Source organism: Amphiura filiformis, chromosome 15 (genome assembly GCF_039555335.1).
Source record: "Amphiura filiformis chromosome 15, Afil_fr2py, whole genome shotgun sequence".
Lineage (NCBI taxonomy): Eukaryota > Metazoa > Echinodermata > Ophiuroidea > Amphilepidida > Amphiuridae > Amphiura > Amphiura filiformis.
In genome coordinates, this window is record NC_092642.1 from 11,633,810 (window position 1) to 11,694,757 (window position 60,948).

Below are 60,948 nucleotides of genomic sequence, written 5' to 3' on the forward strand. Positions count from 1 at the left end.
TAAAATAGCCCCGCAGGGCATGCATTACAACAGGTTGCTATACACCTAGTGACAACCTTTAATGAGCTATGACATCACCCAAGTTACATCTCGCCGTGATTTAATAGTGTATTTACTATGCAAATAACCACTTTCCTTGCTCAACAGTGTATCGGGAAATAACCCTTTGTTATGTAAAATAGCTTTCCCAATTTTACGCGCTGAAGTTAGCTGAAGGCCACACTCGTCATACCTCAGTGAACATCCAAAGAGGAACGAGCGGGTTTCCGTGTGTGTGAATTTCTAGCGTATATATTTCTGTGTATAATATTTGTGTATATTGCCAAATAGGGGCATTATGACCAATATTTATGAATATTGCATGGTACATATATAATAGGGAAAATAGCCGGATGGTGTCCAAATTTAGTTAGAATATACTTTATGGTCGATACTATCGAGTGAGTTTGATATTTTGATGAATGAACTGTATTATGAATGGCAGCACGCCGTCATCCACATCCATATTCACTACGCAAGAGTGAAATGCTTGGTTGAAATTACATCAGTTACATGTGTCGGTTTTTTCAATTATTTTTGCATGTAACATAATTATTAACATACAATACAATACAATACAATACAACTGAAATTTATATAGCGCCTAAAACCAAACAATTGTACTAAGGCGCTGATAAACACTTAAACCAAATAAAATTACAGTCCATAGGCAACATTAAACAAATGGCATTTCAAGAGTCTTTTGAAAATGAGAAGAGAGTTTGCATTTCTGATATGTTTCGGTAGCCGGTTCCATTGACGAGGTGCGTAGCATGTAAAAGCACGGTCTGCAAATGTTCGGTGGTAAGTTCTGGGTTCGAATAATAGTGGTGCAGAGGAGGAACGTAACGGCCTGCGGTCAGTCTGTATCTGGAGCATGCTTGAAAGATATTCAGGAGCCTGTTGGTGGAGAGATTTGTATGTTAGAACCATGATCTTAAAGTCAATTCTTTGCTTAACAGGCAACCAATGCAAGTTGATGAGATCGTCAGAGATGGGGTCGTATTTTCGCTTTCTAATGATCAACCTAGCTGCAGTGCGTTGAATGTTCTGGAGTCTTTTAAGGAGATTGTTGTTGATACCTGCTAACAAACTGTTGCAGTAATCGAGTCTAGATGTGACTAAGGTGTGAACAGCTAATTTGGCGGAGTCCGTGGTTAACATTTTCCTCGCCCTACCAATATTGACAAGTTGGAAATTGGCGGACTTAGTAATACTTGCAACTTGAGCAGCCATTGTCAAACCCGGGTCAAACATAACTCCAAGGTTCTTCACTGGGTCAGATTTGACAGCTATATCAACACCTGCGATGTTAACATTCGGAAGATGGATCTTGGCCAGTTGGGATCTGTAACCAAGCACCTCGGTTTTATCAGCGTTCAACTTGAGATAATTCTCAGACATTCATATATTTATGTCATTCACACACTGCTCAAGTTTGGACACAGCAAGATTCACACCACTTGAAGATGTGGGGCAAACAGACACATAAACTTGGGTGTCATCAGCGTAGATGTGAAGTTTCATCCCGTGTCTACGAATAATGTCACCAAGAGGAAGGATGTAAATCGAAAACAACAAGGGCCCAAGCCCCTGTGGCACTCCGTACTGCAGGTGTTGTGGAGCAGAGTACTTCCCGTTTATATGCACACATTGATTCCGATCCGAAAGATATGATGAAAACCAGTCCAAGATGGTAGCCTTTATTCCAAGATGATGTTGTAATCTGGCAAGTAACATAGCGTGATCGATAGTGTCAAATGCACTGCTGAGGTCCAACAAAACAAGCAAGATAACACCTTGGTTTTCCATTGCACATAAAATATCATTGTGCACTGAAAACAAAGCAGACTCTGTGCTGTGGTATTGCTTATATGCTGATTGGAAAGGTTCGTTGAGATTGTGATCAGACATATGTTTGAGCTGCTTAGCGACAATACGTTCAAGGACTTTTGACAGGAAGGAAAGGTTGCTGACAGGGCGATAGTTTTTTAAGTTGTTAGCATCCAAGTTCTGTTTCTTGAGCAAAGGCTTAATCACAGCAGATTTCATTGAAGATGTAACATCTCCTTCTTTAAGGGACATATTCACGACGGATGTGATAATACGCAGCAGCGAATCAAGTAATTTCTTGATTAACCAGGGGATCAAGAAGCCCAGAGGCACTAGAAGACTCCATAATAATGTCCTTAACATCTGTTTCAGAAACCGTGCTAAACTCCGTCCAAGACAACTCCGAAGTTGTTTGATTTTCGGAAGGCAAAGGATCACTTGACGCGAGACTCAACCTGATTGTCTGTATCTTAGGCGAAAAATAAGATGCAAAGCGATTTGCCAACTCATACGAACAGTTGTGATCTGGCAGTTTAGAAGATTTCTTATTCTGAAAGATGTCGCCAATGACAGCAAACATCGACTTAAAGTCATTACCACAATCAAGGATCTTCTGATTGAAGAATTCACATTTTGCATTGTACAGAGAAGTATTATATTTGTTTTTAAGTTCTTTGAAATGCTCAAAATCAACTGTCAGTCCACTCGAGATCCATTTTCGCTCTACCTTACGACGATCACATTTGTAAGAGCCCAGTACGTAACAAAATCCCAGTACGTATCAATTTGATACGTATTGGGCTCAACCACTTCTACCTAGAACAAAAAGTGGTAAAAAATAATTCATCCCGCCCAATACGTAACAAAACTAAAATTTGATTAAAATTACTTTATTCATACTCCCTCCCTCTGTAGTGGTTTTTGTTACGTATTGGGCTCTATACATTTTTTGTTACGTATTGGGCTCCGGTTGTTTTTCAAGCAAATTACGGATATTATGTGCATGTGTTTTTATAGAAGTACTTTATATTGACCCAGTAACTCATTTTGAGTCTTTCTAGAACAAAATATTTGACAGTGTTTTATCTCTAGACTTGGAATTTATTTGTTACGTATTGGCCTCTGGTTATTTTAAAAGGACATTATCATGATTAAATGCATGTTTTTGTTATAGAATTACTTTATATTGACTCAGTAAATCCTTTTGAGACATTTTGAGTCTTTCTAGAAAAAAAAAATTGACAGTGTTTTTTCTCTAGACTTAGAATTTTTTTGTTACGTATTGGGCTCTGGTTATTTTTAAAGCAAATTATGGGTTTTAGGTGCATGTTTTTGTTATAGAATTCCTTTAAATTGACTCAGTAAATCCTTTTGAGTCATTTTGAGTCTTTCTAGAAAAAAAATTTTGACAGTGTTTTTTCTCTAGACTTAGAATTTTTTTTGTTACGTTTTGGGCTCTGGTTATTTTTAAAGCAAATTATGGGTTTTAGGTGCATGTTTTTGTTATAGAATTACTTTATATTGACTCAGTAAATCCTTTTGAGTCATTTTGAGTCGTTCTAGAAAATTATTTTGTACAGTGTTTTTCTCTAGACTTAGAATTTTTTGTTATGTATTGGTCTCTGGTTATTGTGGTGATTAGTTGCATTTTTTGTTTGCTATAAACTTACTTTATATTGACCCGGTAACTCATTTTGAGTCATTTTGAATAATTCTAGAACAAAGCTGATTATGGTTATTAGGTGCATGTTTTTGTTATAGAATTACTTTATATTGACTCAGTAACTCATTTTGAGTCATTTTAGAAAAAAATTTCTTCTAGAAAAAAAATTGACAGTGTTTTTTCTTTAGACATAGAATTTTTCTTGTTACGTATTGGGCTCTGGTTATTTTTAAAGCAAATTATGGTTATTAGTGCGTGTTTTTGTTATAGAATTACTTTATATTGACCCAGTAACTAATTTTGAGTCATTTGTGACTCTTTCTAGAGTCATTTTGAGTATTTTTAGAACAAAAAATTTGTCAGTGTTTTTCGGCTGGATTTTTTTTGTTACGTATTGGGCTCTATACATTTTTTATGTGTTTTGGAGGTTACACTGTCGGTAAAGCTCTTTTATCCGGAGTTTTTCGCATATATGGACATGAGCTGACCTCCAGTTAATATTTATCGAAAAAAGAAAAAAAATTCGAGTGGGTCTAATTTTTTTGTTACGTATTGGGCTCTTTACATTTTTTATGCGTTATGGAGGCTACACTGTCGGAAAAGCTCTTTAATCCGGATTTTTACGCCTATATGGACATGACTTGACCTCCGGTTAATATTTATCGAAGAAAGAAAACAATTCGAGTGGGTCTAATTTTTTGTTACGTATTGGGCTCTATACATTTTTTATGTGTTTTGGAGGTTACACTGTCGGTAAAGCTCTTTTATCCGGATTTTTTCGCATACATGGACATGAGCTGACCTCCAGTTAATATTTATCGAAGAAAGAAAAAATTCGAGTGGGTCTAATTTTTTGTTACGTATTGGGCTCATTACATTTTTTATGCGTTTTGGAGGTTACACTGTCGGAAAAGCTCTTTTATCCGGATTTTTTTGCATATATGGACATGACCTGACCTCCATTTAATATTTATCGAAGAAAGAAAAAAAATCGAGTGGGTCTAATTTTTTGTTACGTATTGGGCTCTGTACATTCTTTATGCGTAACACGGTCGGTAAAGCTCTTTTATCCGGATTTTTCGCATATATGGACATGACCTGACCTCCAGTTAATATTTATCGAACAAAGAAAACAATTCGAGTGGGTCTAATTTTTTGTTACGTATTGGGCTCTATACATTCTTTATGCGTTACACGGTCGGTAAAGCTCTTTTATCCGGATTTTTTCGCATATATGGACATGACCTGACCTCCCGGTAATATTTATCGAACAAAGAAAACAATTCGAGTGGGTCTAATTTGTTGTTACGTATTGGGCTCTATACATTTTTTATGTGTTTTGGAGGTTACACTGTCGGTAAAGCTCTTTTATCCGGATTTTTTCGCATACATGGACATGAGCTCACCTCCAGTTAATATTTATCGAAGAAAGAAAAAAATTCGAGTGGGTCTAACTTTTTGTTACGTATTGGACTCTTTACATTTTTTATGCGTTTTGGAGGTTACACTGTCGGAAAAGCTCTTTTATCCGGATTTTTTTGCATATATGGACATGACCTGACCTCCATTTAATATTTATCGAAGAAAGAAAAAAAATCGAGTGGGTCTAATTTTTTGTTACGTATTGGGCTCTATACATTCTTTATGCGTTACACGGTCGGTAAAGCTCTTTTATCCGGATTTTTTCGCATATATGGACATGACCTGACCTCCAGTTAATATTTATCGAACAAAGAAAACAATTCGAGTGGGTCTAATTTTTTGTTACGTATTGGGCTCTATACATTCTTTATACGTTACACTGTCGGTAAAGCTCCTTTATCCGGATCTTTTCGCATATATGGACATGACATGACCTCCAGTTAATATTTATCGAAGAAAGAAAAAAAATTCGAGTGGGTCTAATTTTTTGTTACGTATTGGGCTCTTTACATTTTTTATGCGTTTTGGAGGTTACACTGTCGGAAAAGCTCTTTTATCCGGATTTTTTCGCATATATGGACATGACCTGACCTCCAGTTAATATTTATCGAACAAAGAAAAAAAATTCGAGTGGGTCTAATTTTTTGTTACGTATTGAGCTCTTTACATTTTTTATGTGTTTTGGAGGTTACACTGTCGGAAAAGCTCTTTTATCCGGATTTTTTCTCATATATGGACATGACTTGACCTCCGGTTAATATTTATCGAAGAAAGAAAACAATTCGAGTGGGTCTAATTTTTTGTTACGTATTGGGCTCTATACATTTTTATGTGTTTTGGAGGTTACACTGTCGGTAAAGCTCTTTTATCCGGATTTTTTCGCATACATGGACATGAGCTGACCTCCAGTTAATATTTATCGAAGAAAGAAAAAAATTCGAGTGGGTCTAACTTTTTGTTACGTATTGGGCTCTTTACATTTTTTATGCGTTTTGGAGGTTACACTGTCGGAAAAGCTCTTTTATCCCGATTTTTTTGCATATATGGACATGACCTAACCTTCGGTTAATATTTATCGAAAAAAAAAAAAAAAAATCGAGTGGGTCTAATTTTTTGTTACGTATTGGGCTCTATACATTCTTTATGCGTTACACGGTCGGTAAAGCTCTTTTATCCGGATTTTTTCGCATATATGGACATGACCTGACCTCCAGTTAATATTTATCGAACAAAGAAAACAATTCGAGTGGGTCTAATTTTTTGTTACGTATTGGGCTCTATACATTCTTTATGCGTTACACTGTCGGTAAAGCTCCTTTGTCCGGATTTTTTCGCATATATGGACATGACATGACCTCCAGTTAATATTTATCGAAGAAAGAAAAAAAAATTCGAGTGGGTCTAATTTTTTGTTACGTATTGGGCTCTTTACATTTTTTATGCGTTTTGGAGGTTACACTGTCGGAAAAGCTCTTTTATCCGGATTTTTTTCGCATATATGGACATGACCTGACCTCCAGTTAATATTTATCGAACAAAGAAAACAATTCGAGTGGGTCTAATTTTTTTTGTTACGTATTGGGCTCTATACATTCTTTATGCGTTACACTGTCGGTAAAGCTCCTTTATCCGGATTTTTTCGCATATATGGACATGACCTGACCTCCAGTTAATATTTATCGAAGAAAGAAAAAAATTCGAGTGTGTCTAATTTTTTGTTACGTATTGGGTTCTTTACATTTTTTATGTGTTTTGGAGGTTACACTGTCGGAAAAGCTCTTTTATCCGGATTTTTTCGCATATATGGACATGACCTGACCTCCATTTAATATTTATCGAAGAAAGAAAAAATTTCGAGTGGGTCTAATTTTTTTTGTTACGTATTGGGCTCTATACATTCTTTATGCGTTACACGGTCGGTAAAGCTCTTTTATCCGGATTTTTCGCATATATGGACATGACCTGACCTCCAGTTAATATTTATCGAACAAAGAAAACAATTCGAGTGGGTCTAATTTTTTTTTACGTATTGGGCTCTTTACATTTTTTATGTGTTTTGGAGGTTACACTGTCGGAAAAGCTCTTTTATCCGGATTTTTTCGCATATATGGAAATGACTTGACCTCCGGTTAATATTTATCGAAGAAAGAAAACAATTCGAGTGGGTCTAATTTTTTGTTACGTATTGGGCTCTATACATTTTTGTATGCGTTTTGGAGGTTACACTGTCGGAAAAGCTCTTTTATCCGGATTTTTTCTCATATATGGACATGACTTGACCTCCAGTTAATATTTATCGAAGAAAGAAAAAAAATTCGAGTGGGTCTAATTTTTTGTTACGTATTGGGCTCTATACATTTTTTATGCGTTTTGGAGGTTACACTGTCGGAAAAGCTCTTTTATCCGGATTTTTTCGCATATATGGAAATGACTTGACCTCCGGTTAATATTTATCGAAGAAAGAAAACAATTCGAGTGGGTCTAATTTTTGTTACGTATTGGGCTCTTTTACATTTTTATGCGTTTTGAAGGTTACACCGTCGGAAAAGCTCTTTTATCCGCATTTTTTCGCATTTATGGACATGACATGACCTCCAGTTAATATTTATCGAAGAAAGAAAAAAAATCGAGTGGGTCTAAATTTTTGCTACGTTATGCGTTTTGGAGGTTACACTGTCGGAAAAGCTTCCTTTATCCGGATTTATTCGTATAATTTATATGGACATGACTTAACCTCCGGTTAATATTTATCGAAGAAAGAAAAAATTCGTGTGGGTCTAATTTTTTGTTACGTATTGGGCTCTTTTACATTTTTATGCGTTTTGAAGGTTACACCGTCGGAAAAGCTCTTTTATCCGCATTTTTTTCGCATTTAGGGACATGACATGACCTCCACAACCACACTACAGCAATTCTTGTCACCTATACCACCATATTAGGTAGTTTTTCGTAAGCTTCACTTTTGTGATTTTGGTAACTATTTTATATTTATGTGTCCAATCCATCTCAACTAGGCAATCTAAATTGTACTCACCATTTACATCCCAAGGTATTTTAGTATATCCACCTCACACCTTTTCAATATTATATCCAGTAAAAAACAAAATATTAAAATTGATGCCTCATTATAATATCACAGACTATCACAAAATTTTCAAAATAGATGCCTAAATTTGACCTGAACCAAGTGACCTATAACCTGACCTATATGATGACATAATATAGCCTTTTTTCGCTCAGGTACACCTGGGTGAATATATACATCCAGTTTAGACCTTGGAATTAAAGTCGACCTTTGAACCTAAGTAGCTCCAAGTCAGGCTTCTTCTGCAAATGCTTTTGCTTTGTCTTCACTAAAAATATTTTATAGGATAATATTTGATAGGATAATGCCTGGTAATGGAAATGCAGACTATAAATGCTAGCTACTAAATTAACCTCACTCCCTATGACATAGTTCATAATATATATGCAGCAGTGAGATATCTAACTTGAGGTAGGCATAGAATATTAGCCTCATTTCCCATGAAATTACTTATAAAACTGTTCTGTAGCCCATAGTGGAGGGTTTTTTTTACCTGGGGATGATATTAGTTTCAATAGTTATAGGTGTTGACAGATTGATAGTGGTCTGGAAGTTCAAGTTAGTAAATTACATACTGCTCAGGAACTTCTTTAGATCAGATTTTGTTTGCCAGCCAACTAGATCAACTGTGCATGGCCAAATATACAATACCAAATGCCCATGAACTTCTTAAATTTGCATTGAGAGGTACTTGTTCTGACTGATATGGATTTGATATAATCAGCCCAGCATAACAACATTATTTACAACATTGAATTTTAAGGCCAAATGTTTATATCTTCTCCATTATTGCACACAGTATTTTGATGCATTATCTGAATAGGTATAGTTTCATACACGTAGCCCTTAAGGTTTCAACTTCCTCTCTAGTTGAAAGTAAGTGGCCACTAATGTAATGAAGTTCTTAGCATTAACCAAAACAGGTCCAGTTTTAAACCTTTAACTTGTTGTTTTCATACAATTTTAATAATTGATTTAACTATAGGAAGGAAGGAATATATGCTAGGCCTAGTATGGTGCCCAGTCATTCCTTTTTGATTGCGGTAACGTAACTTTGCGGGCTGCCGCTAGAAGGGGGTGGGGTGGTATGGGTTGAGACACCCCTCCTCCAATTCTTAATGTTGTCGGCAAAAGTGACGGTTGTCGGCAAAACATATAGGATTGTCGGCAGATTACAAAAGCCAATGTGCGGAAGTTGTTGTTATACAATATTGTTATTGTAAAAGTAGTTAATAATGAAAAAAAAAATATTGAGGAAAAATTTTGATAATTACCCCCCCCCACACACACCCCCACACACACACACACACTTTTTAGATTCTTAAGCGCCCTGGCGAAAAAATAAAATTGGGATCTACAATTCACAATTGTATTAGACAGACCAAGATATTTCCGTCGGCAAAATTATGCCGTATACCCCCACCACCCCCAATCCGATTGGTCTAACGACGCCTCTGCTTACTTTGGGTCAGGGTGCCTGGGGCCGAAAGTAGATCGGGTGCACTGACAAAGGGTGTACAATGTTACTAAAGGTTCGCTATTCCGAAAAACGGTTCTCTATTTCGAATGTTATCTATTCCGAAAATTGTCAAAACACAAACAGGCTCTCTATTCCGAAAACAAAAAGGTTCTATATTCCGAATATGAAAAAAGTTCGTTATTCCGAATATGAAAAATGGGTTCTCTATTCCGAAATCGAATAAAGGTTCTTTATTCCGAAACAAGTCACCGTGTTCTCTACTCCGAATATGAAAAAAATTGCTCTCTATTCGGAATATGAAAAAAACATTCTTCATTCCGAAATCTAAATAGGGTTCTTTATTCCGAAATGAGTCACCGTGATCTCTATTCCGAATTATAAAAAGGGTGCATTTTTCCGAATATGTCGTTGTTGAATCATGTTTGCGCCCTCTAGAAAGGTCCTTTGAAGTTGACCAAAGCACCACTAAACTAATGTGTCATGTGTGGAAAAACCGTAATAAATGTCTGTTTAAAAAAAAAATAATTCGATAGAGGTATCTGGAGTTCCTCTGATTTCTTGTGAAGGTAGAGAATAGTTTGAAGTTTGTAACTGTGGAGTCTGCAATGTTTTGCACGTGAAGAACAATTATAGAAAATTAGCTAATTTGCATACAATTTGCATGGTCACCTCACCGTCATCATGCACGGTCATCAAGTATAATGCTAATCAGACAATCTGAAAATTCAACAAACTTTAACCATTATGTAGGCCTAATAATCACATATAATCACATAATCACTTACTTGGAATGAAGCAAATTTTAAACATTGCTGTTCCTTACCTACATAAATTTGCATACTACCTTTTAACAATTTGGGCAATTTTACAATCTTGTAAATTTGCGTTGTTAGGTAAAATATGATTCATATTTCTTTTATTGAGTATAGCTATAATCAAGGAAAAACATTTCTTCAGAAGAAGGTTGGGGTCCGGGTGTGAGCGTATTCGTGGGGAATCTACTGAAGATAGCTGATGGCGATGTCATTGCTATCTACTAAAGATAGCTGATGACTATGTGAAGTCATTTCTATCTACTGAAGATGGCTGATGGCTATATGTGATGTCAGTGCTACCTACTGATATTAGCGGAAGGCTATGTGAAGTCTTTGTTATCTGCTGAAGATAGCTGAAGTTATTCTCACCTACTAAAGGGAAACAGGACATTTCGCATCCCTACCATTTCACCCCCTACGTGCTGAACTGCTGGATATAGTGCCCACACACCACGTATCCACTAAAGGGAAACAGGACACTTCGCCTACCTGACATTTCGCCCCCTATATGCTGAACTGCTAAATACAGTGCCAACCCACCGAATTAGTTATGGTTAGGGTTTAGGGTTTGGACTTAGGGTAATGGTTTAGGGTTTAGGATATTCGGGTTAAGGTTTTCAGAGCGTAAGGGTAAGGGCGCTGCTTGTGGTTAGGGTTTTGGTTTGGGACTTGGGTTAAGATTTATAGTTATAGGGCTTAGGGTTAGGGTTAAAGGTTAGGGTTAGGGTATTGTCAACTTGATACAGTATTTGCCAATTTAGAAATGGTCATATAAAGTCATTGTTATCTATTGATATTAGCTGATGGCTATGTAAAGTCATATATATTTACTGAGGTTGCTGATGTGAAGTAATTGCTATCTACTGAAGATAGCTGATGGTTATGTAAAGACAGTGCTATCAAATGATAGCAGGTTGTTCTGTGAAGTCATTGCTATCTACTGAAGATTATATTTCATATTGTATTTCATTGTGGCATTTTTCCGAGGGGGCGTTGAACCTCCTTGATATACGAGCGTCATTCAAAAAGTTCTACCTCCACTCTTATAACTTCTGTCCTGTATAAAATGATAGCTTCTTCAAGTTTAGCATAATTGTACATTTAAATGTTACCTACACTGTATTTTGATACATTTTCCATATTTTTGTAGGTGAACTCATAACCAGAGTAAGATTTTATATTCCGGAAACGATAAAAAGTCGTAAACATGTAAATGAAAATATGTGTGTATACCTCTTAGGAGATTAGATCGATATACAAGTGTTATGATTAGGTAAAAAAAAAGTTGTTGCATTGCCCTCCGCGGCCGGGTCAAAATCGCGAAAATAATTATTTGCCTCTCTTCACTCATGTTACTGTAAAATAGTAGGTATCAAATGGTTGAGTTGGTACAAAAAAATCCGGCAGGCTGTACCAAGATTTTAGGCTTGGGAGGGCAAGACAACAATTTAGTTTTTTGGCCTAATATGCTAGCATATTATAACTGAAACAACATCAAATGTGTAACCAAACATCAATAATACCAGTTATAACAATGTATTTTAGGTTTAAAAACATATCCCAGCATCCAATTATTTTCGGTAAATCCCATAAGCCTTTGCGAGTACACCTGAGATGTCGTTACTTGACGTCACGTCGACATATATAATGCGCAGTAACGATGTTTGCTAAACGATGTTCGCATCGGCCTGACGCGTACTGAAGTCAAATGACGACATATCAGGTGTAATCGCGAAAGCTTATGGGTTCACCGAAAAGATCAATTACACGAAATAGATACTGAAGTAATAATTTAGCAAGATTGAAAAAATATGTGCGTGTCCGATTACCGCTCCGCACCACACCCTAAATCAGCACCAATGGAGTATGGAGTAGGCCTATTTTAGAACCGGAAACTGGGGCGGGTTAATGGGGTTACAGAACTTTTGTTCATAGGTCGTACGTAATTATGTATCATTCCATTATCCAAAGACGGAACCGAACCAAGATTGTGGGACAGTCCAGGACAGTCTGTGCACACATCTCACACAACACGCATCTGAAAGTTTGTTCGGTGCATCATGCAGTTATTGTTGCCTACATGTATGCACACAACACAGGGGCACTCACAATAGGCAATTGACCCCTACTGGTAGCGCTGTGTTGTAGATATAGGAGATGAATTAGTTAGCGTCATATATCAAAAAGTATAAAAGCTATGATTTTAGTACTTGCTCTATGTTTCAATTACTTATTCTTTTCAAAATTTCTGAATTTTCAACCCGGTACATGCTTCAATAACGAGGGACCATACATTTGTATGAGAAAGAAATCCTACCATCTATATCCAAACTCCCGTGTTATTCTAATGCACATTTTGCTTTACCGGACCGCCCTGGCTTGGGCGCATTTGGAAGAGGGGTGTCACGAAACCGTAATAGGTACAAACTTAGTACTTTCTGTCAATCAAGTATGGTTTATTCTCTACATGTCAATCTTTAAATCAAAAGCATAGTCCTTAAAATAACGGGGGACCACCTTGATGAGTAAATGACAGCAAACCATTGCAAAATACCCCAAAACTCGGTCAGTGGAGCTCTGCCCGTACATGTCAATAACGTCATTATCCATTGGATTAGTCGACCGTAGCGGACAATTCGATCGCTCATTGGATTTATATTATCACGTGGTAATAAATTGCATTGGACAATCGATTACTATTATAATGGTTTAGTACTGCATATCTCGGTTTAATCTTCACTAAGCGGGTTTATGGTTGGAAATGTCACGGTGAATTTGTCGTGGACATAACTGCACTATGGTTTTAACAAGCGATTTGTTACACGGGTATTGCTTCAGTTGGCTTCACCGCTAAAAATATCAGAATAAAACCATTTTTTTTACATTAACACCTACACATGGAATAACCTATCAAAAATAACACTTTTTTGTCTATAACTAATATTAATGGGATATCAAATGAAGTCGAACCATGAAACCAAAAAATCCTATAAACCCCATTTTTTGACACGCAAACCTCCAATCGCATACCATAACAAAATCTGTGAACTTTTAGTCCTAATGTATATGGCATATTGGATGGCCTAGGGGAAAGTTAGCCCATATTTGCAAGACTATCCTTGCCTTCAAGGTAAAACAAACATACTCATACTACCCTCGGGCCATGGGCTGGCCTGGTGTCAGATCTTACCCAGGGAAAGATGACATTCCAATACGGTATGCGCCTATAAAAGAAATAGTCGGTACATCATGTTTCTTCAATAAATAAATATTAATTGGAGATCAAATCAAGTAAATCCTTGCGAAAAAATCCGGATAAAAGAACTTTTCCGACAGTGTAACCTCCAAAACGCATAACGTAACAAAAAATTAGACCCCACCCGATTTTTTTTTTTTTTTTCGATAAATATTAACTGGAGGTCAAGTCATGTCCATATATGCGAAAAAATCCGGATAAAAGAGCTTTTCCGACAGTGTAACCACCAAAACGCATAAAAATGTAAAGAGCCCAATACGTAACAAAAAATTAGACCCACTCGATTTTTTTTTCTTTCTTCGATAAATATTATCCGGAGGTCAGATCATGTCCATATATGCGAAAAAATCCGGATAAAAGAGCTTTTCCGACAGTAAAACTCCAAAACGCATAAAAAATGTATACAGCCCAATACGTAACAAAATATTAGAACCACTTGAATTTTTTTCTTTCTTCGATAAATATTAACTGGAGGTCAGGTCATGTCCATATATGCGAAAAAATCCGGATAAAGGAAGCTTTTCCGACAGCGTAACCTCCAAAACGCAAGACGTAACAAAAAATTAGACCCACTCGAATTTTTTTTTTCTTTCTTCGATAAATATTAACTGGAGGTCAGGTCATGTCCATATATGCGAAAAAATCTGGATAAAAGAGCTTTTCCGACAGTGTAACCTCCAAAACGCATAAAATAGAGCCCAATAAGTAACAAAAAATTAGACCCACTCGATTTTTTTCTTTCTTCGATAAATATTAACCTGAGGTCAAGTCATGTCCATATATGCGAAAAAATCCGGATAAAAGAGCTTTTCCGACGGTGTAACCTCCAAAACGCATAAAAGCCCAATATGTAACAAAAAATTAGACCCACTCGAATTTTTTTTCTTTCTTCGATAAATATTAACCGGAGGTCAAGTCATGTCCATATATGCGAAAAAATCCGGATAAAAGAGTTTTTCCGACAGTGTAACCTCCAAAAAGCATAAAAATGTATAGAGCACAAACCGGAACAAAAAAATTAGACCCACTCGAATTTTTTTTTTTTCTTTCTTCGATAAATATTAACCGGAGGTCAAGTCATGTCCATATATGCGAAAAAATCCGGATAAAAGAGCTTTTCCGACGGTGTAACCTCCAAAACGCATAAAAGCCCAATACGTAACAAAAAATTAGACCCACTCGAATTTTTTTTTTTTCTTTCTTCGATAAATATTAACCGGAGGTCAAGTCATGTCCATATATGCGAAAAAATCCGGATAAAAGAGTTTTTCCGACAGTGTAACCTCCAAAAAGCATAAAAAATGTATAGAGCCCAATACGTAACAAAAATTAGACCCACTCGAATTTTTTTTCTTTCTTCGATAAATATTAACCGGAGGTCAAGTCATGTCCATATATGCGAAAAAATCCGGATAAAAGAGTTTTTCCGACAGTGTAACTTCCAAAAAGCATAAAAAATGTATAGAGCCCAATACGTAACAAAAAATTAGAACCACTCGAATTTTTTCTTTCTTCGATAAATATTAACTGGAGGTCAGGTCATGTCCATATATGCGAAAAAATCCGGATAAATGAAGCTTTTCCGACAGCGTAACCTCCAAAACTCAAAACGTAACAAAAAATTAGACCCACTCGAATTTTTTTCTTTCTTAGATAAATATTAACCGGAGGTCAAGTCATGTCCATATATGCGAAAACATTCCGGATAAAAGAGCTTTTCCGACAGTGTAAACTACAAAACGTATAAAAAATGTAAAGAGCCCAATACGTAACAAAAAATTAGAACTACTCGAATTTTTTTCTTTCTTCGATAAATATTTACTGGAGGTCAGGTAATGTCCATATATGCGAAAACAATCCGGATAAAAGAGCTTTTCCGACAGTGTAAACTCCAAAACGGTTAAAAAATGTAAAGAGCCCAATACGTAACAAAAAAATTAGACCCACTCGAATTGTTTTCTTTCTTAGATAAATATTAACCGAAGGTCAAGTCATGTCCATATATGCAAAAAAAATCCGGATAAAAGAGCTTTTCCGACAGCGTAACCTCCAAAACGCATAAAAATGTAAAGAGCCCAATAGCCGAATTTTGTTCTTTCTTCGAAAAATATTAACTGGAGGTCAGGTAATGTCCATATATGCGAAAACAATCCGGATAAAAGAGCTTTTCCGACAGTGTAAACTCCAAAACGTATAAAAAATGTAAAGAGCCCAATACGTAACAAAATATTAGACCCACTCGAATTTTTTCTTTCTTCGATAAATATTAACTGGAGGTCAGCTCATGTCCATATATGCGAAAAAATCCGGATAAAAGAGCTTTACCGACAGTGTAACCTCCAAAACACATAAAAATGTATAGAGCCCAATACGTAACAAAAAATTAGACCCACTCGAATTTTTTTTTTTCTTTCTTCGATAAATATTAACTGGAGGTCAGGTCATGTCCATATAATGCGAAAAAATCCGGATAAAAGAGCTTTACCGACCGTGTAACGCATAAAGAATGTATAGAGCCCAATACGTAACAAAAAATTAGACCCACTCGATTTTTTTTTTCTTTCTTCGATAAATATTAAATGGAGGTCAGGTCATGTCCATATATGCAAAAAAATCCGGATAAAAGAGCTTTTCCGACAGTGTAACCTCCAAAACGCATAATAAATGTAAAGAGCCCAATACGTAACATAAAGTTAGACCCATTCGAATTTTTTTCTTTCTTCGATAAATATTAACTGGAGGTCAGCTCATGTCCATGTATGCGAACAAATCCGGACAAAAGAGCTTTACCGACAGTGTAACCTCCAAAACACATAAAAAAATGTATAGAGCCCAATACGTAACAAAAAATTAGACCCACTCGAATTGTTTTCTTTCTTCGATAAATATTAACCGGAGGTCAAGTCATTTCCATATATGCGAAAAATCCGGATAAAAGAGCTTTTCCGACAGTGTAACCTCCAAAACGCATAACGTAACAAAAAATTAGACCCACTCGAATTGTTTTCTTTCTTCGATAAAAATTAACCGGAGGTCAAGTCATTTCCATATATGCGAAAAAATCCGGATAAAGGAGCTTTTCCGACAGTGTAACCTCCAAAACACATAAATGTAAAGAGCCCAATACGTAACAAAATATTAGACCCACTCGAATTGCTTTCTTTGTTCGATAAATATTAACTGGAGGTCAGGTCATGTCCATATATGCGAAAAAGTCCGGATAAAAGAGCTTTACCGACCGTGTAACGCATAAAGAATGTATAGAGCCCAATACGTAACAAAAAATTAGACCCACTCGAATTGTTTTCTTTGTTCGATAAATATTAACTGGAGGTCAGGTCATGTCCATATTATGCGAAAAAATCCGGATAAAAGAGCTTTACCGACAGTGTAACCTCCAAAACACATAAAAAATGTATAGAGCCCAATACGTAAAAAAAATTAGACCCACTCGAATTGTTTTCTTTCTTCGATAAAAATTAACCGGAGGTCAAGTCATTTCCATATATGCGAAAAAATCCGGATAAAGGAGCTTTTCCGACAGTGTAACCTCCAAAACACATAAAAAATGTAAAGAGCCCAATACGTAACAAAATATTAGACCCACTCGAATTGCTTTCTTTGTTCGATAAGTATTAACCGGAGGTCAAGTCATGTCCATATATGCGAAAAAGTCCGGATAAAAGAGCTTTACCGACCGTGTAACGCATAAAGAATGTATAGAGCCCAATACGTAACAAAAAATTAGACCCACTCGAATTGTTTTCTTTGTTCGATAAATACTAACTGGAGGTCAGGTCATGTCCATATATGCGAACAAATCCGGATAAAAGAGCTTTACCGACAGTGTAACCTCCAAAACACATAAAAAATGTATAGAGCCCAATACGTAACAAAAAATTAGACCCACTCGAATTGTTTTCTTTCTTCGATAAAAATTAACCGGAGGTCAAGTCATTTCCATATATGCGAAAAAATCCGGATAAAGGAGCTTTTCCGACAGTGTAACCTCCAAAACACATAAAAAATGTAAAGAGCCCAATACGTAACAAAATATTAGACCCACTCGAATTGCTTTCTTTGTTCGATAAATATTAACTGGAGGTCAGGTCATGTCCATATATGCGAAAAAGTCCGGATAAAAGAGCTTTACCGACCGTGTAACGCATAAAGAATGTATAGAGCCCAATACGTAACAAAAAATTAGACCCACTCGAATTGTTTTCTTTGTTCGATAAATATTAACTGGAGGTCAGGTCATGTCCATATATGCGAAAAAATCCGGATAAAAGAGCTTTACCGACAGTGTAACCTCCAAAACACATAAAAAATGTATAGAGCCCAATACGTAACAAAAAATTAGACCCACTCGAATTGTTTTCTTTCTTCGATAAATATTAACCGGAGGTCAAGTCATTTCCATATATGCGAAAAAATCCGGATAAAAGAGCTTTTCCGACAGTGTAACCTCCAAAACACATAAAAAATGTAAAGAGCCCAATACGTAACAAAAAATTAGACCCACTCGAATTTTTTTTTCTTTGTTCGATAAATATTAACTGGAGGTCAGGTCATGTCCATATATGCGAAAAATCCGGATAAAAGAGCTTTACCGACCGTGTAACGCATAAAGAATGTATAGAGCCCAATACGTAACAAAAAATTAGACCCACTCGAATTGTTTTCTTTGTTCGATAAATATTAACTGGAGGTCAGGTCATGTCCATATATGCGAAAAAATCCGGATAAAAGAGCTTTACCGACCGTGTAACGCATAAAGAATGTATAGAGCCCAATACGTAACAAAAAATTAGACCCACTCGATTTTTTTTCTTTCTTCGATAAATATTAAATGGAGGTCAGGTCATGTCCATATATGCAAAAAAATCCGGATAAAAGAGCTTTTCCGACAGTGTAACCTCCAAAACGCATAAAAAATGTAAAGAGCCCAATACGCAACAAAAAATTAGACCCACCCGAATTTTTCTTCTTTGTTCGATAAATATTAACTGGAGGTCAGCTCATGTCCATATATGCGAAAAAATCCGGATAAAAGAGCTTTACCGACAGTGTAACCTCCAAAACACATAAAAAAATGTATAGAGCCCAATACGTAACAAAAATTAGACCCACTCGAATTGTTTTCTTTCTTCGATAAATATTAACCGGAGGTCAAGTCATTTCCATATATGCGAAAAAATCCGGATAAAAGAGCTTTTCCGACAGTGTAACCTCCAAAACACATAAAAAATGTAAAGAGCCCAATACGTAACAAAAAATTAGACCCACTCGAATTTTTTTCTTTGTTCGATAAATATTAACTGGAGGTCAGGTCATGTCCATATATGCGAAAAATCCGGATAAAAGAGCTTTACCGACCGTGTAACGCATAAAGAATGTATAGAGCCCAATACGTAACAAAAAAATTAGACCCACTCGAATTTTTTTTTTTCTTTCTTCGATAAATATTAAATGGAGGTCAGGTCATGTCCATATATGCGAAAAAATCCGGATAAAAGAGCTTTTCCGACAGTGTAACCTCCAAAACGCATAAAAAATGTAAAGAGCCCAATACGTAACAAAAAATCAGACCCACTCGAATTTTTTTCTTTCTTCCATAAATATTAACTGGAGGTCAGCTCATGTCCATATTTGGGAAAAATCCGGATAAAAGAACTTTACCGACAGTGTAACCTCCAAAACGCATAAAAAATGCAAAGAGCCCAATACGTAACAAAAAATTAGACCCACTCGAATTTTTTTTCTTTGTTCGATAAATATTAACTGGAGGTCAAGTCATGTCCATATATGCGAACAAATCCGGATAAAGGAGCTTTACCGACAGTGTAACCCATAAAGAATGTATAGAGCCCAATACGTAACAAAAAATTAGACCCATTCGATTTTTTTTTTTTTTTTTCGATAAATATTAACTGGATGTCATCTTATTTCCATATATGCGAAAAAATCCGGATAAAAGAGCTTTACTGACAGTGTAACCTCAAAAACACATAAAAAATGTATAGAGCCCAATACGTAACAAAAAATTAGACCCACTCGAATTTTTTTCTTTCTTCGATAAATATTAACTGGAGGTCAGCTCATGTCCATGTATGCGAACAAATCCGGACAAAAGAGCTTTACCGACAGTGTAACCTCCAAAACACATAAAAAAATGTATAGAGCCCAATACGTAACAAAAAATTAGACCCACTCGAATTGTTTTCTTTCTTCGATAAATATTAACCGGAGGTCAAGTCATTTCCATATATGCGAAAAAATCCGGATAAAAGAGCTTTTCCGACAGTGTAACCTCCAAAACGCATAACGTAACAAAAAATTAGACCCACTCGAATTGTTTTCTTTCTTCGATAAAAATTAACCGGAGGTCAAGTCATGTCCATATATGCGAAAAATCCGGATAAAAGAGCTTTTCCGACAGTGTAACCTCCAAAACACATAAAAAATGTAAAGAGCCCAATACGTAACAAAATATTAGACCCACTCGAATTGCTTTCTTTGTTCGATAAATATTAACTGGAGGTCAGGTCATGTCCATATATGCGAAAAAGTCCGGATAAAAGAGCTTTACCGACCGTGTAACGCATAAAGAATGTATAGAGCCCAATACGTAACAAAAAATTAGACCCTCTCTATTTATTTCTTTGTTCGATAAATATTAACTGGAGGTCAGGTCATGTCCATATATGCGAAAAAATCCGGATAAAAGAGCTTTACCGACAGTGTAACCTCCAAAACACATAAAAAATGTATAGAGCCCAATACGTAACAAAAAATTAGACCCACTCGAATTGTTTTCTTTCTTCGATAAATATTAACCGGAGGTCAAGTCATTTCCATATATGCGAAAAAAATCCGGATAAAAGAGCTTTTCCGACAGTGTAACCTCCAAAACACATAAAAAATGTAAAGAGCCCAATACGTAACAAAAAATTAGACCCACTCGAATTTTTTTCTTTGTTCGATAAATATTAACTGGAGGTCAGGTCATGTCCATATATGCGAAAAATCCGGATAAAAGAGCTTTACCGACCGTGTAACGCATAAAGAATGTATAGAGCCCAATACGTAACAAAAAATTAGACCCACTCGAATTTTTTTTTTTTCTTTCTTCGATAAATATTAAATGGAGGTCAGGTCATGTCCATATATGCGAAAAATCCGGATAAAAAGCTTTACCGACAGTGTAACCTCCAAAACGCATAAAAAATGTAAAGAGCCCAATACGTAACAAAAAATCAGACCCACTCGAATTTTTTTCTTTCTTCCATAAATATTAACTGGAGGTCAGCTCATGTCCATATTTGGGGAAAATCCGGATAAAAGAACTTTACCGACAGTGTAACCTCCAAAACGCATAAAAATGCAAAGAGCCCAATACGTAACAAAAAAATTAGACCCACTCGAATTTTTTTCTTTGTTCGATAAATATTAACTGGAGGTCAGGTCATGTCCATATATGCGAACAAATCCGGATAAAGGAGCTTTACCGACAGTGTAACCCATAAAGAATGTATAGAAATACGTAACAAAAAATTAGACCCATTCGATTTTTTTTTTCTTTCTTCGATAAATATTAACTGGAGGTCAGCTCATGTCCATATATGCGAAAAAATCCGGATAAAAGAGCTTACTGACAGTGTAACCTCAAAAACACATAAAAAATGTATAGAGCCCAATACGTAACAAAAAATTAGACCCACTCGAATTTTTTTTTTCTTTCTTCGATAAATATTAACCGGAGGTCAAGTCATGTCCATATAGGCGTAAAAATCCGGATTAAAGAGCTTTTCCGACAGTGTAACCTCCAAAACGCATAAAAAATGTAAAGAGCCCAATACGTAACAAAAAATTAGACCCACTCGAATTTTTTTTTTCTTTCTTCGATAAATATTAACTGGAGGTCAGCTCATGTCCATATATGCGAAAAAATCCGGATAAAAGAGCTTTACCGACAGTGTAACCTCCAAAACACATAAAAAATGTATAGAGCCCAATACGTAACAAAAAAAATCCAGCCGAAAAACACTGACAAATATTTTGTTCTAAAAATACTCAAAATGACTCTAGAAAGAGTCACAAATGACTCAAAATGAGTTACTGGGTCAATATAAAGTAATTCTATAACAAAAACACGCACTAATAACCATAATTTGCTTTAAAAATAACCAGAGCCCAATACGTAACAAGAAAAATTCTATGTCTAAAGAAAAACACTGTCAAATTTTTTTTCTAGAAGACTCAAAATGAGTTACTGAGTCAATATAAAGTAATTCTATAACAAAAACATGCACCTAATAACCATAATAAGCTTTGTTATAAAACAATTTAAAATGACTAAAAATTAATTAACGGGTCAATATAAAGTAAGTTTAGAGAAAAACACTGTAAAAATAATTTTCTAGAACGACTCAAAATGACTCAAAAGGATTTACTGAGTCAATATAAAGTAATTCTATAACAAAAACATGCACCTAAAACCCATAATTTGCTTTAAAAATAACCAGAGCCCAAAAAAAAAAAAAAAAATTCTAAGTCTAGAGAAAAAACACTGTCAAAATTTTTTTTTTCTAGAAAGACTCAAAATGACTCAAAGGGATTTACTGAGTCAATATAAAGTAATTCTATAACAAAAACATGCACCTAAAACCCATAATTTGCTTTAAAAATAACCAGAGCCCAATACGTAACAAAAAATTCTAAGTCTAGAGAATTCAATTTTTTTTTTCTAGAAAGACTCAAAATGACTCAAAAGGATTTACTGAGTCAATATAAAGTAATTCTATAATAATAATAATAATGTGAATTTCTAATGCGCACATCTCCACCAAATCAATGGCGCTCAAGGCGCGATACAAAGATTAACTTAAACTACAAAAAAAAAAAAAAAAATTTCATTACAACTTAATCTACACATGAACAACAATCAATAGGTGAACAAAATATGGTGATGCACATCAGTAAAATGCTTCTTTCATTAAGTGAGTTTTAAAGAACTTTTAAACTGTGTTAAAGATGTACTTAGTTTAATGTGGGTTGGCAGAGTATTCCAGAGACGTGGTGAAGCAATTGAAAAAGCCCTATCCCCCCATGAATGTTTTGAACGGGGTTCGCAGAGAAGCGATTTGTCACTGGAACGGAGCATACGAGGAGGGTTATATGGTTGGAGGAGACATTTGATATATTCTGGTGCAAAATCATTTAGTGATTTAAAAACAATGAGCAACAGTTTGTAAACAATTCTGTAACCAACCGGCAGCCAATGTAACTCTCTTAAAACTGGAGTGATGTGAGATCTCTTTCTAGTTAAAGTGACTAAGCGCGCAGCAGTGTTCTGAATACGCTGTAGACGTGCAATCTGATCTTGAGGAAGGCCAAACAAGAGGGAGTTGCCCATATCAAGCCGGGAGGTTACAAAACTGAACAATTTGTTCAGTAGCATGAGGACTTAAGTACTTTCTTATTCTACCAATGTTTCTGATATGGAATGATGCTGAACGTACAATACTTGATACATGAGTATTAAGAGACATTGACGAGTCCAAAATAACACCTAGATTACGTGCACTCAATGAAGGAGTGATGTCAGAATCTCCTATTGTAATATGTGGGACATTAACTTTTGACAGCTGTTGTCGAGAACCAATTAAAACAAATTCAGTCTTTTCATCGTTCAATTTTAGAAAATTCTCCTGCATCCACTTACGGATCTCACAAATGCATGATTCAATACACTCAATGGTTTGATCAGCACATTCTTGGGTTGGTTTGAAAGACATGTACAACTGCGTGTCGTCAGCATATACATGATACTGTAATTTGTATTTGAGGATTATCTTATGAACTGGATAGGTATAAATGGTGAACCATTGGGGTCCAAGGACTGACCCTTGCGGAACTGCATAATCATGAACAACTGGAGTGGAGGAGGAGTTCCCAACGCGAACATACTCTGGCCTGTTACTCAGATATGATTGACACCATGCAAGCGCATTACCTCTCAAGCCAATAAAATCACGAAGTCTGCTTATAACAAAAACATGCATTTAATCATGATAATGTCCTTTTAAAATAACCAGAGGCCAATACGTAACAAATAAATTCCAAGTCTAGAGATAAAACACTGTCAAATATTTTGTTCTAGAAAGACTCAAAATGAGTTACTGGGTCAATATAAAGTACTTCTATAAAAACACATGCACATAATATCCATAATTTGCTTGAAAAACAACCGGAGCCCAATACGTAACAAAAAATGTATAGAGCCCAATACGTAACAAAAACCACAACAGAGGGTGGGAGTATGAATAAAGTAATTTTAATCAAATTTTAGTTTTGTTACGTATTGGGCGGGATGAATTATTTTTTACCACTTTTTGTTCTAGGTAGAAGTGGTTGAGCCCAATACGTATCAAATTGATACGTACTGGGATTTTGTTACGTACTTTTGTTACGTACAGAAATCATCAGATTGATTTCCAGCGAACCAAGTCTCTGTGAGGCAAAATATTTGTATCCGATGTTCAACAATCAAGTCAGTTATTATCCCGTTCTTGGACTTATCTTTGGCACCTTGGCAGTTCAAAGAATAGAGGGAAACATCAGACCCAACACGTCTATTTGTGTTAACCTGTTGTAGTTTTAGTCTAAGTTTTCGAACTCCTTTCTTTCTTCTCCTCGTTGGTTTGTATCGTGAAATTCCCAAGGAGCAAATAGTGTCAAAAACATCCTTGGATACATTATATTTTCCAATATCATTGATTGCAAGGAGATGATCTCTAGAGTTAATCGGTACTTGAGTTGGTGATTCCATCAATAAGTGATCAATCAATATGTGATTAGATGGAAATAATATTGTTGACCACAAGAATATGGCAGTCCAAATCTCAATGTAAATCAACACATGCATGGCTAGCAATGGTGGTAAAGCTGAGCATACAGAACAGAAAATCCAAAACAAGAATCATGAACTTTCGAAGCATAGTCCATCCAAAGACTCAATAAGATGAATCATAAAACACCCTGATGTTAGCCAAGTAGAATGGTAGCAGTTTTATTTGGTAAAAGTGCTTGGTGCCAGCAAAATTGATGTTGGTTTTGCAGAGCACCAAGGGGTGCAGCCTCACAGCGCTACTCCCTTGTAATTGAAGATACTCTAATCAATACTAAGTGTGATATTTTGGCCTAAATACATTTGTTTAGAAAGATACGGCTTTCAAAAGGAGTGGATACGAGCAAATGGTCTATATACTTTAGTGTGTGATTATTACGTAGTCAATTTACCACACGGCGAATGGGATATGTCCTCTAACTTTTCTGATGGAAAGCCAGATTGCGGATGGGATGCGTCTAAATGCACACACCAACCATAATTTGCTTTAAAACTACAACAAATATATAGATTGTATATTAATCTTTTAATATTATTCATCTCTTTATAAACAGAACTGTATTGAACGTATTGAACGTAACAATGTATCCAGATTTGGAGAACCCATGATGCAGTCATGTCTACAGTAGAATTCATCTCGACCTTTGCAGGACTTAAACCCCATTAAGGGCAGACGAGGTATTGTTGGTCGAAGCAACCTAAAAATCGATTTTTATTATCTAGATCAATATATTATTGAAAATTAACACCTTGATGTTTTGCAAAAGTGTGTTCTACAAATCGTAGATTTTGCAAACTTGCTTAATTTATTGTTGTTAATGAGTTATGTACGTTTTACAAAAGTGTTGTTGTTTCAGCCCTCTTTACAACGTAACTCAAGAACCGCAGCACCTATAAAAGTATATCTGTGATATTTTAATTCTTCTACACGCTCGCTATGAATTGAGCAATGCAGTTTTTGCCAAAGCTCACTACCATTCGTAAGATGCAGTGAACTACCAAATCACAACAGTTTAAAATAATTAATAACCTTAAAAGCTATTAAACCAAGATAACACTCATTGAAGCAGCTCAACTGATTAAGGCTACATGCTCTTTTTGGTTGAAATTTTTGGCGGGATTATTCCCGCCAAAACATTAAAGTAATCTTTTCCCACAACTAAATATCATAGTCAGGAAATTAATGATGCATCTGGTAGCTTAGATCATAACTTTCATTGCACTTAGTTGCAATTATCCCAGAAAATTCTTGATTTGTTTTTACAGAGTCTTGAATTGTCGATGTTTTTGATAAAAAAACATCACTCGGTGTATTTTGACACTCGAGGCATTAACTCTTCTCAAATTAGCCCCAAATCATAATTTATTATATGCACGTGTAGCAAACACCAATGGGAATAAAAAACGTTGTTTGCGGAGCCTAAATTTGGTTTGATTTTATTTCACAATAATTCTAAGGTGAGAATTTTGACCTGACATTTACTTTTTGGATTTCAAATTTAAATTTATTGATATACATATTTTGAATAAATAAAGAGTACGCTTACCTTTCTGCAACACTTCCCGGTATCATTAAGCATCTGCTGATAACCAACAGTTTAGCTGAAAACAGTCCCGTCCTATCATTTTTGAACAAAATATGGTTCAAAAGTCCGTACGCTGCGTGTATAAACTAGCACAGCGAGATAACGAACAGAGCTATTTACGGTGGGGTATCTATTGTAAGCTATTAGGGTAGGCCTATAGTATATCTTCCCGCAAGTGACAAGATGTGTCAAGCAGGGCGGTATATTCAAACGCTATTGTCTGGATCATTGAGTATCGATTGAGCACGTATACATGCAGCACGGATGTGTGGTCCTCCCCAGGTTTTGACATAAATTACAAATGATGTCCTGAATGACCCAGCGTTTTCATTTTATTATTACTAAATTAATCGTCGTTTATCACGAGTGCTAAGAGTTGTACCAGTTCAATTCATCAAAATTAATTTGTATTAAATGAAAAACAAACAGACAAGTAGAGTCATATGTCTTTCTATGACCGTATTCCTACCAAAATCAAAATCAAAATGATTTTCAATACACTAGAAACGTGTTGATATGTATATCTTTGAAAATCGCCGAATGTTAACCACAGTCACCGTGGCATAGCATAGGCATCTTTAGCATTCAGTGAAATTGGCAGTGGTTCGAACCCCGGTGAAAATTTTAGTATTTTTATTCTTTTTACTAATGCGCTGTGCCGTTTTACAAACACGCCCCTGAATGAAACTCATGGGCATGTACCCTTAAATCAGATCTTCTCTGGTTGTGTACAAGTGTCTGTTTTCAATGTGCGACATCGCAATAAAGCTGGTATTACAGCTTCAGTTGGGTAACCGATTATAAAGGAAACGAAAGGAAACAATGGTATGTGTACCATTGTTCACGAAATGACACAAAGACCTGCTTTTTGTTAACCAGCATTCTTCAAAATGAGCAACATAATGATTGTTGACTTAACACAGTTTGGAAATAATTTCTTCATATTTTTGGTGTTATCTGTCGTTTACATATCCTTCCTAAAACACAAAAGTGCGACCCTCTCCAAACATCTAAATTAGCTAAAAATTTAGGACATGTTACAAAACTTTATTTTCTAGAACCTATTTAGAATAATTTAAATGTAGCTTTTACCGTTTTTTTGTGGCATCCTTCAGAAGTGAGCGGTCCGATACCAATATTTTCGGTCAAATCTCCATTCAATTAACACGGGGAGTTGGCTTGCTATGCCTTGCCCTCACTCATATTTTACAAAAGTGCGACCATTTCTGAACATCTAACCTAGCTGTAATTTTAGGTCATGTTAGAGAAATATATTTGCTAGAAGTTTTGGAGAATAAATAAAATATTGGCTGGTTATTTTTCACACAGTGATGTTAACTAGGCAAGTGTCCATTCTCCCAACATACATCATTTGTTGAGGTCACACGTCAATGGTGAGAGCACTGTGTATTGTGTATAGGAAAACGGACCCAGTAACTGCAGTATGCAGAAATAAAATCTCTATGGACTATTCAGTCAGTTGAACCCCTCCTTTTGTTTCTTATTTTTCGAACTGACCCATTTCCACCCAAGCCCCTTATACACATGATGCATGAAACTATATGATACCAAGATGCTTGATGCTATATGATACCAAGATGGCTTGATAAATTTCTAACCCAAAGAAAGCAAAGAGTAGTAGTGAAAGGTGAGAACTCAAACTGGGTGAATGTGCTCTCTGGAGTTCCGCAAGGGACGGTTTTAGGACCGCTTTTATTTCTGATTTATTTGAACGATCTACCAAATAATCTAACGTCCTCTATCCGTCTCTTTGCGGACGACTGTGTTGTATACAGAAACATTACTTGTAAGGCTGATGCTCAAAAGCTGCAAAATGATATGCTAATGCTGGACAGGTGGCAACATACCTGGCAGATGGCATTCAATGCCGACAAGTGTTTCTTGCTACGCATTACACATTCTCGTAACCCAATACTTACTGATTACACAATTGGTAACAACAAATTACAACAAGCTCAGAGTCACAACTATCTGGGTGTAGAATTAACGCATGATTTAAAATGGAACACACACATAAATAACATAACCGCCAAAGCCAATAGGCAGCTTGGCTTCATAAAAAGAAACCTACTATCATGTCCGCAAGAGCTTAAAGCCCTTGCTTACACAACGTTAGTCAGACCACTCTTGGAGTACTCCTCCTCAGTATGGGACACAAACAATGGGGAGCTTATCAAGAAAGTTGAATCAACCCAAAGAAGAGCGGCAAGATTTGTGAAACGAGATTACAGCCGATACAGTAGTCCCACCGACATGTTGACATCCCTTGGATGGGATAAGCTGCAACTCAGAAGAAAAGTTAACAGAGTATCACTAATGCACAAGATCGCATATCGTCAGGCAGCCATTCCAGAGCAAACGTACCTGCAGCCGGTTAAACGCCTTACCCGCAACACAAACAACAAAGCATACCAAAGACCGTCAGGGAGGAAGGATTGCTGGGTCTATTCTTTCTTCCCAAACACAATAAGAGACTGGAATTTAATACCACAGAACATTGTCAACATTGAAGAAAATAAGCAATTCAAACAAGAGATCCTGAAACATTATCAACATCAAAGTCACTAAGTTATTCATCTACGCATCGCATCGCGCACTAATCCCTCCTCGCCTGGTTACGATTGTAGCGTTGAGGAGTAATTAAGCAGAAGCAGAAGCAGAAGCAGATGCAAAGTCGTTTCTGGTTCTTGGGGTGTAAAGGGTTTGAAGAAAGAACAACATCTTTTGGTTGAAAATTGACATGCATTAACATTTTTCTCTGATCTGGAAGGCTCTATTAAAAGGGTACTTTTCTGAAACTGAACAACTTTTTAAGGGTACCTTTTCAAATTTCTGGTAAATTATGAGTCCAAAAAGGGTACATTTGCTGCATTTTTACTAGCCATAAACTCATTAGGTGGTAAATTATATGTTAAACTATCTTATTAAGGGGCTAAATTTGCTGGTAGGGTAAAACTCGTTTAGGGGGCGTTTCAAAAAATTTTGGTCACACATGTGTACACTATCATACTTGAGTGGCCCCCTGGGTACTTTAATAATATCCTCTGCATGAACTCCTAAAACTTACATAGCGTGAAAACTCATGGAAAGTACAATGTAAAGTTAACCTGGGTTACCTTGAACTTATATTAAAAACAATTATGAACCTGTCGCGGCGGCAAACGTAGCATGAAGTTCGTATAGATATGGTGTCACCTGATCAATCAGACCATATAGATCTCCAAGATATATGACTAGACGATACATTTATTTTGTTCAAAACATTTATATCAAAATTGGGTGTGATATAACTGGGATATATGCGTTCAAGATAATAACACACAGTCTACTCCATTATCTCATTATTTGTCTCAGGTACCGTAAAGGAACTGTGATATACTTCGGCATATATGCTCCGGCACCAGACAACCAAACATGGCTTCACCGGTGGCTTCTTCACTGGTTATTCTGATCACAGGTTGTGCCCAAGGCATCGGCAAGGATGCAGCTTTGTTTCTTGCACGAGATCCACAACGTCGCTTCAAGGTGTATGCTACCATGCGTAATATGGCAACAAGACAAGAGGAGTTGAAAACAGAGGCAGGGGATATTCTTAACGATACCCTGTTTATTCGGGAATTGGATGTTACCAAGCAAGAAACTATTGATAACACTTTGAAAGAAATGATCGAGATTGAAGGAAAAATTGATGTTTTGGGTAAGATTTCAATCATAGGCTATTAAAAGGGCATCGTGAGATTTCACTAAAATTGCGCCCTCAATTTTGGTTGAGGTTCATTTTTTAACATAATATGCAATATGTATCCAAATATTAATCAGTATCTGAAATAGTTAATCATTTATATCAGCGTCGTTCATGATTTTGTAGTTCTGGATCCGGTGAAGTTTATTTATTTATTTATTATTTTATTTATTAAGTCATATTTTACCAGGGTAGCCCAGTCAGTGCATAGCACATGATATACATAGGGGCCCTGGAGAACATATATACACAATATAAAATTAGATTGTTTAAATTACACAATTATAATTATACAAAGCTCAATTTAAATACATAAAAACTACATAACAATTTAAAACACAACAATAATATTATTATATACAATTATTGTTATATGAGTATTGATAAAAACTAAAATGACAAAAGAATAATAAAATATTATCATAGCACACACGAAGGAGATACATAAAACATAAAATACATTAATAATAAAAGACATATAATCTGAATTGCCATTATTAACTGAGATGTTCAAATATTGTTGATTTAAATGAATATAACTTATTTATTGCACGAATATGATGTGGTAATTTGTTCCATTCTATTGCACCTTGGTATTGAAACGAGCGCACGTGACTTTCATTGACGGCAAGAAGTTTATCTGCACTTGACCTAGTATTTACATGATGCGTGTTATTTACAAACTTGAATTTACAGCTTAGATAAGAAGGAACAAGATCATTTAAACATTTAAACACAATAATGCACTTGTGAATTAACCATCGATTTTTAATGTTAATCCATCCAAGTTTATGACGAAGCTCTGTAGCACTATGCCAGGGGGGATAACCTGTTATTGCCCTGGCAGCCCTATTCTGAAGTTTTTCTAGTCGATCAAGATTTAGGCCACTGCAGCTACTAAAAACAACATCACAATAATCAAAAACTGGTAAAATCATGGATTTGTACAAAATATTCAAAGTATTGATGTTGAGGCAAGACCGGAGTCTGCGGACAATTCCAATTCTTTTACTAATCTTATTACATAACTTTTCAGTGTTACAGTTCCAATTCATATGTTCATCAATAATTACACCCAGATATTTGCAATGGGAAACTCTGCATAATTCTTCATTATTAACAATTGCACGAACATGTTTAAAATTTACCAGTCTCTGGGTGTGCCAATAAGCATAAGATTTGTCTTTTTACATTTAATGTGAGTTTGTTTTGGCACAACCATTTACCAACATTGTCTAGCTGAACATTTAAAACAGACTGCAGATTATCAGAATCATTAGAGGCATAAAACAGAGCTGTATCATCGGCATATAAAACAACTTTACATTTATCATCAATTACACTTGTCATATCATTAATATATAAAATGAATAAAAGTGGCCCCAGTATTGAGCCCTGTGGCACGCCGGTATCAATTTTCAAAGAATCAGATAAAACACTATTAATAACAACGGACTGATACCGGGAAGTTAAGTAATTTGTGAACCATTTATGCTCAGTACCTTTAATTCCTAAATTGCACAATTTGGATAAAAGAATTTCATGATTGACAGTGTCGAACGCTTTTTTTTAATTCTAAAAATATTGCACCAGTTACAAGACCATTTTCATGTTATTCAAAATGAAGTCATTTACATCAAGCAATGTACTAGATGTTGAATGTTTGGCACGAAAGCCTGACTGCTGCTCAACAAGAATATTATTTTCTGCTAAGAAATCTCGTAGCTGACTATTTACGGCACACTCAAAAATTTTCATGACTACTGGCAAAACAGAAATAGGGCGATAGTTATTTGTATCATCTCTATTGCCCTCTTTGAATAACGGAGAAACCTTAGCATGCTTCCACTCAGTGGGTACAGAACCTGATTTTAACGACATATTAAATACAAAAGCAAGTGAATGAGCAATTTCAGTAGCTCCTAACTTGAGAAGCTTTGCATTTATCCCATCTAATCCTGTAGCTTTCTTAGGATCTAACGATGACAACTGTTTCAAAACAAAATCAACATCAATATCATGAAAGGAAAACTGTACATTGGAATCTGAATGAATATTATTATCATGATTAACATGGTCATAATTCTTGGCAAGTTGTTTACCAATACCAACAAAAATCTATTAAAGCTGTCAGCTATGTCTTTTGGTTCAGTACAATGCTCACCATTTTCATCTTGAACTGAATTGATGGAACAAGCCGATTTATTATTTGGCAAAAGCTCCTTCAAAGTTTTCCACAGTTTTGCAGAATCACCTTTACAGTTATTGATCTTACCACAGTAATGCTTCCTCTTCAGTGATTTAGCTAGATTATTCACTTTATTTCTGGTTTCTTTATATAACAACCATGCTTCATCAGTTTTTTCTTTTTCAGTTTTACCTCTGTAATAGTCTCTTTTCTTAGACATTTGTAAATACTCATCATTGATCCAAGGAGTTGTATAACCTTTACATCGGATGTTTACAAAAGGTGCATGATTATCACACACTTCAAGAAAAGTTTTTCCACATATACCAAGCATCATCAACACATTCATTTAACTCAATTTTATACCAAGGCACATTTCTTAGATCATTACAGAAATCCACTTGATTAAAGTTTCTGAAAGATCTAGTTTTAATTATTCTGGGTTTGTACTTTGGTTTAGTACATTTTTTGATAACATAAACCAATGAGTGGTCACTTAAGCCAAGTGGAATTACACCAGATGAATGAAGCCTATTACATGCTGCATTAGTGTATACATGGTCAATACATGATTTTGTTGTTTTAGTGACTCTGGTGGGTTTAGTAATAAGTTGCCTTAGCTGAAAAAGTTGGCAAAGATGTTTCAAAGGTTTGGCGAGACCTGTTAATGAATCAAGATTTAAATCACCAAGAAGAAAAATATCCTTTGAAGTTGTACTTAAAACATTCAATTGATTTTCCAATCTTTCAAAGAAATGATTCTTATTCACCTTTTTTTCTGATCTATAAGCAGTACCAACATAAAAATAGTTACTGTGGGAAGTTCTATTTTCACCCACAAAGATTCAATATCATCACACATATTCATACTTATTAATTGACTTGAGTATTTTTCGCTGACGTACATTGCTACACCACCGCCATGTCTATTTCTATCTTTTCGGTATAATACATAACCTGGTATATGAAGCTCATTATTGTCAATATTACTGTCAAGACTGGTTTCATTTAGCGCTAAAATTTCAATTTCTGTAGTTCCAAGAAAAAGTTTGACATGCTCAAATTTACCAGGCAAAGTCACAATATTAAGGTTACAAATTCTCATACCACGATATTTCAATGCATCATAAACATCAGAACCTTCCATGACAATCAGATATATAACAATTACAGGTATAACAAAAAATTTATAAAACTAAACAAAAACAATTATATAAAAACAATTATATAAACTACGTTAAACAATATATGATAATTTTATTAACAAGGATATAGAATCACTAAAATAGTTCAAAAATAGTTAACTATATCCTAGCAACCAGCATTTTTTAGAGCACAGTATTGCACGATCATTAACAAAATTAGAAAAGTCTTCATGCGAACGGATAGATGCATAGTTCGCAAAAATATAAACACATTGACAGCTATCACACTAAGCCGATGAAAAGAAACGCTCGAACAAATCATGCCTATAATTATGACCGAGGACACTAACAACAAAAGATGTGCACTAAACACAACTTTTAATATTGCCAAATGTGATAGCTGAGAACAACATGATGAACAAGTAATACTATAAAATTTACAAGAAAGAATTTGTGAAACTCAACTCTGACACTGAAAATAAGCAAAGTTTTGAAAACGCAAATACTTTTGGGCTAAAAACACATAAAGCATAATGTTAAAGCACAGATATTTACATTATTAAAGTAAGTGTATGAAGCAAACACAACGGAGTATAAACCACATTATTATAAGTGACAACATAAATGACAAAGAGGAACACTTTTCTTTACGATATGATAAATCAAAAGTTATTTTAAATGCAAGTCCTCTAAAGTTGACACTGGACGAATTTCTTCCTTTCCATCACGCTTTACTAACGCTAAGATTCTACCATCAGATGACCAGGACGAAATGACTTCTTCTACCCGCGATACCTGTTCTAATAAAGTCTGATTTGCGCGAGTTAGGTCTTCTTTGATGGTAATACCTGTTCCTTTTAATTTTTTTCTGACTATCATGACTTTCTGGCGTGAGCGGTAGGTAGCGAATTTGACAATTATTGGTCTTGGTTTCTTGCCTGGTTCGCTGGTCTTCTTTCCTACTCTATGACACCGATCAATTTCTTGTAAGTCTACTTTAACACCTAGTTTATCGCGAGCTAGATTAGTTACAATTGCATCGCAGTTTTCCTTTTTCCCTTTCGATTCGGGGATACCGAAAAGTCTAATAGAATTGCGACGCGTATATTGTTCTAAATCGTTCAGCTTTCTCGCAGTTTCATCAGTGTTTTCTGTTAAATCTTTAATCTGTACCTTTAGTTTATTGTTTTCATCGGATTTCTGCTTCAGTTCAGACTGCAAGTCGAATAGAATCGAGTCCTGTTTGGCAATTTTCTCCTCCATAGTCTCAATCTTGGCTTGGATAGTAGATACCAAGGACTTCTCAAGGAGCTGTTTAAAGGCTGATGTCTTCAAAAGGTGTTCAACAGCTCGTGGAACAAGTTCTTCTAAATCCAAAGAGAGATCCGGTGGATTATCAACAATGGCCGTATCTGTATCAAGATTCTTTTTCTGATTTCTTGATTTCGATTTCGATTTACCTTTGTTGTCGCCCGCCATCTTGGATGAGTATCTCAACGGTTAAACTTGCTCGTGAAGTAGACTGGTAAGAAAATGCCAAATTCCAGGAAATTACTGCAGAAATGTATATCAAATCATTCCAACATATTCCTTGGTACTTATTTCATGTACATATAGCTGGTTGCTAGTGAAGTGGCGGTTCAAAACTTAAATTTTAATACATTTTGACAGGAGGATATACAGTAGTGAACCTCCTTTATCGACGGTGTTTCTAGAAATTATTCCACAACACAGTCCAATAGTATATGCTAAACGCGACGCTCACAATATATTTCTTATTTTCAATATTTACTATTTTGTTTCTTAATATGTAACTGCTCGGTAGGCTCTTTACCAGTCGCTTTGAGTATAGGCTATTAAATCTATCATCAGCAAATTTGCATAAATGTTCAATGTAGTATATTTAAGTTCGAATTTCGATACCTATTATGGTATAAGTTATGCTATAATTATTATCGTGCCTGTCTGTCTGCACCTGTCACGTCAGTCCTTTGTCTTGCATTCCCACATTGTCTCGTCTTCTTCGTTTGTACCTGTCCCATAATCTCTTGCTTTAAGGGTGGCTAATTTTTTGGGCTGTGTTACTCTTGGTTTACTCGATATGTAATAACTGTTTTCTCCTTTATTGTATGATACAAAAGCAGCGTGAAAAAAATTAAACTGAAACTGAAAACTGATAACCCATTTTTGTGGCACCTTCCTAGTTCAACCAGTACCTTAGGATAAGTCTTAGGGTTGTTTTAAGTGCTGTAGTCTGAAGGACGGATTATTATTAGGACAAGAATCACGTAAACATGCCAGCATTTCGACAGGTTCAGTTGCCAAATGATGATGATGATGATATCGTTATAGACACGGCAGAGTGCCGAATACGCAAAATTGCTCTCTGTAAACGGCGTTTGAAAATCTTGGTACCATTCCATTGGCCCTCCTAAAATTTGAGAACATTCTTGAGCACTCCTTTGAAATGTATATTATAGAAGGGAATGTGCACAAAGTATTTGCAATAATTGCATGTTTTGAAACAATCTATATCATCCCTCCGAAAGGGTATTTACAGATATTCGGCTTTATGCTAAATCCAAAATGTCTTTACCGCTGCACAAATAGTTGTATACGAGGTCGAATACGAATTAAACTAAACTGCTCAAATAAAGAAAGTCCGCAGTCATGTAACCCATCCTATACCAAAACCTGATCTTGTTATGACAATTTGATTGATACGATCGTGTGCAAAATCTTGTTAGCTCTAATTTGATACCAAATTTGCTACCAAACACTCAAAAGTGACAAAGATTGATACCAGTTTATGGCATTTGGTGCATTTTCAAAGTTGCAAATCAAAACGAAGCACGCGGTCGAAATTGCTTAGCGTGGCAATGTGGTCAAGCTTGCTTGCCCATGATGGGCCCCTGTCGACTATCAAAATTGCGCGCTTTCTTCATGTTATTCAATTGTTAATTTAAAACGCATGGATTGCTACAGTGCTGTACTGATGAATACTAGGGCACGATGCGATCGAAATGACCTAGCGGTTGTTTCGGGCTGTGTCAATGGTCACGCTCTGCTATTCACCTCTACAGGTCCGCGTGGTCCGTTTTTAATTTGCAACTTTTGAAAATGCACCAAATCTCATATACTGGTATCAATCTCTGTGAATTTAGAGTTTTTGGTAGCAAATTTGGTATCAAATTGCAGCTAACAAGATTCTGCACACGACCTTTTCAATCAAATTGTCATAACAAGATCAGGTTTTGGTGTAGGACGGGTTACATGACTGCAGAATTTCTTTATTTGAGGTATTTACGTGTAACCATACAATACTATAGATCAATCTGATTTATATAGCTAAGTATACGATTTGTCTTTTGTTCAAATTCATAAATCGCACTCAGGCGCGATTCGTCCAAATCAAAATTTCGGTATCTACGTCAGGGAGTAAGATTTACCATTAATTTTTGGTGGAAATAAAAGATCACCAAAAAAATAATCATAAGCATAAAATAACTCCATTTACTCAAAACTCTCGATTCGTCACTCTGCCGAATTTATAACGATATGACGACGACGATGATGATGATATAAAATAAGGACAATTTTTAATTCCTTTTAGTCAATAACGCAGGAGTCTATGGTAATAGTTGGTGGGAAACAGGTCCAATGGAGACCTTCTATGATGTCATGGAAGTCAACTATTTTGGATGCGTCAGAATGACTAGGGCAGTAGTCCCTTACATGAAAGAGAAACGGAGTGGCAGGATTCTTCAAATCTCAAGTGTGTGTGGATTCCGAGGTACTTGCTTTTAGTTAAACAATCGTTTACCTGAGAGGCTGTGCAATAATTATGCGCCCTGGTGTGAGGGTAAAATCGGGGTGGGGAAGAAATTTGTGGCGAGCCGAGAGGAGGGGCGGCAAGCGATTTTTGGCACACATTCATGGGGCGCCTTTCAAATAAAACGCTTTAAAAAGGCTTAGGAAAACAGTACGGAAAGGCTTTAATATGCAAATTTTCGTGCTCGCTGCGCTCGCAACATATATCTGCACCATTTAAGGTTTGCACATTGGGATCCAAATTTTTTTCATGTACAAAGGGGGGAGGCGGACCGAGAGGGGGGAAAGTGATTTGTGTCAGACCGTTCGGAAATTCCCCCGGGGCGCTCATAATTATTTCACAGCCTCTCAGAATATTTTTCAAAATGACAATTGAAGCCATATAATTCACATTTTTTACACTATTGATGGTTATAGTAGTACAGACCCAATAATTCTATAATGTCTTGCTTTAATTAAACAGCACATTGTAACCTATTATTGGTTATTGTAGAACATACCTCAACATGTGGGTCTAATATCAGTTGTAGTAACTACAAATTTGTAGAAGGTGCCATAGGGTGTTTAGAGTGTTAACTATTTTCATTATAAATGTCGCAAAATATTAATATTGACAATAATTAATAATCTGTTTCACCTCTCCATATATTCATACATTGCTCACCTGTATTTTCATATCATATTTTGTGGTGAAAAATTATTACAAATGTGCAATTTGCAATAATTTTTGGAGCAACGATTTCTTCGAACCGACGGCTAAGTGTGTATGTGAACATGGTGAATGCACATTAAACACATACAAACACATACACAGCACCTGTTGGAACTCCCGGCCGGAGCCGGGAGTTTCAATTATTGGAACTGGTCTAATATAGACTTACGAGACGCAAGAGGTGTTGAGAGGCGACTCGATGAAACAATTTATTTAAGATATTCTTGGTTATAGTAGCACACACATCTCAAAATGTGATCTAATAACTGTAGACTAACTCTAATCGAGCAACAAGTGATTGTGACTTTATGATTTAAGTTGCCAAAATGTGGGCGGACGTTTGATATTGTGCTGCATTCCCCCGAAACCCGTAAAAGATGGTTAATTACACAGCCGTTACAGGATCTTCTTCTTTACACACTAACCATGCCCCTACATGTCACATGAAACCCGGGGGGGGGGGAAGGACATGTAGGGGTCATAGGGGTCAAAAACGTGATTTCAACTCAAAATGCTACTTCTCCCACAAATTACGTAGGACAGTAACGCCACTTGCACACATGCGTTGTTATTACCCAGTGTCTGTAAAGCATAAAACATATCCTTGCAATTACTGAAAGTTGGCTTGATGGTGATAATCGTGATTTGCGTACATTAAGTGATCTCAGAAATACCTTTCCTGATTTTGATATTTATCATTATCCCAGAATTGGTTGTAGAGGAGGTGGTGTTTTATTATCCTCAGGAAGGGGTTTGGGGCAACGCTGGGCGGTACTTACAATTTTACATCCTTTGAGTGCCTTCATGTTACAATCTTCCCTGCCCATGGACCATCTGTAAGGATTTATACCATTTACAGAATCTATCCTTCCTGTTCTTTACTGAATTCTCGAGTTTCCTTGAAAATGCTAGCACCTTTCCTGGACAGATCATCCTGAATGGGGACTTCAACTTCCACGTTGACGTTCCTGATGATAGGGAAGCATCTCAATTTTTGGACCTTATTGAGTCTGCTGATCTTCAGCAGCATGTCAGAGGAGCTACTCATATTTCTGGTCACACTTAAGACCTTATTCTGACCAGAAAATCTAATGGCTTGGTCTCTAATATCAATATTGTTAGAGACCTTCCCTCGGACCACTTTGCTGTTGAATGCAATATAAGCATTTGTAGACCGAAACCATCCAAGAAAGTCATTTGTTACCGGAAAACTCGTGATATTGACATTCCCAAGTTTCGTCACGACATTGAATCGTCCTTTATTTATGAATCTCCAAAGGATAATCTAGAAGATCTTGTTGAGCATTATGACACTGCTCTTAAATCCATTTAAGACATTCATGCTCCTGAAATTAAGCGTGCTGTTACTTTGCGACCCAATGCCCCGTGGTTCACTACTGAACTTCGTGAGGCCAAGCAGGACAAACGTCGTGCTGAACGTAAATGGATGCAATCTGGCCTTGAAGTTCATAAACAGATTTTTAAGGATGAAATAAGGAAATACAAAGCTTTACTTGAAACAGCCCAGACTAATTATCATAAAGAAAAGGTTGCCACTTGTGATCAAAAGCAACTTTTTTGTACTGTTGACAGCCTTTGTTCTAACAAATCTACCAAGGTTCTTCCATCTGTTGATGACCCCAATGATCTTGCGAATCAATTTGCTTCCTTTTTTGAGAACAAAATTTACAAATTACGTGAGAGTCAAGATCAGTCATCTGACCTGAAGGTGCCTGTTTTGACCAATTTCATCAGGTTGATCAGGAAGATGTTCGCAAGGTCATCATGGAGTCTCCATCTAGCTCTACCTACCTGGTTGCTCAAAAACTGTTGTGATGAGTTACTTCCTGTAATAACTAAGATAAAGTCTTACCTCCGGTATTTTCCCCAATTCATTTAAGATTGCTCATGCAACTCCTCTTTTGAAAAAGAGTAACTTAGACAAAGAGAGTCTCAGTAATTACAGACCAATTTCTAATCTATATTATGTCTCCAAGATTGTAGAGCGTGTTGTGTCAAAACAGTTGAATGATCATCTGCAAGCAAATAATCTGCATGCCATAACCCAGTCTGCTTATCGGAAGTTTCATTCAACTGAAACTGCTATGGTTCGTGTAATGAATGACTTGCTACGTGCAGTTGATAAACACAACGAGGCAGCACTAGTTCTTTTAGATCTTAGCGCTGCGTTTGATACGATTGATCAGGAACTTCTGATACAGCGTCTTTCCGAGAGATTTGGAATTCATGGTATTGTTCTTGCGTTTTTTAGATCATATTTGACTGGCCGCTCTCAGTTTGTAAATATTAATAACATTGATTCTGATAAACACATGTTATTCTGTGGAGTCCCGCAGGGCTCCGTTTTGGGACCACAGCTGTTCACCATGTATATTTCTCCCGTCGAAGATATTATCAATGCTCACGGTTTGGAGAAAATGCAATATGCTGATGACACTCAAATATACACAATTTTGTAAGAAATCTGAAACAACAAATGTGCTTTCAAGACTAGAACAGTGCATTGATGATGTGAAAGCATGGATGATTCAGAACAAACTGAAACTCAATGATTCAAAAACCGAACTTATCCATGTTACTTCCCAATTCATTAACTCTGCTCAACTTCCTCCTGTAACAATTGGTACATCACTCATTGAACCCTCACCTGAGGCTCGTGATCTGGGCATCCTTGTGGATGATAAACTCTCTCTGAACAATCATATTACAAACATTTGTCGTACTGCAACTTATGCCATCTGGAAGATCAGCCAAATAAGGAAATATCTTGACAATTCCCAAACTGAACGACTTGTCCATGCCTTTATAACATCTCATCTTGACAACTGCAACTCACTTCTTTATGGCTTACCTTGTGCTCAGATTGACAAACTTCAACGAACCCAAAACACTGCTGCGCGTCTCATCACCAGAACAAAGAAATCTGATCATATTTCCGGCGTCTTAGAACAACTTCATTGGTTACCTGTCCACAAACGCATCATTTACAAGATTCTACTTCTTACATACAAAGCCGTCAATGGTCAGTCACCGGAATATATTGCTGAACTTGTTTCTTTTTACAATCCACCTCGGTCACTTCGTTCTAGCTCACAACACCAACTTGTTTCACCAAGATGTTTAACTTCTTATGCAAGTGTGCCTTCCCAGTTGCCGCTCCCACACTATGGAATAAGTTACCAATTCATATTCGTCAAGCACATTCTCTGAACTCATTCAAATCGCAACTCAAAACTCACTTATTTATTTCAAATGTCATTTAATTTGTATTTATTGTTTGTAGTGTAAGTTTGTAGTTTAAGATAGCATTTATTTTCTTGTTTGTAAAGGGCATAGAGACATGTTTTGTTTATGCACTTAAAAGCGCCTCCATATCATATTATTATATTATAAACAGATTTGAGGTCAAAGTTATTTGATTTGATTTGTTCGGGTTGTGACAACCCTGGATAACCCAAGAAAGCCTCTATTGAAGCCTATTTCCATTGGGGTCCATTTGAACACAGGGACGGGTTGGGAACAGTCAGGGGTTAACACCCTACTCTTTTCGAAACTGACTGCGAGATACATGTACAGGTATGGCTCTCTGCACACGGGACCGACGGCTTAACGTCCCCTCCGAAGGACGGAGTACTTTCATGGTTCATTTACCCAATTCTAAATGAACCATGGACTTTTTTTTCCAAGTCAATATCCCAGCAAATCGCCACCGCCGGGAATTGAACCCGGGACCTCATGCACCAAAGGCAAGTACCCTAACCATTGCGCCACGCTCTCCCTTAAGGGGTTACTTCCGGTGTAAGCTAAGAAAAACATCGGAGAGTGACGGTATGTTCACGCATGAATTATGTTTAACTGTTTACCCTATGTGTTATTTTTTATTTGGGGTCAAAGGTTATTGAGGGGTCACTTCCGAAATATAAAACGAAATACCTTCAAACTGCTACTTCTCTCACAAATTACGCAGGATGGTGACGCAACTTGCACACATGCATTGGTATATACTCAGCGTCTATGAATCATACACAGATTTGAGGTCAATGATCAATAAGGGGTAACTTCCCGTTCAAAAATATTATCAGCTAAGAAAAACATAGCACAGCGCCGGTATACTCACACATGCATTGATGTCACCCAGAGTCCCCGCCCAGTGTATACCTGGTATTGTTTTTATATATTTGGGTTCAAACATCATTAACGAGTCACTTCTGGTCTAAGCAGAAAAACCTTCAAAATGCCCCTTCTGCCACAAATAACATGGCAGAATGATGCCACGTGCAAACATGTATTGACATTAACCGACGTCTATGAGGTTTTCACAGGTTTGGGGGTCAAAGGTCATTTAGGGGTCACAACACGGCTTTGTTTGTGGTCTTAAACCACAGCTATATGTCAAGTAGTTCTTGTTTATACGTTCATGAAAGTTCATGTGTGTTGGTATAAATCATGATTTTGATTTAAACTTTTGATCCAAACACAAGGAATTAATTTTTACCAGAATTTTCAGATGGTACTCCATCTTTCATCAGCGAGTGAGTGACTATATCAGGTCGCGATCCTTTTTACCTTTGATCACTCGCTGATGAAAGATGAAGTAATGTACCATCTGAAATTCAGGTTGGAATTAATTTCTTGTGTTTGGATCAAAAGTTCAAATCAAAATCGTAGTTATTGTTATACTTTTTGTCCGTATAACATGTATAAGAATGCCGCAATAATGTTCACTCTCTCTCTCTCTCTCTCTGTAGCTGTGTAGCGCTGCTGTGGTCTTCACAAGAGTACGCCATCTCACTCGATCTGATGCCAAGTGCGTTGCACCTTGCATTCCCTGGTTAGAAACCAGCTTCACGTCATTAGTCCAATATGTTGGTGGACGTCCTCTTCCTCGTTTGCCTTCCATAGCCCCTTGCAAAATCTGTTTTCTACACCTCCATGTTTCCTGACAATATGGCCAAAGTACTTCAGCTTTCTCTCCATTATGCCGCTTCTGATGGTTAGACTTGTACCAATCTTGTCGAGGATCCAGGAGTTTGTTCTTCTGTCTTTCCATGTCACTCGTAGAAGCCTCCTGTAACACCACATCTCAAAAGCATCTACTCTTTTCCTATCATTCTTGGTCATAGCCCAAAACTCGCATCCATAAGTGGCAATGGAAAACACAGTTGCACGAAGTAGGCGTACTTTGAGGTCAATGGATAGGCCTCTGCTTTTCCATATGCTTGACATGCCCTGCACAGTTGTCCTTGCAATAGCCAGTCTTCTCTTAATTTCAGTTGTGCTGTCACCACTGTTGTTAATCATTGAACCCAGATATTCAAATTGATTCACCTCCTCAATCTGCTGTCCATCTATCACAAACTCATCACTTTTTCGCTCTCTGTCTACAACCATTATTTTTGTCTTCTTTGTGTTCAGGAGAAGGTGTTTTTCTTCGCTGGCCTCTTTGATGCGCTTCAAAAGATCAATCAGCTCTACTCTGCTGCTACAAATAAGAGTGGTATCATCGGCGTACCTCAGGTTAGTAATTCTTGTACCGCCAAACTTCACTCCACCTTCAAACCCCTCCAAAGCTGTTCTCATTATGTCTTCAGAGTAGATGTTAAATAGGTTTGGTGATAGCACACAGCCCTGTCGTAAGCCTCTTCCAATCTTGAACCAATCTGTGTCTCCACTACTTGTTCTGACTGCCGATTCTTGGTCTTCATATAAGCAGCTGATCAGATCCACAAGATGACTTGGGAAACCCATCTTTTCATAGTTTCCCACATCTGAGGGTGGCTAACACAGTCAAAAGCTTTACTGTAATCTATGAAGCAAAGCACGTGTAAAGAGGAAGTCTATGCTCTCTGCATTTCTCAATCACATTCCTGATATTGACAATTTGGTCCCTAGTACCCATTCCTTCACGAAATCCTGCCTGCTCATCAGATATTTCTTGCTCCATTTTGTTCTTCATTCTCTTGATGATGATCTTCAGAAGCACTTTACCTGCATGACAAATCAGGCTGATGGTCCGGTGATTGGCACACTCACTCTTTCAAATTTCCCTTCTTTGGCAGTGGAATAAATACTGCCCTGCACCAGTGTCTCGGCCATTTCTTCTTTTTCCAGATGATACCACATAGACGCCACATTAGGTCTATCCCTTCTTTCCCAGTTGCCTTCCACAACTCAGAAGCTACATTATCAATGCCAGGTGACTTAGCATTTTTCATTTGTTCCATGGCAAGCTCAACTTCAGATCTTAATGGTGGAGGTTTTTCCTCACTCGTTTCACACTGTACATACACCTTGTCATCTTGTGCCTCAAACAGCTGGGAACTATACTGAACCCATCGCCTTTTGATGTCTACACTTTCGGTAAGAGTGTTACCTTTCTCATCATTTATAACATCCATCCTGGGGGTCCACTTCTTGGTAAGTTCTTTGGCAATACCAAAAGCTATTTTTGAGTCACCCTTACATCTTTCCATTTCCACACACTTCCTTTCGATGTAGTTATACCCGCATGCGAAGCATGGACGGGTATATTGCCATCCTGTGGTTATACCCGCATGCGAAGCATGGACGGGTATATTGTTATCCTGTGGTTTCTTCTCCTCCTTTTTATACCCGCATGCGAAGCATGGACGGGTATATTGCCATCCTTGGGTTTCATCTCCTTATACCCGCATGCAATAGCATGCAGGGTATCTTCCCATCCTGTGGTTTCTTCTCCTCCTCCTCCTCCTCCTCCTTCTTCTCCTATCAAACACATCATTCTGTCAAAGCTAGCGCTAAAACTACAAGGGCCCCAGGGCCCATATGTGGTACACTTATGGGCCCTACCCCGTAGATGTGCCTTTTGCCCATCTCGGCCCCAGAGGTCAAAGGTCACGGGCCCCAGGGGCCCAAATGTAAAAACACAAACCATGCCGATTCTCATCAGATGAAGCAGCCTCAGGGCCATAAGTTGGTACACTGATAGTCCCAAGGGTACTCTATAAATACAAGTATACATGAGCCCCATATGTTATTTCTTATGGGCCCCAGGGCCCCAAATGTTAAAAATATGGGGCAACAGATTGACAAGCGTAGCTCTAAAGCTACAAGGGCACTAGAGCTCATATGTTGCACATGTATAAGCCCTAAATTGTAGATGTGCCTTTTGCCCATTTTGGCCCCAGATGTACAAGGCTAGAGGCCCCAGGGGCCCAAATGTTAAAACAAAGGGCCGGCCGTTTCTCAGCAAATAAAGTAGCTACAGGGCTCAGATTTGGTACACAGATAGGTTTTCAGTATTATATTGTCATATGTATATATGTACCCCATATGTCACATAATATGGGCCCCTGGGCCCCAAACGCTAAAACATAGGGCCGTTCGTTACTCTGTAAATAAAGCAGCTTTAGGGCTCAGAGTTAGTACACAGATTGCACCTGAAAATCACATTGTTATATGTACATGTGAGCCCCATATATTACATTATATGGGCCCCAGAGCCCCAAACGCTAAAACATAGGGCCGGCCGTTACTCTGTAAATAAAGCAGCTTTAGGGCTCAGAGTTAGTACACATATTGCACCTGAAAATCACATTGTTATATGTACATGTGAGCCCCATATATTACATTATATGGGCCCAAGGGCCCCAAACGCTAAAACATAGGGCCGGCCCTTACTCAGTAAATAAAGCGGCTACAGTGCCCAGCTTGAGTCTACTGATAGCACTAGAGAATTAAACTTCAACATATGTCCATGGGCCTCATAAGTCAAATATTATGGGCCCCATGGCCCCAAATGTTAAAACAAAGGGCCGGCCGCTTCTCATCAAATAAAGCAGCTTCCGGGCTCAGAATTTGTACACAGTAGCACCTGAGAATTATATTGTTATTAACACCCACATACCCCCCTCCCCACCCTACACACGTAGGACTAAACAGATATCCGTATTATAATTATTAATATAACTAGCGGGATACCCGCGCTTCGCGCGGGTCCCCGCTAGATGAGTAAATGGGTAGAATCATTGAAAAGGTACATTTTATTTATATAAATCTGTCTCTTCTTACATTTATACCCGCATGCGAAGGGTATATTTATACCCGCATGCGAAGCATGGACGGGTATCTTCCCATCCTGTGGTTTCTTCTTCATCTCCTCCTTCTCCTATCAAACACGTCATTCTGTCAAGGCTAGCGCTAAAACTACAAAGGCCCTGGGGCCCATATGTGGTACACTTATGGGCCCTACCCTGTAGAAGTGCCTTTTGCCCATCTTGGCCCGAGAGGTCAAAGGTCACGGGCCCCAGGGGCCCAAATGTAAAAATACAAAGCACGCCGTTTTTCATCAATTAAAGCAGCCTCAGGTCCCTGAGTTGGTACATTGATAGCCCTAGGGGTACTCTATATTTACAAATATACAAGAGCCCCATGTGTTATATAATTTGGGCCCCAGGGGGCCCAAATGTTAAAATATTGTGCAACCGATTGACAAGGCTAGCTCTAAAAGTACAAGAGCACTAGGGCTCATATGTGACATATGTATGAGCCCTAAGTTGTAGATGTGCCTTTTGCCCATTTTGGCCCCAGATGTACAAGGCTGGGGCCCCAGGAACAAATGTTAAAACAAAGGGCCGGCCGTTTCTCAGCAAATAAAGTAGCTACAGGGTTCAGATTTGGTACACAGATAGGTCTTTAGTATTATATTGTTATATGTATATATAACCCCCATATGTCACATAATATGGGCCCCTGGGCCCCAAACGCTAAAACATAGGGCGGCCGTTACTCAGTAAATAAAGCAGCTACAATGCCCAGCTTGAGTCTACTGATAGCACTTGAGAATCATACTTCAACATATATATATGAGCCCCATAAGTAATATTTATTGGGCCCCAGGGCCCCAAATGTTAGAACAAAGGGCCGGCAGTTTCTCATCATATAAAGTAGCTTCATGGCTCACAGTTTGTACACAGATTGCACCTGAGAATTACATTGTTATTTGTACATATGAGCCCCATATATCACATAATATTGGCCCAGGGCCCCAAACGCTAAAACATAAGGCCGGCCGTTACTCAGTAAATAAAGTAGCTACAGTGGCCAGCTTGAGTCTACTGATAGCACTAGAGAATTATACTTCAACATAATAATGTACATGGGCCTCATAAGTCAAATATTATGGGCCCCAGGGCCCCAAATGTTAAAACAAAGGGCGGGCCGTTTCTCATCAAAGAAAGCAGCTTCCGGGCTCAAAATTTGTACACAGATAGCACCTGAGAATTATATTGTTACTAATACCCACACACCCATCCACCCCACACACGTAGGACTAAACAGACAGATCGTATTATATCATAATTGGAAATACCAGCGTGAAGCGTTAAGGCTGTTCCAGTTAAATTACATACCCATTGGCTGTTCCATTTAATTTACATACTCCCTCTGAAATGGCTGTTCCGTTTAATTTACATACTCCCTCTGAAATGGCTGTTCCGTTTGATTTACATACTCCCTCTGAAATGGCTGTTCCATTTAATTTACATGCTCCCTCTGGAATAGTTTCCCCCTATTCATATTGCATAACCTCACTGTGAGTAAGAGAGACTGACAACAGCAACCTATGGAGAGTAAGAGAGACGACTCCCTTGGGAGGGGACTTTTTACAATTTCTTTTTTTTAAGTGCTACGACAGTGCAACCCACATTCAATTAAAGCTTGTGACTTGGAGTTTCACTTTTTACACATTTTCTGCCCAATTGGGCGACTTTTTACAATTTCTTTATTTTAAGTCCTCAGCAAATAAGGACTGTAAGTTTGGGTACACCGATAACATGCGGGTATAGCCGTATTTGTGTACAAATATATAGCCTTCTAGTTCTCCTTCTCCTCCTTCTTCTATCAAACACATCATTCTGTCAAGGCTAGCGCTAAAACTACAAGGGCCCCAGGGCCCATATGTGCTTACACTTATGGGCCCTACCCCGCAGATGTGCCTTTTGCCCATCTCGGCCCCAGAGGTCAAAGGTCACGGGCCCCAGGGGCCCAAATGTAAAAAACACAAACCATGCCGTTTCTCATCAGATGAAGCAGCCTCAGGGCCCTGAGTTGGTACACTAATAGCCCCAGGGGTACTCTATATATACAAGTTTACATGAGCCCCATATGTCATATATTATGGGCCCCAGGGCCCCAAATGTTAAAATAAGGGGCAACAGATTGACAAGGCTAGCTCTAAAACTATAAGGGCACTAGGGCTCATATGTGGTACATGTATGAGCCCTAAGTTTTCAATGTGCCTTTTGCCCATTTTGGGCCCAGATGTTAAAGGCTAGGGGCCCCAGAGGCCCAAATGTTAAAACAAAGGGCCAGCCATTTCTCAGCAAATAAAATAGTTACAGGGTTCAGATTTGGTACACTAATAGGTCTTAAGCATTATACTACTATATGTATATATGAGCCCCATGTGTCACATAATATGGGCCCCAGGGCCCCAAACGCTAAAACATAGGGCCGGCCGTTACTCTGTAAATAAAGCAGCTACAGGGTTCATATTTGATACACTAAACGGTCTTTAGCATTATATTGTTATATGTATATATGAGCCCCATGTGTAACACAATATGGGCCTCAGGGCCCCAAACCCTAAAACATAGGGCCGGCCGTTACTCAGTAAATAAAGAAGCTACAATGCCCAGCTTTAGCCTACTGATAGAACTATAGAATTATACTTCAACATATGTACATGAGCCTCATAAGTCAAATACAATGGGCCCCAGGGCCCCAAATGTTAAAACAAAGGGCCAGCCGTTTCTCATCATATAAAGCAGCTTTAGGGCTCAGAGTTTGTACACAGATTGCACCTGAAAATTACATTGTTATATGTACATATGAGCCCCATATATCACATAATATGGGCCCCAGGGCCCCAAGCGCTAAAACATAGGGCCGGCCATTACTCAGTAAATAAAGCAGCTACAGTGCCCAGCTTGAGTCGCTTGATAGCACTAGAGAATTATACTTCAACATATGTACATGGACCTCATAACTCAAATATAATGGGCCCTAGGGCCCCAAATGTTAAAACAAAGGGCCGGCCGTTTCTCATCAAATAAAGTAGCTTCCGGGCTCAGAATCTGTACACAGATAGCACCTGAGAATTACTAACACCCACACCCCACACACATAGGACTAAACAGACAGATCCGTATTATAATATAATAATTGGAAATACCAGCGTGAAGCGTTAAGGCTGTTCCAGTTAAATTACATATCCATTGGCTGTTCCATTTAATTTACATACTCCCTCTGAAATGGCCCCAAAATAGGCTGTTCCGTTTAATTTACATACTCCCTCTGGAATGGCTGTTCCATTTAATTTACATACTCCCTCTGGAATAGTTTTCCCTAATCATATTGCATAGCCTCACTGTGAATAAGAGAGACTGACAACAGCAACCTATGGAGAGTAAGAGAGACGCCTCCCCTGGGAGGGACTTTTTACAATTTCTTTATTTTAAGTGCTACGACAGTGCAACCTACATTCAATTAAAGCTTGTGACTTGGACTTTCACTGTTTACACATTTTCTGCCCAATTGGGCGACTTTTTACAATTTCTTTATTTTAAGTCCTCAGCAAATAAGGACTGTAAGTTTGGGTACACCGATAACATGCGGGTATAGCCGTATTTGTGTACAAATATATAGCCTTCTAGTCCTCCTTCTCCTCCATCAAACACATCATTCTGTCAAGGCTAGCGCTAAAACTACAAGGGCCCCAGGGCCCATATGTGGTACACTTATGGGCCCTACCCCGTAGAAGTGCCTTTTGCCCATCTTGGCCCCAGAGGTCAAAGGTCATGGGCCCCAGGGGCCCAAATGTGAAAATACAAAGCATGCCATTTCTCATCAAATGAAGCAGCCTCATGACCCTGAGTTGGTACACTGATAGCCCTAGGGGTACTCTATATTTACAAATATACAAGAGCCCCATATGTTATATATTATGGGCCCCAGGGGCCCCAAATGTTAAAATATGGTGCAACAGATTGACAAGCCTAGCTCTAAAAGTACAAGATCACTAGGGCTCATATGTGGCATATGTATGGGCCATAAGTTGTAGATGTGCCTTTTGCCCATTTTGGCCCCAGATGTACAAGGCTGGGGGCCCCAGGGGCCCAAATGTTAAAGCAAAGGGCCGGCCGTTTCTCAGCAAATAAAGTAGCTACAGGGTTCAGATTTGGTACACAGATAGGTCTTTAGTATTATATTGTCATATGTATATATAACCCCCATATATCACATAATATGGGCCCCAGGGCCCCAAACGCTAAAACATAGGGCCGGCCGTTACTCAGTAAATAAAGCAGCTACAATGCCCAGCTTGAGTCTTCTGATAGCACTTGAGAATCATACTTCAACATATGTACATGAGCCCCATAAGTCATATATATTGGGCCCCAGGGCCCCAAATGTTAAAACAAAGAGCGGGCCGTTTCTCATCAAAGAAAGCAGCTTCCGGGCTCAGAATTTGTACACAGATAGCACCTGAGAATTATATTGTTACTAACACTCACACACCCATCCACCCCACACACGTAGGACTAAACAGACAGATCGTATTATATCATAATTGGAAATACCAGCGTGAAGCGTTAAGGCTGTTCATGGAAGTAATACACATGGAAGCTGGTCAAATACTACATCAAAGTGAGTATCATACTTGCCGCGATACTGAACAAAAGCAGTACAGTTGAAAGTGGAACAATTGAGTCATCGCATGGTCAAAGTGTACCATGTCTAAAATCAAAGTTCCCGCTTAAAAATCAATAGCAGTACGAGGTCGTGTACTAAGTCCTGGGCTTATATTACCGCAGTGCATGACTAGTTTTATGAACACAAACAGATTTTATAAAATCCCTACGTAATGGTCAGAATGCTATCAGTTTAATTCATACAATTTTATTAAAAGTATGTAATTATGTGAAAACCTACCGATTAAATGTATATATATGCTAGACTTTCAGATAGCAATTTTAAAACAGAAAATGAAATGAAATACAATTTATTTTACGCAGAATGTAAAAATAATACCCGACTCTGGAACATTCTGGTCAACAGCAATTTCGGGCAGCCCCGGGCACACAGATAGATGCGGGATTCATTTTATAATGTAAAGCATGTGCCAAGTGCGCATATCAATTATTACCGCTAATTAGCGGTTTAGACGTAAATGCATGATTTCCAATATTTTGAAGTTTAAGAAAATCTGTAAGTATAGGGTAGAAATCGATATTTTGAATGGATTTCTGTAATTATGGATTACAAATCTAACATCCCTGTCCCTTTTTTCCGAATAAAAACAACATACTTGAAACATAATCAAGAAAAACACGATTTTTGCTCAAAACAATAAACCTGTAAATAAACGAACTGGCAATAAAGGCGGCAAGTCTGATCCACATCAAATACACGCTGACTACATTGTTATCACAATAGCTTGATACGTACCCTCTATAGAATGTTACGTAAATAATTCAATAGGTGTTGGATCGACCAGCTTCCATGTCTCTTACTTCCATGGGCTGTTCCAGTTAAATTACATACCCATTGGCTGTTCCATTTAATTTACATACTCCCTCTGAAATGGCCACAAAAAGGCTGTTCCGTTTAATTTACATACTCCCTCTGAAATGACTGTTCCATTTAATTTACATACTCCCTCTGGAATAGTTTGCCCCTAATCATATTGCATAGCCTCACTGTGAGTAAGAGAGACTGACAACAGCAACCTATGGAGAGTAAGAGAGACGACTCCCCTGGGAGGGGACTTTTTACAATTTCTTTATCTTAAGTGCTACGACAGTGCAACCTACATTCAATTAACGCTTGTGACTTGGACTTTCACTTTTTACACCTTTTCTGCCCAATTCGACGACTTTTTAAAATTTCTTTATTTTAAGTCCTCAGCAAATAAGGACTGTAAGTTTGGGTACACCGATAACATGCGGGTATAGCCGTATTTGTGTACAAATATATAGCCTTCTAGTTTCTTTTGTCCTCCTTAACACTTTTGGAGACCTCTTTGTTTAAGCGTGCCCATTCTTCCTTTCCTCCATCTGCCTTTGCTCTCTTCCTGTCATCAGCTAGGTTTAAGGTCTGCTGAGAGATCCACGGCTGTTTCCGTTTCATCTTTCTAGGGATGTACTTCTTTGCTGTGCTCTGGACTGCTTCTTTCATGTCTTCCCACAATTCATTTGGGTCTGCTCCTCTTCATTAACTTTCAGTAACTCGTCAAACCTGTTCTTCACATCTACTGAATATTGAGTGGGAATGTTGTCAACATCATACCTGGTAGGTGGTGCATTGCCTCTCTTAGCTCTCAGTTTTAGTTTTACTTTTGCTACAAGTAGCTGATGGTCACTACCACAGTCAGCGCCTGGCTTGTTCTATCTCCTGGGCTCATCCAAGTCCACAGTCTCCGTGGATGATGCTGAAATAGCGCGTTCCCAATGACTAGGTTATTAGCTTCACAAAATTCCTCCAGTCTGTCTCCACGTTCATTTCTGATCCCAAGTCCATATTGGCCTATACACCCAGTTTTCTCCTTCATTTTAAGATTTAAATTGAAGACTTGATTTTCCAATTTTAGGTACTCCTCTACTTGTAGAATACACTGCCACCAAGTTTGCCCTGGAGGGTTTCAGTGAGTCTATTGCTCCACCACTGAGGAAATTTAACATCTGGTAAGTACAATCATGTTACGTAATAGAGCCTTAGTATTCACGAAATATCAGTTAATGGGCTATAGTTGTGATAACATTTAATATTTGCATGTTAGACATTGACCAATACAAATTTACTCTTTTAGACTGAAAAATTAGTTGAATAACAAACATCGTTGTATCATCGACGGTCGATCCTGAGATCGATCAAATTTGGCTGTGGTGCTTTAATCTTTGCAACTACAAGTATAATTTTGTTATTAGTCACGTAGGTAACCCTAAAATGTCGTTTAAAGTGTATTTGGGCTTTATAATTATGGTTAAAAACAGACATTTCCTCCGATTTTGATAACAAAAAATTGCATAAAAAACATATTTAGATAAACATTGTAAATCATGATAATTTTCGGTGCTCATTAGTGAAATAAATTTGGCTTCATTTGGTGCATTTATAGACCATGATGGTAACATTTCAGATCTTATATCTACAAAAAACGGACATGACATAATAAAATGATACTCATTTTCAATGCTTGCGGTGTTACAAAGTGAGCAAATACGATCGTAATAATCAATATTTTCCCTTCTACCCATTTCGACCTTCAACATGTGATTTGAACATCTAAGTCTAGAAAGACTCTGACAAACCATTTATATTCCATACCATAAACGAAATAAAAGTGTTCAAAAATGTTAAATGTTCATTTATCTCATTTTGTTTGCGGTGGGACCGGCCGTATCCCTATTTACTTTCAATTTCATTTGTTGCATCATTGACAATGTAGGTCTTCTTACTGTTATCTTTACCGGTACTAATTTACGATACCGTAAGTCCGATCTTTTGATAGCTGGATCCTTGTCAAGTTGAAGTTCCTTTTTCTTGTCCAATAGGCGTCTTCTTATTTGTCTTGTGCCTGCCGAGTAATCTTCACGGATGTAATAATTGGTGTCTTTCAGCTTTTTTGCTGCACCTAGAACGCGTTGTTTATCTTTAAAGCGCGAGAATTGAACAATTATAGGTACAAAACCCTCTGTCTTTGGGCCATTTGATATTCGATGCACGCGTTCTAATCCTTCACCTATGTTAGTTTCTAAGTTATTTTTGACGAAGATACACCCATTGCTTAAAATAGGACGTAATTACGAATTATCCTTAAACGTGGTGCTCTAGCAGAAATCTAGCAAATTTGCAAGACACACAACTAACATTTGTGTGTCTGTTGAACCATTCGATGTTTTCTTCTCATATAAAACCATGTTTCATTTCCAAGGCATGTCAGGAAGCTCAACTAGAACCAAAATATCTATCCTGAGTAAGCAGTTGGACAACCACTTCTTGAAAACATTTTATGGACATTATCCAAAGCTACAATATGATGCCTAATTTTGGCTTTAGTTGATAACCGTTTCCGATGCACCAAATCTGTATTCGCTATAATCCAACATATCTTTAACCAAACATAACATTATCATCAAATAACTTTTATTCTGTAGCCAAGATTAAAAGGTAAAAATATCCTGGCTTGTGAGATAATAGAGATGTGATCGATGATGGAGGTAGTACCTTTTTGAATGACCTTCGTATTTCGAATCTTTCCAACCAATCTAATCCGCACACAGCGTCATCGTCCCTATATCTTCGTGTCAAAAATTGCCGTGATAGTACGATGAATCCTCTCGTTTTTAAACAGCTACGCATGGCGATTTTGTTCGAGATAGGCCGAGCGACTCAGGCTAAGCATATCATTTACAGACTATATGAGATTCCACAGAGCCTGCCACACAGTTTCTATTCTATGTTTTCAGTATGATATAGTATATGATCAGTATCCCATATGGTATTTCTATTACAAGAAAATTTGATTTGTTTTCAGGTAAATCCAAGGTTTTATTTTTAATACACTAACTGGAAATTAAATACACTAATTAGCGGGGACCGATATTTTGCTGTGGATATGTTTTACTGCATTTTATATGTAACGATTTTGAAATCCAAAGTTAAAATTGTGATATATTCAACTGTTTGAGAAACGAATTATATAAAGGAACCCGTGGGATCCAGGTGCTATATCTATAATACAATGTACATTATCGACTTTCTTTATCTGCGTCAATAATAGAAAATCGATTTCAATCGAATTGAATACATGTCTCCATTTTGAGTTTGTACTACACCATGGAGCGATCAAGCGATCGATTTTGAGCCAATCAGATAGGCCTCCTTTTCTTGCGTTCGGTGAAATATACCAATCGGATAGGCCTCCTTTTCTTGCTCGGTGAAATATACCAATCAGATAGGCCTCCTTTTCTTGCGTTCGGTGAAATATACCAATCGCCCGTCGCTCACCAACGGAGTATTAAGTTTATATTTATAACACTGGGTGTCGACACTGTGCCGCATCTCCCTCACGATGTCTGCTCACGGGCCGAACAAAATATTCACCACGTGTGTCTTTTGTTAGGAGCCAAGATGTTGAAGTATATATATGTTCTTTCGCTGTGGGATCATGTTTTCACAATAAACCACAAACTTATTTGGATCTCTTAATTTACAGGATTTCTGTATTCCAGCCAGGGTATGTAGCGACTAATAAGGCTAAACAGTTTGGTGACAACGCTACTGCTGGTGTTGCTGCAGCAGCCAGTATAATCCCAGGAGAAGAAGAGCGAAAGATTATCACGAATATGATGACCTCCGATCCGGATATCTTCTTAGGGAATGAGGTGCTGGAACCTAAAGATTTGGCGAAACAGTTGCAAGATGTTATCCTCTCACCCAAACCTGATTTTTGGTATCAGACTTCTCAACAAGTAAAGAGATTGGCAAGGGAAACGTTTGTTGACCCGACGGGCAACGCGATCATGAATGCTTGGTTAAAGCAGTAAATTGGTATAGACGAATCCAACGAGCCAAGTCATGGTCAGGATTTGGACGGCCATGACGGGTCCCCGCATGCACCAAACTGGTGTAGTGACTGCCCAATTGGGTGGATTAAAGCCGCTTAAAATTCGATGTTAGATTCTTTTGTGTTGTACACTGTCATTATTCTTTTGTCTACGTGTAACACAGGTGATAGAATGCAGTTTAAAATACCCTCCAAGGCCGAATCATTTCACATTTTAGGTGAGATGGAGCTGATGGGGACCCAACTTTGGCAGCCATTGAGGTGTAGGAATGCGTGAAATTGGATTCATCTATTGATAATAATATAATTATCACATATATGGTTTCTCATTTGAAAACCTGTTCCTAAATAAATAATACTTAGCACTCAGAATAATATAGTTAAGCACTTTGAACCTTGAATGTCCTTCCAGTCTCAAAATTATATCTTTGTAACATAGATGTATTCGAGTCTGTATCTTTCCATTTAACCATGTCTCTATCTCCTTCCAAAAAGAGTTTATTTGATGGCATTCCCAGAACATGTGATCAATTGTTTCTTTATTTTCACATAAATGACAATTTTCGTTCTCTTTCAGATTAATAAGCTTTAAATAACTATTGCTTGGAATAATTCGATGAAGGATTTTATATTGAAAAAATCTCATTCTTTCTTCAGTGGTAATTTGATAAGGTAATGTCCAAATGTATTCCCAATTTAGATTACCCAAATGATCAAACAAACGATCATAATAATTCTGATTTACTGGTTTTGTTGATTATGACATATTAAATTGTTTAGATACATCACGAGTTGTTAACTTCTTTACTTCTAACGAAATGTTTTCTTCAATACTTTTAAGTTTTCCCATATCTGTTTCAGAAAGTTTCTTTATTTCTAATTTCCATTCCCTTGGTAAACTATTTATAACACCGTAATATGTTACAAAATCAATACATCGTCCATGTTTTTCACAAAGCTTTTCGTATGAATAAAATGAACCTTTATCATCTAATATATCTTTAATCTTTATTAGTCTTGTTCGAGCTCTATTAGGGCTGGGGTGTGAACGTTTGGACAGTATTTATTGTGGGACATTAGAGCACATCAGACATATCGAATTGCATTCTGAATACGAAGAATGTCATTCTGATATCAAATAATTTTGATTTTTGAAATTCGCAATTTAATACACATTTTATGGTAAATCATTAAAAATTGATGAGAAATATCAAATTTTGATAATTTGTCATAAAATTTGTATTACATTGTGATTGTCAAAAATGAAAATTATTTGATATCAGAAAGACATGCTTCGTATTCAGAATGCAATCTGATAGGTCTGAGGTGCTCTCATGTCCCACAAAAATACTGTCGAAACGCAATAAACGCTCATTTTAGATCCCTTAAGAGACTTGTTTACATCTTTTGAAAACAACTTGTTATAACTTAGTGGCATATGCAATACATCTTCCAAATTGATTGTTTCTTTGTTATTACATTGTTTAAAACTTTGCCAGCTTAAAATGACTTCTTTGTAAAACTGGGGGAAGTTTGCAGGAAAAACAGAATCATCAACATTACATTGTAACTGGAACTCCAGACCTCCAATTCTATTAAAGAAATAATTTGGGACATCTTTCCACGGTGCATAACCTTCACTCAAAAATCTTTTTAGCCACATTATCTTTAATGCTTTGTCTGTACTGAATATATTTACCATCTCTATTCCTCCGCTTTCTTTTGGTGCAATTAAAACAGAACGTTTGATTTTTTTCTGGTTTTCCACTCCATAAGAAGTTATACACTATCTTTTGAACATCAGATAACACATTTCCACTCACATAATCTGTGGACATTAATTAAGTCATTTGTGAAATACCAATATTTTTTACTCCTAAGACCTTTCCTCTAAGTGTTAGATCTCTTTGTCTCCAAATATCTAATTTGTCCTTTAATTTTGTGAGTCTTGGTTGAATATTATACTCATTACATTTTTTACTATCATATTAAACCAACAAATAAGCCCAATATTTTCACAGGTTCCTTAGTTGGTTTAATACCATAAACATAATTACAGATTCTAAGACTTCCTATCTTCATCAATTCTGTTTTCTCCAAATTTATCTTCAAACCAGACAACCTTCCAAACTTATCTATTTCTCTTACAAGATTCTCCACAGATTTTGAATCGGATAGAAAAAAAGGTTGCACCCCACTTGGGAGTTCTATGCCATTAATATCCTTACACTTCAAAGTTATTAAAGCCAACATTTCTATCACACACACGAATAATGCTGTTGATAACGGGCAATCGGGCATCCTTGACGAACACCTCGTGTCAGATCAAACCAACCAGTAGAAAACCCCTTATTTATTACACAACTTTTAATATTTGAATAAAAACATTTTACCCATGAAAGCAGGTTTGGACCAAAATTAAATTTTTTAAGGTTGCCATAAGAAAACTCCATTCAACAGAATCAAAAGCTTTCTCCAAATCGGCAAAAAGTAACATACCAGGAATGTCTTTAACATATTGTGAAATGGACAAATTTTGTGCATTGTCAACGATGTATCTACGTTCATTTCGCACGTGGAAAATTTTCAAAACTGGCTAAATACGTAACCTCGCTTCGATACAGGAGAGTGGTTTTGAATAGATCGACGTACGTCCGATACCTACGTTTGGAAATCGCAATCTCTCTAATATCACAGAATTGTGACGTAACATTCCTCATTCAAATAAAAGTCCATAAGGTAACACGGAGCATTTCGCATGATAATACAATAAAACAGTACAGGTGATACTTGGTATGAATAGTCGTGGAATCGATCTAGAGACCCGTCTCTCTCTTAGTTAAGTTGGATGAAGAGGCTACCGTGCACCCTCAGAAATCAACTTCTAATCGACGTCTGCAGACCAGGAAAAATGCGCAGGTAAGCCTTCATTGTATTACTGGGACGTCATTGCACCAGACAATTTCGGCGCCCGGGAATTTTAAATATCGCGTGTTGAGAGACGGATGTTTTTATTCGTTTTAATGGTTAATATGAGTTTGTTTAAAATTAAACCATGTGATTCGTGCTTGATAATCATTTTTGTAACATATAAGGCATAATGTTGTGATTGCCGGAGACTTCCTTTTAGTGTGTGCATTTTCTGTTGCTAAATAATATTCACATAACCTTTTCACCACAATGAGTTAATTTCAGTTTATTGTTCTTTCGGTTATACACATAACAATAAACAAATTTGAACTTTAGATGTTTCACTATAAGTACACTCAACCTTAAACATTATGGATTGAAGTGTGATTCAACCCCATCAGATTCTGGTGATAGTGTTAACCTTGGGAATGCAGCCCGATATTTTTGTAAGAGGGGATGGTGCTCACAATCATCTCCAATGGTGACGCCGCGCGCGTGTGTTTTGCAATATATTATATGATAAGATTTTAATCTAAAATCGTAGTGTGTAGGGGGGGGGGCTAAGATTTTTTGGCACGTCAAAAAAAAAGGGGGCAAAGTAAAAAAAAGGGGGAGATTTTGTTGGCACGGCCAAGGGGGGGAAGCGATTTTGGCAAAACACTTTGAGAATTCACCACACTGGGGTACACATAATTATTGCACAGACCCTTAGGCCTGTGGATGTTGTTAGTATTTACTATTGGACCTTCATGGAGGCCCTACCTGGTTTTTTTTTACTGTAGGCCTCCTTGATTGATATTTGCCAGCTTTTATTAGACCATGTATCACTACCTATTTCGGCCGCATATTTCATGTCAATTTGTAACCGTTACGGTTTTTTTACTGTGCTTTGGTTTTAGTGATTTTTGGCTTTACCACTTTCATCCGCAGGCCTTTCCACATCCACTGAAATTAATCTTTATCCTCCATGGACCATGTTCTTCTTGCATTCTTACTTTCTCTCTGTTTTTCTACACCCCCATTCTTTTCAGTATGCATACTACACTTTAATATTCGAGACCTTCCTTGACTTGTGTTTTATCCAGCTTATTTTTCACTTTTCTTAAAATATGTATTTTTTAGGTCTACAAAAATTGTTTTTTAATATGCATTACTTTTCTAATTATATCTACATGTAGGCTATAAAGTTTTAGTGACATTTGGCCACTAATCCTCTCCATTCATTCTCTTCCTCTTCTATTGATTGCGACCCCTGACCCCTCTTTACATTTACATCCTGTCAATTAGGACAATATCCAATTGTAATGTGGTGTTGCGTCAGTGCTTCCTCAGTTTCTCTCTGTAGTAAACTTGCTTTCATTGAGTTAAGACACAGCTTATTTTGCTCTGAGCTTGCTGTCTTGTTTGCTACTGAGTTATATTTGAACTTGCCTTCAGGTTTTGACTTTAATTTGTTTTTAAACTACAGCATGTAGTTTTCGTTGTTTGCTTTTATATTGTGTTGTCTGTCCCTGAAAAATAGCTGTCGGGAATTAGATGTTACCAAGCAAGAAACTATTGATAAAACTGTGAAGGAAATTATCGACATGGAAGGAAAAATTGACATTTTGGGTAAGAATGTCATTATGTATGTCAATCAATACCTTAGAATAAAGCCTAGGGTTGTTTAGTGCTTCAGGGTCCTATTATTTTAGGGCAATAAGAAAAAGATTATGTTGAGGGTGAAAATTCCGAAATACCGTCGATTCGACGAATTCTGTCGACGAATAATGACGACGACAATACAATACAATGCAATACAATACAATACAATACAATACAATACAATACAATACAATACAATACAAAGAGCATTTGCGCCATTTCCATAAGGCTCAGAGCGCTTACAAAATACCTTAATAAATACTACCACTTAAACTACATTTGAAGGTGTATCTTAAATTACAAAGTACAATAGCAATAAGAGCATGTTAACCAAAAATACCACAAAAAACCACGATGAAAAATTAAGCGCATGCGTGAATCCCAGGGTCTGCGATGACGCAATCACCCTAAGTGTTATATGCTCACGGAATTGCCGGCCGAGCAGCAGAGGCGGATTTAAGGAAAAGGGCCCTGTCAGCAAAATATCCTGGGGCCCAGTAAGTAAAGAGTTGAAATCAGTAGCGTGCCTGAATTTTTGTCGGGAGGAGGGCAAGGACAACATTTGGTAGTGATGTTACGAGATACGTGCGCGTAGTGCGCGAACATTCATTCCATTTCATACTACTTGAAGTAAAAGTTGATGCAGGCCCATATTTGGTAAATTTGGCACGAAGCGCGCGAAAATTTGCAATTTCACACTATTCTTTACCCAAATCGAGGGTTTATCAGATTTGTGAGTGTGAAAACGGTACTAAAGAAAAAGGAATAGGCCTATTTCCTTTTCTGTTTTTGCTTGATAGTCAAGAAGCAAGCAAAATCCCAGATTAAGGTCCATAATCAGTTTTAATATCATAATCTGACCTTAAGGAATAGAAAGCCAATGCGTTGGTACTCGTAAATTTTGACATGGGGGTGGGGGGGTGGAAAAATTAAATCCAGGACCTTTTGGCGACAAAATAAGTTGCCATTTTGAAACTAAACTGTTAAAACATGGTGCAAAAGGGGGGATTTGTCCCCCATTCCCACACCCCGGAT

At 37.3% G+C, this 60,948-nt stretch overlaps 3 protein-coding genes across 3 annotated transcripts in view; 2 read left to right on the forward strand and 1 right to left on the reverse strand.

Annotated features, from left to right (window-relative positions):
- Nucleotides 1–1,128, forward strand: part of LOC140170709 (retinol dehydrogenase 8-like) — a 6,682-nt gene extending 5,554 nt beyond the window's left edge. Inside the window, exon 5 of the mRNA XM_072193946.1 lies at nt 1,002–1,128. Coding sequence (XP_072050047.1) covers nt 1,002–1,128 — 127 coding nt within the window. The remainder of the gene's footprint in view (nt 1–1,001) is intronic.
- A 28,224-nt stretch (nt 1,129–29,352) lies between these two features.
- LOC140172125 (retinol dehydrogenase 8-like) lies at nt 29,353–56,267 on the forward strand. Its single transcript, XM_072195467.1, has 4 exons — nt 29,353–29,809; nt 36,801–36,980; nt 52,381–52,474; nt 55,009–56,267. Exons 1-4 carry the CDS (start codon nt 29,527–29,529, stop codon nt 55,337–55,339), a joined length of 888 nt encoding a protein of 295 aa, XP_072051568.1. The 5' UTR covers nt 29,353–29,526; the 3' UTR covers nt 55,340–56,267.
- LOC140171965 (uncharacterized) lies at nt 33,857–34,896 on the reverse strand. Its single transcript, XM_072195313.1, has one exon. The coding sequence runs from the start codon at nt 34,664–34,666 to the stop codon at nt 33,857–33,859; it is 810 nt and encodes a 269-aa protein (XP_072051414.1). The 5' UTR covers nt 34,667–34,896.
- Nucleotides 56,268–60,948: the final 4,681 nt, after the last annotated feature.

Excerpts from the sequence above, each read along its gene's own strand:
- LOC140171965 (XM_072195313.1), bottom strand. The coding sequence starts at position 34,666 with ATGGCGGGCGACAACAAAGGTAAATCGAAATCGAAATCAAGAAATCAG.
- LOC140172125 (XM_072195467.1), top strand. The coding sequence starts at position 29,527 with ATGGCTTCACCGGTGGCTTCTTCACTGGTTATTCTGATCACAGGTTGT. Across the intron at positions 29,810-36,800 it reads AGGAAAAATTGATGTTTTGG|TCAATAACGCAGGAGTCTAT; the intron begins GTAAGATTTCAA and ends AATTCCTTTTAG. Across the intron at positions 52,475-55,008 it reads CTGAGGAAATTTAACATCTG|GATTTCTGTATTCCAGCCAG; the intron begins GTAAGTACAATC and ends CTTAATTTACAG.